Consider the following 72,089-nt stretch of genomic DNA (forward strand, 5'->3'; position numbering starts at 1 on the left):
AAGTGTCCTCTTGGGCATGCCTCCATACATGCTATGTAACATCAGGGTTTTGCACAAACAGGACCTTTCTAAACGATTTAATTAGTTCTGTAGGTGCTATGGCAACCAAACAGTGGTCAGTTCAATCACCTTTCAATGCTCTATCAGAATATGCAGAGTTTTAACTCCAGTGACCAGTCTTTGGATCAAAATTTGGATTTAGTGTGAGGTTAATAAGCCAAATGTCCCCTTGGCATGTTATAGTGTAGCATTCTTCAAATTCAAATGGCCATAGCGCCAGAACTGTGATATATAATGACTACACCTTGTTACCATGTATTCTTCGATAGCCCCCGATAGCGCACATGCATTATGGTAGCGTGTGGTGGTCCAGAACAGAAATAGGAGCAAAATAATATTGACCATGTCCATTTGGGCAAACCTTAATCCATCCCATTTGACTGTCCCTTTGGGATGACAAAGTGTCCTCTTGGGCATGCCTCCATACATGCTATGTAACATCAGGGTTTTGCACAAACGGGACCTTTCTAAACTATTTCATGAGTTCTGTAGGTGCTATGGCAACCAAACAGTGGTCAGTTCAATCACCTTTCAATGCTCTATCAGAATATGCCGAGTTTTAACTCCAGGGACCAGTCTTTGGATCAAAATTTGGATTTAGTGTGATGTTAATAAGCCAAATGTCCCCTTGGCATGTTATAGTGTAGCATTCTTCAAATTCAAATGGCCATAGCGCCAGAACTGTGATATATAATGACTACACCTTGTTACCATGTATTCTTCGATAGCCCCCGATAGCGCACATGCATTATGGTAGCGTGTGGTGGTCCAGAACAGAAATAGGAGCAAAATAATATTGACCATGTCCATTTGGGCAAACCTTAATCCATCCCATTTGACTGTCCCTTTGGGATGACAATGTGTCCTCTTGGGCATGCCTCCATACATGCTACACCATGACTACACCATGCTAATCAGGGGGTGTGTCTACACTCATTTAGGGGTGTGTCTACTGCTAATTTGGGGCAGGGTACATGCTAATGTATGGGTGTAATTCATGCTAATTAGGGGGTGTGGCTCATGCTAATCAGGGGGTGTGTCTTACACTCATTTAGGGGTGTGTCTTACAAAAAGTTGGGCGTGTGGTTCATGCTAATGCATGGGTGTTAAGTAGGGGGCGTGGATCATGCTAATCAGGGGGTGTGTCTAACATTAATGCGGGGCGTGGTTCATGCTGATGTGTATGCGTGACTTACACATACTAGGGGGGTGTCCTCCGTTGATTTGGGGGTATGTCTTATGCTAATTTGAGGGTGTGAACTATGCAAATTAGGGTGTGTGTTTAGGTTACAGATGTAACCAGGGTACTGTCAGTGAGGGTCTGCTGTAGGTTACAGGTGTAACTATGGTTATATGTCCACCTGGTATGTTAGGCTATGTCAAAAGGACTGCCCTCTTGGCTGTGCCTTCTGCATGTATGTGCCAGACAGACTGTCCATGTGGGACGTCCACATGTCTATTTGCCATTGCCCTCCTGTAACCAGGGTGCTGTCAGTGAGGGTCTGCCGTAGGTTACAGGTGTAACTATGGTTATATGTCCACCTGGTATGTTAGGCTATGGCAAAAGGACTGCCCTCTTGGCTGTGCCTTCTGCATGTATGTGCCAGACAGACTGTCCATGTGGGACGTCCACATGTCTATTTGCCATTGCCCTCCTGTAACCAGGGTGCTGTCAGTGAGGGTCTGCCGAAGGTTACAGGTGTAACTATGGTTATATGTCCACCTGGTATGTTAGGCTATGGCAAAAGGACTGCCCTTTTGGCTGTGCCTTCTGCATGTATGTGCCAGACAGACTGTCCATGTGGGACGTCCACATGTCTATTTGCCATTGCCCTCCTGTAACCAGGGTGCTGTCAGTGAGGGTCTGCCGTAGGTTACAGGTGTAACTATGGTTATATGTCCACCTGGTATGTTAGGCTATGGCAAAAGGACTGCCCTCTTGGCTGTGCCTTCTGCATGTATGTGCCAGACAGACTGTCCATGTGGGACGTCCACATGTCTATTTGCCATTGCCCTCCTGTAACCAGGGTGCTGTCAGTGAGGGTCTGCCGTAGGTTACAGGTGTAACTATGGTTATATGTCCACCTGGTATGTTAGGCTATGTCAAAAGGACTGCCCTCTTGGCTGTGCCTTCTGCATGTATGTGCCAGACAGACTGTCCATGTGGGACGTCCACATGTCTATTTGCCATTGCCCTCCTGTAACCAGGGTGCTGTCAGTGAGGGTCTGCCGTAGGTTACAGGTGTAACTATGGTTATATGTCCACCTGGTATGTTAGGCTATGGCAAAAGGACTGCCCTCTTGGCTGTTCCTTCTGCATGTATGTGCCAGACAGACTGTCCATGTGGGACGTCCACATGTCTATTTGCCATTGCCCTCCTGTAACCAGGGTGCTGTCAGTGAGGGTCTGCCGTAGGTTACAGGTGTAACTATGGTTATATGTCCACCTGGTATGTTAGGCTATGGCAAAAGGACTGCCCTCTTGGCTGTGCCTTCTGCATGTATGTGCCAGACAGACTGTCCATGTGGGACGTCCACATGTCTATTTGCCATTGCCCTCCTGTAACCAGGGTGCTGTCAGTGAGGGTCTGCCGTAGGTTACAGGTGTAACTATAGTTATATGTCCACCTGGTATGTTAGGCTATGGCAAAAGGACTGCCCTCTTGGGTGTGCCTTCTGCATGTATGTGCCAGACAGACTGTCCATGTGGGACGTCCACATGTCTATTTGCCATTGCCCTCCTGTAACCAGGGTGCTGTCAGTGAGGGTCTGCCGTAGGTTACAGGTGTAACTATGGTTATATGTCCACCTGGTATGTTAGGCTATGGCAAAAGGACTGCCCTCTTGGGTGTGCCTTCTGCATGTATGTGCCAGACAGACTGTCCATGTTGGAGGTCCACATGTCTATTTGCCATTGCCCTCCTGTAACCAGGGTACTGTCAGTGAGGGTCTGCCGTAGGTTACAGGTGTAACTATGGTTATATGTCCACCTGGTATGTTAGGCTATGGCAAAAGGACTGCTCTCTTGTCTGTGCCTTCTGCATGTATGTGCCAGACAAACTGTCCATGTGGGACGTCCACATGTCTATTTGCCATTGCCCTCCTGTAACCAGGGTGCTGTCAGTGAGGGTCTGCCGTAGGTTACAGGAGTAACTATGGTTATATGTCCACCTGGTATGTTAGGCTATGGCAAAAGGACTGCCCTCTTGGCTGTGCCTTCTGCATGTATGTGCCAGACAGACTGTCCATGTGGGACGTCCACATGTCTATTTGCCATTGCCCTCCTGTAACCAGGGTGCTGTCAGTGAGGGTCTGCCGTAGGTTACAGGTGTAACTATGGTTATATGTCCACCTGGTATGTTAGGCTATGGCAAAAGGACTGCCCTCTTGGCTGTGCCTTCTGCATGTATGTGCCAGACAGACTGTCCATGTGGGACGTCCACATGTCTATTTGCCATTGCCCTCCTGTAACCAGGGTGCTGTCAGTGAGGGTCTGCCGTAGGTTACAGGTGTAACTATAGTTATATGTCCACCTGGTATGTTAGGCTATGGCAAAAGGACTGCCCTCTTGGGTGTGCCTTCTGCATGTATGTGCCAGACAGACTGTCCATGTGGGACGTCCACATGTCTATTTGCCATTGCCCTCCTGTAACCAGGGTGCTGTCAGTGAGGGTCTGCCGTAGGTTACAGGTGTAACTATGGTTATATGTCCACCTGGTATGTTAGGCTATGGCAAAAGGACTGCCCTCTTGGGTGTGCCTTCTGCATGTATGTGCCAGACAGACTGTCCATGTTGGAGGTCCACATGTCTATTTGCCATTGCCCTCCTGTAACCAGGGTACTGTCAGTGAGGGTCTGCCGTAGGTTACAGGTGTAACTATGGCTATATGTCCACCTGGTATGTTAGGCTATGGCAAAAGGACTGCTCTCTTGGCTGTGCCTTCTGCATGTATGTGCCAGACAGACTGTCCATGTGGGACGTCCACATGTCTATTTGCCATTGCCCTCCTGTAACCAGGGTGCTGTCAGTGAGGGTCTGCCGTAGGTTACAGGTGTAACTATGGTTATATGTCCACTTGGTATGTTAGGCTATGGCAAAAGGACTGCCCTCTTGGCTGTGCCTTCTGCATGTATGTGCCAGACAGACTGTCCATGTGGGACGTCCACATGTCTATTTGCCATTGCCCTCCTGTAACCAGGGTGCTGTCAGTGAGGGTCTGCCGTAGGTTACAGGTGTAACTATGGTTATATGTCCACCTGGTATGTTAGGCTATGGCAAAAGGACTGCCCTCTTGGCTGTGCCTTCTGCATGTATGTGCCAGACAGACTGTCCATGTGGGACGTCCACATGTCTATTTGCCATTGCCCTCCTGTAACCAGGGTGCTGTCAGTGAGGGTCTGCCGTAGGTTACAGGTGTAACTATAGTTATATGTCCACCTGGTATGTTAGGCTATGGCAAAAGGACTGCCCTCTTGGGTGTGCCTTCTGCATGTATGTGCCAGACAGACTGTCCATGTGGGACGTCCACATGTCTATTTGCCATTGCCCTCCTGTAACCAGGGTGCTGTCAGTGAGGGTCTGCCGTAGGTTACAGGTGTAACTATGGTTATATGTCCACCTGGTATGTTAGGCTATGGCAAAAGGACTGCCCTCTTGGGTGTGCCTTCTGCATGTATGTGCCAGACAGACTGTCCATGTTGGAGGTCCACATGTCTATTTGCCATTGCCCTCCTGTAACCAGGGTACTGTCAGTGAGGGTCTGCCGTAGGTTACAGGTGTAACTATGGTTATATGTCCACCTGGTATGTTAGGCTATGGCAAAAGGACTGCTCTCTTGGCTGTGCCTTCTGCATGTATGTGCCAGACAGACTGTCCATGTGGGACGTCCACATGTCTATTTGCCATTGCCCTCCTGTAACCAGGGTGCTGTCAGTGAGGGTCTGCCGTAGGTTACAGGTGTAACTATGGTTATATGTCCACCTGGTATGTTAGGCTATGGCAAAAGGACTGCCCTCTTGGCTGTGCCTTCTGCATGTATGTGCCAGACAGACTGTCCATGTGGGACGTCCACATGTCTATTTGCCATTGCCCTCCTGTAACCAGGGTGCTGTCAGTGAGGGTCTGCCGTAGGTTACAGGTGTAACTATGGTTATATGTCCACCTGGTATGTTAGGCTATGGCAAAAGGACTGCCCTCTTGGCTGTGCCTTCTGCATGTATGTGCCAGACAGACTGTCCATGTGGGACGTCCACATGTCTATTTGCCATTGCCCTCCTGTAACCAGGGTGCTGTCAGTGAGGGTCTGCCGTAGGTTACAGGTGTAACTATGGTTATATGTCCACCTGGTATGTTAGGCTATGGCAAAAGGACTGCCCTCTTGGGTGTGCCTTCTGCATGTATGTGCCAGACAGACTGTCCATGTTGGAGGTCCACATGTCTATTTGCCATTGCCCTCCTGTAACCAGGGTACTGTCAGTGAGGGTCTGCCGTAGGTTACAGGTGTAACTATGGTTATATGTCCACCTGGTATGTTAGGCTATGGCAAAAGGACTGCTCTCTTGGCTGTGCCTTCTGCATGTATGTGCCAGACAGACTGTCCATGTGGGACGTCCACATGTCTATTTGCCATTGCCCTCCTGTAACCAGGGTGCTGTCAGTGAGGGTCTGCCGTAGGTTACAGGTGTAACTATGGTTATATGTCCACCTGGTATGTTAGGCTATGGCAAAAGGACTGCTCTCTTGGCTGTGCCTTCTGCATGTATGTGCCAGACAGACTGTCCATGTGGGACGTCCACATGTCTATTTGCCATTGCCCTCCTGTAACCAGGGTACTTTCAGTGAGGGTCTGCCGTAGGTTACAGGTGTAACTATGGTTATATGTCCACCTGTCCACATTGCTTCAATGTCCTTTTGCAATGTTACATAATGTCCACTAGCCATTGATGTGGTTTATGCTAATTAGGGGGTGTGGTTCATGCTAATCAAGGGGTGTGGCTTACACTAATTAAGGGGTGTGTCTAATATGTTTTAGGGTGTGTGGTTTATGCTAATTTGGGGGCGTACCTTACACAAAATAGGGGGTGTGTCCTCAGTTGATTTGGGGGTGTGGTTCATGCTAATTAGGGTGTGTTGTGTTTAGGTTACATATGTAACCATGGTTCTGTCAGTGGGGAGCTTCAGTAGGTTACAGGTGTAAGCATGGATCTATGTCCACTTGGTATGGCCCCGTCTGTTTTGCCATGGCAAAATGACTGCCCTCTTGGCTGTGCCATCTGCATGTGTTTGCCAGACGGACTGTCCTTTTGGGACGTCCACGTCTACTTGGGCATTCCCAACAATGCCATGTGGACATGTAATGTGGACATGCAATATATGACCCGCTGTTGCCCCCTGGAGGGTGTGAGTTCCCACTACACAGCATGCCGAGTGGACATTTGGCAAGTGCCAAGTTGACGTCCCTTTGGCAAATAATGTCCCAAAGGGACTGTCCCTTTGAGAAAGGGACAGTCCCTTTGGGACATTATTTGCCAAAGGGACGTCAACCTGGCACTTCCCAAATGCCATATGGAACTCTATGTTCAGGTGCAGCCGCTTGCACCAAAAATATGTCCCTTTCCAATCCGAAATGTCCTTTTGGCCAGAGACGAGTAAGTGCCAAAAGGACCAAGTTCCATTACCCTGAGGGTTCCAAGTCAGAGCCTGTCTGGTGGTGTTTGATACTGGCTTGCGCAGTGTGTGCCCGATCCATCTCCATCTTCTTTGTCCAATTTCCTCTGTTGCAGGGAGTTGTTTCGTTTTCATCCAGAGATCGTTGTTACTAATCTTTTCCGGCCAGTGAATTTTCAGGATTCTCCTCAGACATCTGTTTATGAATGTTTGCACTTTGTTTATTGTGGTCTTTGTAATTCTCCATGTCTCTGCCCCATAGAGCAGGACGGATTTAACATTGGAGTTGAATATTTTGATTTTAGTTTTTTGCTGTATCTCCCTAGAGCGCCAGATGTTCTTGAGAAGTATAAACGCTGTTCTTGCCTTGCCTATTCTTGCCTGTACATCTGCATCCGTACCACCCTGGAGGCTGATAATACTTCCCAGGTAGGTGAAGGACTCTACCTCTCCTATCGTGGTGTCGCCTAGTGTGATTGGTTCTGCCCTGGTCGTATTTATCCTCATGTTTTTGGTTTTTCCTTGATGGATGTTAAGTTCTACTTGTGCGGAAGTCTCTGCAAGTGTTTTGGTCTTTTCTTGCATCTGATGGTGGGTATGTGACAGTAGTGCCAGGTCGTCTGCAAAATCTAAGTCATCCAGCTGTGACCATAATGTCCACCCGATTCCATTTTTCCTGTTTTCTGTTGTTGTTCTCATAATCCAGTCAATGACTAGTAAAAACAGGAATGGGGATAAGAGACAACCCTGTCTGACCCCGGTCTTGATTTCAAACTGGTTTGTGAGCTGTCCGTCGTGTATTACTCTACAGGTCATTCCCGAATAACTGTTTTTAATGATATTCACTAGCTTAGTGGGCACTCCGTGGTGTCTCAATAACTTCCAGGTGGTCTCTCTATCTACACTGTCAAATGCCTTTTCGTAATCGACAAAGTTGACATAGAGTGGGGAGTTCCATTCTAATGACTGCTCTATGATAATGCGAAGAGTCGCAATCTGGTCGACACATGACCGATTCTTTCTGAAACCTGCTTGCTGGTCTCTTAGTTGCTGGTCGACTGCCTCCTTTATTCTCTCCAGGATAACTCTATATAGCACTTTCCCTGGCACAGAAAGTAGGGTGATCCCTCTATAGTTGTTGCAGTTTCCCAGGTCTCCTTTCTTTGGGAGCTTGGTAATAAGGCCCTCTTTCCAGTCCGATGGTATTTTTTCTTCTTCCCAGATTCTTTTGAAGAGTGGGTGCAGCAGGCTCACGGTGGTATCAACATCCGCCTTTAGGGCTTCTGCCGGGATGTTATCTGGCCCTGCTGCCTTTCCACTCTTAAGATGTTGTACAGCTTTCCTGATCTCCTCTCTGCTGGGTATGTCGCAACTGATGGGGAGGTCGGTCTGTGCTGGTTGGATATCTGGGGGGTTTGCTGGTGGGGGTCTATTTAGCAGTTCCTCAAAGTGTTCTGCCCATCTCTGTAGTTGGCCGTCCTTTGTTTTAATGCTGTTTCCGTCTTTATCCTTAACCGGTCTTTGTGGCCTGCTGTATTTGCCTGACAATTTTCTGGTGGTGTCATATAGCTGTTTCATGTTTCCATTTCTTGCTGCTTCCTCTGCTTCTTCGGCTAAGTTGTCAATGAATTTCCGCTTGTCTGCCTTTATGCTCTTCTTTACCATTTTGTTGACGTCGGAATACTCTGCTTGTGACTTTGCTTTTGATGCTCTTGTACGGCTCTTTACAACTGCTGCTTTCTTCTCTTTCCTTGTTTGAATCTTGTGTTGGGTTTCTGTAGATATCCACTCCTTTTGTTGGAATTTCCTGTAGCCGACCACTTCTTGGCATGTGGATGTTAGTGTCTCTTTGATATGTTGCCACTGACTGTCAATGCTGATCTCATCTTCGAGTATGTCCTGGAGAACTTCAAATTTGTTTGAGAGTTTCAGTCTGTACTCTTCTTGTTTTTCTTCGTCCCTCAATAGGCTCGTGTTGAATTTCTGTCGGCTTGTCGTCTCCGTCTTGTTCTTCTTTAGTTTCAGCTTCAGTCTAGCAGTTAACAAATGGTGGTCTGATGCTACATCCGCTCCCCTATTAACTCTCACGTCCTGTAGAGTTCTTCTGAACTTTTTGCTTATGCAGATGTGATCTATTTGGTTCTCTGTTGTGTGGTCTGGTGATACCCATGTTGCTTTGTGGATCCTTTTATGGGGGAAGATGCTGCCTCCGATAACGAGCTTGTTCAGTGCGCAGAGATCCATGAACTTCTCTCCATTTTCACTCATTTCTCCAAGTCCATGTGTCCCCATCACTTCTTCGTAGCCGATGTTTACTTCTCCTACTTTTGCATTAAAGTCTCCCATGAGGATGGTGGTATCTTTCTCTGAAAAAGTGTCCACGATGTTCTGGAGTCTATCGTAGAACTCCTCTTTTTCTTCTTCTTCACTGTTGTTCGTTGGTGCATAACATTGGATGACATTCATCTTTATCTTATCATTTGTTGTTCTGAACGATGCTGTGATGATCCTTGGTCCATGGGCCTCCCAGTCTATTAATGCTCTCTGTGCGGGTCTTGATAGCATGAAAGCTACCCCTTCTGTGTGTGGGGCACCGTCCTCCTCATGGCCTGAGTAAAGTAGCATCTCTCCGCTCATCAATCTTTTCTGTCCTGATTGCGTCCATCTTGCCTCGCTGATTCCCAGTAGTGCAAGGTTGTAGTTTTTCATCTCTTGCGCTATCTGAAAGGTCTTCCCTGCTTGGTACATTGTTCTTACATTCCATGTTCCCATGGTGATGCTTTTCCTGGTTGAGAGAAGGGTGGTCGGTCCTGCGGCTTCCAGGGGCTCCTGGCTTTCACCACCTAACGTCATACGTCCTCGAGCTGAAGAACTTCTCTCTCCCAGTGCCGAATTCTCTTTTTGTATCCTTGTCGTCGTTTCTGTAACGGAAAGTGTTTTAAGGGGTGGGGTTGTTGGCCCCACGCCCAACCCCCAACCTGGAGGACCGGGTGCTGCTTTTTGTCCGACCTCTACTCTAAAACCTGCCCGGCATGGTTGAACCTGCTGAGGGTATGAGCCCCCTCCGGTATAGCCTTCAGAGTCACGGAGGTACGCAAGCCTCCCCACCACGGCAAGGTAGCAGCACAGGGGGAGGACGGAATGATTTAGATCAAGAGTTATTCACGTTTTAAGATTTTCGATCTCGTCGGCTAAAATGGGATCGAACATTTTCGATGACGTCCCACCGGAAAATAACAGTGAATGTTGCGCAACATATGCGATTGGTTTTGATATCAATAATCTCTTTTGATCAATCTCCGTCCTGAGTGCTGGGCGTTACTAATTGAAAGGGCGGAGAACTTCGTCCTGTGCGCTCAGGGTGTTATCATCCTATATAAGACAAAAAAGAAGAAGAAATTCATTATGGTATAATGTAGCATGTGAAATGTCAAACTATTCTGAATCTATTCCAAGCATTAGCTTTGCACAAAACGGCCATAGCAACTTGCCCAAATGTGCCTAAAGTGTGCTGACCTCATCACATTTCATCACATTTGTGATGACGGCTATGGCCGATTTTAGCCCAAGGAGTGTGCAAAACTAATGCTTGGAATGGATTCAGAATCATGATAACCCGCTAGTTTGACATGTTACATGCTACTTAAAGCATATAATTAATTATTATTTTTTCTTAGGATGTTAAAGCTGTCACAATTTGTCAAAATTGTAATGACCTCGCAGCCTCGCATATGAGCAGTCCCAGACACAGACACTTTACACACTTCTTCTAAAGTGTCTCCCTCAAACACGTCCATTGTGTATGTTTTTAGTGACAAGCGGACGAGATCAAATCCATGTGTTTACATCCCCGTCATTTCCAATAAGGAAGTGGTGTACAGTTTTGGTCCAATCGGATCGTTTTTCACAGCATTGATTCGGTCGGCGTAGGCATACCTACCGGATCTTCTTTCTACACAAATTAGTCAAAACAAGACAAAGTTGACATTTTTTATACAAAAAAAAAACGCATGAGTTTTCCTGATGTCATAAACTGTCAGAATCAGCTTTTGTTGCGTTAATTTATGTGCTAAAATAGTGACTTTGAGAGCTGTTAATCCGTTACAATGGAAGTCAATGGACCCTATGTTTTATTACTTAAATTGCTAATAAACAACACAAAGGAGCGAAATAACTCATGGAATGGACTAGTTTGCCCATAATAAGGTAAGAAAACAACCCAAACCTCTAAAAAAGTGGTCTTACCCTTTAATGGTAGGATCACATATAAACCCCTATAAAAAATGCTCCATTTTGACAGCCGGTCAACAAGTGGATTCATTAGGCCAATAAAAAAGACTATACCAAATTTCCCACCCCACAAGCCCGGCTGCCGGACTACTATGCCTAGGGGTGGGTCCCGAACCTCGGGACCAATCCAGTACCGAACCGAACATGCTTGAGTACCGGGTACCCATTACAATAATTCAATTTCGGTTCTCTCTATTGGTTCCTGTCAGACCCGTCTAACTCAAGTGATTGATTGATTGGGTGACACCCTGCACGCACGCACGAACGCACATAAAACAGCTGATTAGAATCAGATCATGCTACTCGGAGAGCGAGCAACAGAATGGACCGTGACCGTGGTAATCGCTCTTGTCGCTCAAAAGTATGGCTTCACTATAGTAGACAATCAAAGCAGTTAGCCAAGTGCAATATGTGTGGAAAAGTAATCAGCGCAAAAACAGGTTGCACCTCTGGTTTATCTAAACATTTAATGGTAGCCTACATGGCATCAACCTTAAAGCATGTACCGTGTTTGATGTGTTACGGACGTCTCAGACACACACTCAAACTGGGACTGAGTCTGTGACTACTCGCCCGTCAACAACACCAGCTACTAGTAGCAGTGGTAGCAACTCCCCAGCCAAAGTAGAGCCCGGTGGCACAGCCACAGAGAGACTCGAGACGCTGTTTACGTTGGCGAAAAAGAGGCTGACAAAACTGAGGAGTGTCACCGAGTGGTCACAAAGTTTGTTGTCAACGGACTACATCCATTCTCAGTTGTTGAATCTCCGTCATTCAGGTAGGTTTAAACAGTTTAAGAAACTTTGCTCATTTCCATTAGTAGCCTACCAAAGTCCTGACATCACTCTCCCATCCCCTGGGCCACGGAAGTTTTTGTTCATCTTAAAATAGTCTCATATAAGAATCGTGGTCCTAAAATAAACAAACCGTCTAAACAATATTTTTGGGGGGGGTTGTATCGTTTACGACCGTCAGTCACTCGTATTTGATACAGTCTGTTTCTAGCGAAAATGTAACTAATTCAGCAGCAGTAACAATAGCGTAAACCGGGTAGGATTTCAAATTACGTCAGACTTTGGCGCTCTAGTGTGTGTGTGTGTGCAGTTTAGTAGCTTGCCCAGGCTAACTTCGAAGAGAGGTGAAAAAAACAACAAAAGATAGCCTGCATGCAAGCTGCCTTTGTTTTCAATGGTCCCTCCATTAGCACGTCCCCCCCATTAGCGATGCTAATTTTCCCAGGCAATCATTTAATTGTGTGTGTGTGTGTGTGTGTGTGTGTGTGTGTGTGTGTGTGTGTGTGTGTGTGTGTGTGTGTGTGTGTGTGTGTGTGTGTGTGTGTCGTTTGATACTAAACGTTTACAGTACTGTTATGTAATGTTGATCAATCTCTGTTTTCAGGGAGATGACCATGGTCCTCAATGCCAGCTACACACCTCCCTCCAGAGATCATTTATCTAATCATCTTATTCCTGCCTGGTACGACGTGGAGAAATCAAACATTATAGATGAGCTCAGAGCTCAGTGCAAAGTTGCAATAACTAGTGATGGGTGGACAAGCTTGACACAAGACCACTACCTTACAGTGACGGCACACTATGTCAGGGAAGGAACAATGAGACAGAAAGTTCTCAGAACAAAAGCAGTCTATAGAACACAAACGGGAGTAGTAGTGGCTGAAGAGATTGGTGAAATTTTGAATTAATTCGGCATTCTTGATAAAATTGTTGCCGTCACTGATAATGCAGCCAACGTGGATGTAGCCCCCGTAAAATCTGAATCGCTTGTGCTTGAAATGTACTGTAATTCTGCAAACTGTTAATAAATATTTCAATCAATCAATCAATCAGCCATAAAAAAACTACAATTCATAAAGCTAGGCTGTTTTGCACACACTCTTAATCTTGGAGCACAGAGTGTCAATGCTGTTGGATCCGTGGCCAAACTGATGGCCAAAATCAGGGATATCGTCGTCTGGATAAAGAGGTCATCGATGGCAAAGGCTGTGCTCAAGGAGAAACAAGACATCCTAAGTAAGTATCCCTCAGAGAGAATCCGTTCACTTCAACTAATTAATAATGATATGCACATTTTAAACTGTATGCACAATGTTGCAATAATATGAATGAATCTTAATAGTGTAACTACTTTCACAGAATTAAAATATTTTCAACAACAATGCACACTGACACTGTGATTTTTTTTTTGTGTTTACTGCAGAGCTGCCTCAGCATTCTCTCATCCTTGATGTGAAGACTCGTTGGAATTCCCTGTACATGATGATAGAACGATTCATTGAACAGTATCCGGCAATTCAGGCAGCCAGCTTGGATCAACGTGTGAGGAGGCCAATGGAGAGGGACCGGCTTGCTAGACTGACGGAGGAGGATTTCAGAAAGGCAGAGGAGTTTGTTAATCTGATGAGAGTGTTATACACCTGCACTCTCTGTGTGTCATCTGAAAAGACCCCAACATGTGGTCAGATCTTACCACTTCTTAAAGGCGTGGTGCAACGGATGGTGGACATTTTATTTTGAAGTTTCAGACGGTTTCAAGTTGAAACACCGCTATGACGTTTCTGAACCAATCAGAGCGTCGCATCCCTTCAGGCGATGGGACAGTAGCTAGGGACTGTAGCTATGCTATACCAGCGCACGGTGTGTGTTTGTTTACAAGTCAGATAGACGGCCATGCTGTACCAGTTTACTGTTATGTGGCTTATTTCTACCCTATAATGTTTTCAGATACATATTTTAGCGTGATGATTAAGTTGAAACCGAGTAATACACTCGATGTTATCTTGAATGGGAATAAAAACGGAGGATTTCTGTAATCAGTAGCAGCTGTGTTTGCCTGTTTGGACGGATGCGGAGATATGGGGAATTAAACGGGTGAGCTTCATTTTTATTGGCTTTTATCGATGTGGGCCTCGACACATCATCACGCAGCACGTTTTCGTTTTCAGGAAGTAATACTAAATATACTTTTGATATAAAAAAAAAAAAATCCATTGTTAGGTATGCCCATATGATGACCACGGATATGGTCTAAAAGTATGAAAAACATATTTTTAATTTCACTACACCTTTAAGAAGCTTCAGGCTCATTACACTGTGAAAGAGGGGGACACAGTGTTTGCATCCAACCTTAAACACTTAGGCCGCTATCATTTATTGAAAAATTAGGATCTAATTCATTTTTTTAATTTGAGCTCTTATTTTGAAAAGCCGCCATTTCCGGTCCATGAGCAGTATGTCTTAACCTAGGAAACTACACGGAGCGGATAGGCCTTGTTTACCATCTGAAGCCAGACCGGAGCTCTGCAGAGCTCCAGATCATCATATCTGTGCCGTCAAAGAAACGCTGTTTTGACCAAAATGCCATCTGGGACAAGGAATAGGAGATACAGGCGATTGAAAGAAATGGATAGAATGGATTATTATGGCGACGACGATTTAAGATGGGCGATCCAGTGCTGTGCTAACAACACAGCTAGCTAACCGGCTAACGTGAGTAGCATTATGGCTCGAGCAATCGAACGCGCCATAAAAGCGCAATTGCCGTAGGCCGTCGCCAATGGCGTTAAGCGTCAGTATCAAAATTAGGCTTCAATTGACTTTAATTGTCGGCAATGGCGCTGAAAGTATTAAGAAGGCTGTCTGGGGAAACATGTCAAAGAGGTACGCACTGTATGGGATCGGGTCATGGAGAAGATGATGGAAGGAAAGCAGACAGATGAAGACGGAGAAGATGATGTGTCAGAGGCTGAGCCGGAGGAGGAAGAAAGAGAGAATGAAGAGGAAGGAGAGCAGAGTGAGGAAGAGGAGAATCAGCCACCTCCCTGCAAGAGGGCTGCAATGTCTCCACTGGAGGAGCTTTTTGCTTATGAAGACGACCTGAACATGAAAGTCCTATCGATCAGAACCACATCCATCAAGCACAAAATTGAGACTGAGCTTAAGCTGTATCAAGAGACCCCACCAATGCTGATGTCTGACCCTGCTGCCTGGTGGTGGAACAACAGAACCACGTATCCTTCACTGTCAGAGGTGGCCTTTTGGTATTTGTGCGTTCAGGCCTCCTCAACCCCTAGTGATAGGGTGTTTTCTACAGCTGGAGACACTATTTGCGCAGAAATATCTCGTATATTACCTGAAAAGGCTGATATGCTGATTTTTCTCAACAAGAATTGTTGAATTGAATACTTTAGTATACAGTATACACTCTCCTCTATGACATGACATGCAGAATGTGCACCACCAGTGGCGAAACTACCTGGCAGTGGGCCACCGGTGCAAATATTTTGTGTGGGCCCCCTAAAATATAATAATAATGCTAATAATGCGATGCGATGTGAAATGACGCGTAGCGCTTCATTGTACCAAATGCGTCTTTGAACTGTACCTAAGCGATCTGATAGTAAAATATTCAATCAATTTGCATGTTTCACTTTCAATCATTCTGTATCTGTGTATCTGTAGGACTGCAGGGCTGCAGCCTGCAGGCTATCAGAAATTACTTTGGACAGATGGAAAAAACGTTAGTTAAACTTGCAGAGTGACAGATTACTTTACTTGGGTTACATCTTCTGATAGTGCTGACATGACATAATAATCCCATCTAGTGTTTCATTAGCGCGACGGAACGTGACAGAATAGGCTACAGCTGAGCTATGTTGTACTGCTGACAGGCAGCGCATGAACACAAACACACACACATTGAAACAAGGTGGTAAAAATACCAAGAAGGAGTGGACAGTGATGTCACTGTTATGCAACACGGAAGTAGTATGGACTTGAAGCTGTTTATAAACCAGCAGTCAGTGACATCACTGACGAATCCTTGGTGTTACTCTTCCTGCGACCGATAGCCCCTGAAACCAGGCTTTCACCGTCGTCCTGACTCTTTTTTTCCCCCTTCATGGGCCCCTTGGGGGCGCTGGGCCCCGGTGCATCGCACCGGTTGCACCGTCGATATTTACGCCACTGTGCACCACATGAGACTATCTTTTTATTTTTTACCAGATTTCTGACACGTGTTGCATTGATGTGTTGCAGTGATGTTTATATGTTGTATAGTCTGTATAGTCTCTCAGGCATATTTGTTTTCATCAGTAGTAGTAGTAAGAGGTAACTGTAGTATCCACAAATGGCTCAACTGTTAAAGGAGAGGATGTTAGTCTATTCATCTGTCTTAAATCAAAGGCTAAATAAAAGCTTTGTGAAATAAACATTTGACCTCTTAAGTTTATACCATTTATTTATTTTTTACCATATGGAAAACATGCACTATATTATCCACAAATGGCTCAACTGTTGAATAAAGGAGAGGATGTTACACTATTCATTACATGTCTTAAATTGACATTGAGCATTTTTGGTTAAACATTTGACCTTTTATACCATTTTGGAACCGAAATATGGAACCTTTAAGAACCGGAATCGATAAGCAGAACCGGAATCGGTACCCATCCCTAACTATGCCTAGGCCTATTTGCTCAGACACTATACGTAAAATTGTCTGTATTACAATGAAAGGAAGAGTCATGCCTATGCACAATGATGCCAGCCATGCAGGGAGAAGCATACAAAGACAACACCCAAACATTTAAACCTGGGGCACTCCCAAAGTTATAGGGGTAAAACGAATCAGTCACCCATTGGCACACACACACACACACACACACACACACACACACACACACACACACACACATCACAATTAGTCAAATATGGTTTAAGCCACTGCAAGGCAAACCCACTGCTGTTCTACTGAGAAGTACATCAATGCTGCACTCAAGTCCAGAGTCAACATTCATTAAAACATCATGTTGTGCAAGTGCAATCTACACAGTGTTGAAATCTACACAATGTTGAAACCTCAACTGAAACTTTTCAAATAACCGTCTTCCGTGGCTGCCAGACATCTTAACGAGACCGTCCGTTTTAATGATTGTTTTAACTCCCAGGAGAAATTTGGAAGGCATTACTGAATAACCTGTACCTTAGAGTTACGAACCCGCAAGGGTCCATTTGGATTCATCATGCAATCTGCCCTTTCCTGTGTAGATGGTACAGTATGGTGTGGGAGAAAATGTCATGATGTGGTCATGGCTACGGTTCTCTATCGTATCGAGACTATCTCTCCACCCAACATATTTCATATGTATGGGGAATGACCCCACCTCACTCGTGACGTGGATATCTCTTTAAGACACACCAGTTGTACTGGCACGCACGGTCATATAAGGCCCAGGTGTGCGTGATTACACTGATTTTTTGATTTCCACCGAGCAGCAGTCCAAGACGTGGTCTCCTCGACAGAAGTGCAGAGCAAGTTATCAACAATAACTGCATTTTTCAGACATTTTGAAAAGCAACTACTCACGAGTTCTGGCAGCCGGATTAATCCACTGCAGGATGCAGGTTAGAAAGCTGGCGTGGTTCGCCCCTCTCTGGATTGCTGCCACACAGCTCGTTTGTAGGTATGTAGAACAAACAAATGAAGGAATCCGACGGCCATATAACACACTATACAGGGGTATTGCTGGCGGGGCGCCAGTTTACGCTCCTGTGGTGTAGCCTGTCTGTCGACCTGAGTGCAGGGACACAGACAGGACCAGTGGCCCGGTAACCCTTAAAGGCAGCGGAATAATAGCACCATACGGTTGTATCACTGGCGTGGCGTCAGTTAACGCATCCGTGCTTTATATTCCGTGGGCTGGAGTGGACCTGCGATTGGCGCAGCGAAACAACAGCCCTGCCAGGCTTAGCGTTTAACACAGCACACTATACACTGTATAGTATACAGGCGTATTGTCGCTGGGGCGACTTCCGCGTCTGTAGGGCTGTGTGTTTTTGCTTCGCCTCGTGAGAGAGAGCTCCCTGGGGTGTATTGCGGCAAAAACCGTTCATGCACTCCGGTGTAGACTGCGTGGTAGAACCCGTGGAACGGGGGAAGCCACGGAGCAAGTTTATCCTCCGAATTGAGCACGAGCACCAAAAAAAAAAAGTCCACACTGACAGTGTGGACAGTAGGGCTGTCAGTTCACCTCTATAATCCAATTCGAATTTCATTGCTTCATTATTTGTAATTTTCGAATATATTCGAATATTTACATTGTTTATTTTAGCTCATATTTAGCCTATAATAATACACAGAATAACAAGGTTGACGATGCACGTTCTGTCCACTAGAGGGCCCCCCCATCCAAACGCCAAAGCAGTACTTTCAGCACATGTAATAATGGTTGTCACGGCACAAAATAGCGTTTAAGTAAACTGTTGTTTTATTGAGCACAGTGCACTCAGCACGGTCAGATTGTTGTCTGTCTATAGTGCAAATGCATTTGACAGTGAACTTTGTATACTTATGATACAGTATAGTCTGAGTAGTGAGTAGGCTAGTCAGGAATCATGAACAGGACATTTCTTTTTTTTTTTAAACAGAATGATTGGCTAATGGCCATCACGATGAACAGGCCATCATTAGCAAATAGCAATGAAGATATATAAGACAGTTTGTAACTGTAAATCTCTTAGACTTAGTCTTATCTATCTTGTAAACCTGTATTATAATAAACACGTTAATAACAGTAAACAGTGCAAACACTCTGACTTCCAATTCCAAACAAGTACAGTACAATAAAATATGAAAATCAATCTTCAATTTGTAAACCTGTATATTATAATAAACACGTAAATAACAGTAAACAGTGTAACGCTGACTTCCAATTCCAAACAAATAAAATAAAATGTGAATATAAATAGTGCTCAGTAAACTCCAGCAGCATTAAAAAAAAGAACAAAACAGTTTAAACAACATTGGCGTCTGCGACAATGGCGAGTCAGTCCGGTCGGTCGGTCAGTCAGTTCAGGGTCAGGTTGTTGGCCAAAAAAACAAGTCGATCCACATTTTCGGGAGCCAATGCAGATCGTTTTTTATTAACTATTATCCCGGCGGTGGAGAAAACTCTCTCCGACCTAACCGAAGTTCCCGGGATTGCCAAGTAGCGCCGTGCTAGCTTGGAAACGTGGGGGTACTTGGCGTGTGATGTCGCCCACCACTCCAGAGGATTGGCCTGGCTTGACAGGGGTGTCTCATTTTCATATGCCCGCATCTCTGCTTCTATGATATCAACCTCACCACCTATCGTAGAAAAGAACACAAAAACAAGACTTCATTAGCTTTATAATTTAATCTGGGTGGTTTACGCTATATTGTGTTTATTTATTTGCATTTATTTTAACAAAATAAAATAAAATAAACAAACCTGGTTCTTCTGTGGCTTGATATACATCGCCGAACAGGTCTCCCATGGCACTGAGAGCGGTCTTGGGTCTCTTCTTCTGGCGTGATGGTCCGGCTGTAGCCACGGCTGCTACTCCTTGCACCGGCACGGGCACAATGGCCTCTTCATCCCGCACGATCACGTCCCGCAGCAGCAGCAGTTCGCCTTTGACTTTGTCACGTACAGCATGTTTTTTGCCCTGATCCAAATGAACTAGCAGGTGAAAACGTGGGTCGAGGTAGCTTGCAGTGTTAAGTAGCATGAATGCGTCTTTATCCGGGCTGTATCTCTTCTGTAGGTCAGTTGCTATCTTTGTTTTCATTTCTTTGAGTGGGTCCGAGTCATTGGGTTTAATTTGGAGATGCGACAAATGCACATATTTCAGGGGAAGAACGGCTGATGCTGTTGGGAATCGGTCGGTTGACAAAGCCTCAGTGGCCACTTTGAAAGGCTTAAGCACTACTGCGATCTTCTCCATTAGAAGCCACTCATTGGTACTCAACTCCAAATGACTGAGTTTCTTTTCCATGATTACTGCTGCTACAGGAGCCTGTTGTTCAGCTGCTCTACACACCATGTCGTAGGTGCTGTTCCACCGAGTAGCGCAGTCGTTGATTAGCTTATTCGGGGCAATCCCAAGTACCGCTTGCTTAGCCTCCAGGAGGTACATGTCTGCCGGACTCTTGTTGAAATGACCTGCTGTGGCCTTCAGTCTTGCGATCGGAATTTCAATAGCCCGCACTCCTAGTCCATTTCTCACAGCCAGGTTGATTGTGTGAGCCATGCATGGGATATTGGTGGTATGGAGGTGCCTCTCCACAGCGTTAACATAATTAGCTGCGTTGTCTGTGGTGACGGAGAGAATAGACTCACGTGTCACGTTGTAGCCTTCCAGTATATCAGAAATGTACCCGGCAACATTCTCAGCCGTGTGGTTCTTCTTTGCTTCCACAGTTTTGAGAATGAAATCTCTCATTTCCCATTTCTCATCTAGAAAATGTGCCGTGACTGTGATGTATGATTCCGTGGCCAATGACGTCCACCCATCCGTGGTCAGGGCAATCCTTTCTCCATTAATCTTTTTTTTTAGGTCCTTTTGTGTGACATCATACAGCTTTACAACCCTGTCTGTGATGGTAGTATTGCAGGGAATCGTGTATCTTGGGTCAATCTCCTTGACGAATGCTTTGAATCCCACCCCCTGTGCGAGGTTGATCGGCCTCATGTCTTTGCAGATGAATTGGGTCAATCTCTGCGTAATCGCTTGCTGGCGTGGGGCTGGTAAACCCCGTGGCTCGGGGAGCATGAACGCGGTCATCCTAGCCTGCTTTATCCTGGGTTCGTCCATCTCCGCCAACGCTGCAAATTCAACGGGGTGTATTGTGGCAGCATGATTCCTCAGGTTGCTTGTTGTTGTGTGGTATTTCATTTGGACCCGGCATAGTCTGCAGATGGCGTGATCTCTTGTCGTAACTTTTCCGTTTTTGGATGGAAAACCAAAAATCCTCCACACATCACTCCTAAAATGTTCAGGTGTGGTTATCTCTGGTTCAGCCTGAGACGATTCCTCCCCGTCGCTTTGAGCCTCTGCCATGTTTGTGTTTACGATCCGCGCTTGCTAAAGTTGCTTGTTGTCTCGCTCAGGTACTACTGTTGATATCACGTGACCGGACGTGCACCTTTTCACATGCAGTGGAAGCGGCCGGGGAGATTTCACAGCGGTAGATTCGTTACTCAATACATTTAGTGAGCGGGTAAAATAATATAAAACAAAATAAAAATATGAAATAGAATTAATAAATTATAAAAGCTCCATTCGAATGGCAATTTTACAATTTTAGCTTTCGAATATATATATATTTTTTAATATTCGAATTTCTTTCATATTGTGAAATTCATTCTGACAGCCCTAGTGGACAGTGACATGACACGCAGGGAATCCCGTGTGACGTCACGGAGAAAGCTCTCCGAATTGAGAAGGGCAGTCAGCGCACCGTACTGTCGTATTGCTGACGGGCGTCAGCTCACGCGACGGTGGTGGTTCTGTCATAGACAGTACGAGCTGAGTGCCAACTCACGTGTGCGCCGCGGCTGTCTCGCTGACACAGCGGGGCATACATTAATTCCACAACAAACAAAGTCTGGTCTCCTGTGCTGTGGAACCCAGGGAATCCCGTGGGTGTCATCCCCGTGACATCACGGTGATATATCGTAGGGTAATTGTTGCCTGGAAAGTGGACTCATAAATCCCCGTTCTAAGCATGGGCCAAACAGTGGAAATCTGCATACGTATATACACTATAATGCAAACGTTTGGAGCAGAGTGTTGTCTCCAACTCAAACACTCTGTGCCTCCAACGCAGCTGGGGAGTTCAGGTGCGACCTCCTCCAGAGAAAGAGAGAGAGAGAGAGACTATAGAAGCTCTGCTGGCTGTTGTTTATTTATTTGGTTATTCGGAAAGATCCCCATTAGCTGATGCCATGGCAGTCAGCTAGTCTTTTGGGATCCACACGAAACATGTTACAAATTGCAACAAAACAAAACAAAAACAAAACAACAACACATGAATATCAATATGTGACTGAGAGACAGCAGTGTAAATTGTGACCCTCACTTCTCAAGCACATTACTATACTCCCCGTTTTTGAGCATGTCCAAACAGTTGAACGTGTATTTATTTAATATAATATATTAAAATAATAGTGTATATAGGTATTAAATGAAATGGAAACAGCAGGGGTTTCTCTTGGGCTGCGTGGGGCACATATGCCCACAGAGGTTGGCCATGACCAGTGGGTGACCTGTGGGGCCCCGGTCATGCCATAGCAGCTCACGAAGACCCCGCCTCCTGTATGAATTTCTTCATCTTGCCAGTTGAGGCTAGGAGGCTATGGGTGCCTGTTGTTTGAGGCAAAAAGTTAGCTGTTTACACTTCAGCCCAACAGACTAAACGTCCCAGGGGGGCAGAGCTGGATGTGCCAAGCTCAGGCTATGGCTCCACCTCTTTTCCTGCCCGGCCTGGTGTAGACAGGTCTGTACAGATGGATTTTTGGAAGTTTACTGTGAGGACTACTTACGAGTATTGGACCCTATCCATCCACTGCACTTTGCAGTTCAGAGAGCTGACGCTGAGTCGTCCCTCTCAGGGTTCGATCGTGGCTCGTTTGTAGTTAAAACTACCAAATCCCTTGGGATCAGAGCAGACAGTCTATTCAAACACCACACGAGTGTATGGCTGCCGTGGCAGCCATCTTCCGCGTTCAGGTTTAGTAGCGCACTATACGGCGTCTGGCTGACTGTGTCAGTTGACGCGACCGTGGTGTAGTTCCGTCTGTGGAACTTGGTTCAGTGACACAGACAGGACGTACTGAGTCTGCCAGGAGCAAGCCCTGAAATCACAGCCCTTTGCACACTACTGTATATACGGCGTATCGCTGACGGTGTCAGCTCACGCGTCCGTGATGTAGTTTTGCCAATTTCGGTAACACAGCGGAGTGTGCCGCGGCTGTCGGGCGGAGTACACTGTACGGTGTATCACGGCAAGGCCGTTCACACACCTATAGGTGTAAACTTGCATGGTATAATCCGGTTACCGGTTCGAAACCACAAAGTAAGCTCCTTCTCATCCCGAGAATGCACTATGGCTATCTAGGCGCAGCTAGTCAACACAGGCCTATTTTGTCACTACTTCAGCACCGGCTTATATGACCATAAGGGCCCGGACCTTATTGAGGAGCTGCAGCTACTGGCTTCCAGGCTCCCCAGGCAGCAGCAGCGGGCAATGCTATTGATGCCCTTTGGTGAGGTCCCATCTGTGGCGGCCCCAACCCAAGCTGCGATAGGAGGACCAAGCTCCCCCAATGACGCTGCCTATTGAGCCGTCGGCCATGTTTGGCCAAAAGGCCAGTGCTTTGCTACAGCATCCTAAGGAGGCTGTGGAGGTGCACAGGATGTGCACCTCCACAAGCAGCCGTGAGCAGCTTGCCTCGGTTGCCCCTCAGGCTGTGCAACCCCAGTCAGGTTTGGCAGTTCCAGGGACCTACGTGTCCGGCTACAGGCCAACCGGTGGGGTATGGCTAAAATGTGCTCGGCGGGCTAAGCCCATCCCTCAGTCCTGACAGTTAAGGCCCCAGACCCCACCCGCTGTCTCTCGGGACAGCGGCTGTCCTGGAAGACAATTCAGGTGGACCCATTGGTGGGTCCCACTATGTCTTCGGGGGGTGGTGTGCTGCCTACAGCACTCCTGGCAAGGAAGGGCTGAGGGTCGGACAGGCCATCCTCCAAGGCGACTGGCTTGCCATGCTCGACCGGGGATGTTTATTCTCAGATCCCGGGTCTGACACACTGACGCACTGACCGGCTTGTCTTAGACAACAGAACCTTCGAGTCCCGTATCCTCCCATTCGGCAGTCCTTGGCGGGAGGGCCTTTGCATCCTAAATTGGATAACTGAATGGCGTGTGCTCGCTCAGAGGTGCAGTGCCACAACAATGTGGCCAGGCACCTGCAGCACTTTGGGCACCTAGGCCGGCACCTCGACAAGAGGCCTTGCAGGCGTCAACTCTCACAGTCCGCAGCGCTCCTCGGCATGTGTTAGAGGGCAAAGCAGGGACTCGGTCCCTTGCTCTAGTGAGTCGGGCCACCCTCAGGCTGTGCCTCCGCCCCTTAGGGCCGAGGGCAGTCACGGTGCACTTTGTGTCTCCGGCTCTTCTGAACATGCGGCCAGTGCATTATCTGTCATTCACTACGCGGGCGTATCGTTGACAGCGTCAGTTTAAACGTTCCACGTTGTTCCAGCGAATAATTCCGTCTGTTCACACAGCAGAATGTGACTGTCAGGGGTGAGCAGAACCACCATAAGGTTGTATTACGGCATGGCCGTTTAAACACCTGGGTGTAATTATGTGTGTTGGAGACCGGTTACCGAAGCCACGGAGTGAGCTCCCTCCTCATCCAGAGGTATTCGTGTGGCTAGGCCAGGGATCTGGAAACAGGGCGGGCCACCGTCCCACACAAGGGCGACACAATAGTCACCCAGTCGGTCCTCATACCATTCATCCCTTACACAATAGGCCAGCAGTCCCTCCTCGGGGGGTGGTACTATCTGCCTTACGGCATGAGCCAATTAAGCCCGTGGAGACTTGGGCTGCAATGGCTTCTCACAGGACAGCATTCTTGCTGTTAGCGGCCACAAGAATGTCCCTGTCAGTGAGGGGTGCTGCCGCTTCCTACATGGCAATGCTTAGGTGTTGTCGGCACCAATCCCTGCATTTTGCCATACGGCCTGATCGGAGTGTGAGCCATTCAGTCGATTGATTTTCACCCTTCCCACCCTCCTAAGCAGGGTGGTGAAGCAGGGGGGCCTTCCTCAGTGTTCTTCTCAGGGCCTTAAATGGGCCTAACTGTCTTAGGCAGATAGTCTCTAAGACTGGACTTCACTAATCGGCTTGTGAAACAATCCAGCAGGCATATAGGTGGGCAGGCAGGCCAGCCCCAACATGTGCAACATGTGCACATTCCACACAGGGCCTCGCTGCCGCATGGGCTTCGAGGTGCCCTCCAATCGGAGATCTGTGGGACAGCCTCTTGATCGACGCTGTCAGCATTTATCAGGTTCTACCATATGTGGTATCAGTGTGGCAGCCAGCACCCTTCTCACTGTGCGTGTGCTTAGCTCCGCAGCATAAACACGATGGGAACTATGCACAAAAACGAAGGCCATCCACTTTTTACTTGTAAAACTGTGATGTGACAATAAGGATCATTCTGGTTCTGAGAACAGGGCTTCAACAGTCAGCCGACCGAGTGTTCGGCAGGCTGACTTGAGCGGGAGCGCAGGCCCTGCAGACTGCAGTAACCTTGTTACAAAGAAAAGAAGAGCATTTCCTGAAGGGTGCCCTGAGGCTCAGAGGAGCTCAGGTTAGGGACCCAATCAGGCCCATCTGGGGTTAGCCCTGGAGGCTCTACAACCTTTAGTCAGTGAGCCTGACATGCTCAAGACGGCAGTCTTGTCGGCGTGCTCTGTCAATCCATATTGAGCTTTGCAGGCCCATGCCGGATGATGGTATAGTCTTATGCCCCAAACAGGCCTTTCTCCCCAATGTTTTCAAAAGGGCACGTCTCAATCAGGTGGTTGAGCTCTGCCCTACCGTCGTCATACAGACAGTCGACGTACAGAGATGGAGTCGGTCCCCACTCTGCCCTATTGGAGCACTAGAGTTGGACGTTATGGCCACACAAGGCCCACAGAATAACGGACCAGCTCTTTGAGTGCTTCAAGTGAGAGTGCATGGATCACAGAGTACCAGTGCCGCCTGGAGGGCAGGCACACTCCACCTGGGGACGCTGCGGAAAGGTGCGTCTCTGACAGATCTGCACAGCGGCGACATAGTCTACTCCAGTGTTTCCCAACCTGTGTGCCGCGGCACTTTACTGTGCCGTTTGATGTGTCCAGGTGTGCCGCCTGATTTCACCGAAAATAACACTAACCCTAAACCCTCCCCCGAAAGCAATATTATAGCTACTGGCCGGGCTGCAGGCTTCCTATTGTTGCGCCGTTGTTGTTATCGCACGTCTAATGGTTAGACGTGTGACGGAACAATATACTCTAACGACCCTCAGCCATTGAAATGTTAATGCTAAAGAGATGCATCCAGAAGACGCTACATTTCGCGCATATGCACGTAGACAGCAGACACATACAGTCCTACATGTCCCGACCCAAACACTGAGGAGGTAAAGTAAACGTGACATTGTTGTGATTAAACATAATGTGCCACGAAAAATAGCTGTCCAACTGTCCAAGTGTCCATACATGATCGCCTCGGGCCAACACAATATATATATCCCTCCCTCCACAGAAGCGCAGTGATGCCTGATTTATTCTTCGTCGAACACGTGTTCCATGCTGAAAATGGCTGATTTACAAGCTCACAACGCGTTGCGTCCGCAACGCGTTGTGAGCTTGTCGATCAGCTATTTTCAGCACGTGGAAATATGCAGGCTGTGAGAACTGAGACCCTTCACAATAAAAGCATGCAGCTTTCACAAGTTGGCCCATAATAAAGACAAGGAAAAGGATTAAGAATTAGGTGGCATTTCACATTGCATATGAGTAATTTTTTTTAAAGGAATTAATTTTTAATTATTAAATCCCCCAAAGTTGTTTTATTCAATAAAGTCTGTTCTGTATGGCTATGGGCTGTGGTAATAATAATAATAATAGTCCGGGAGCCGACTGCTGATTTTTGGCTAAACGTGGTTTCGTCAGATAAAGTTTTTTTCTCAACTGATTCTTGTAGTTTGGGGTCCCCTCTTAATAATTCAAGAGGGTGCCCAGTGATATCCCTTGGGCATTTTTTGTTATTAACCCCTTAATGCCCGAAACAGTAAAAATCAACCCAAAATAGAGTTTTATGGTATGTCATGCAAAATGCTTGATCTAAATGTATCAAATTTGCTTTCTACAGTGTTTATACATGACAGTGGATGTGTACAGTGCATCAGATTTAATATTGATGTATTTTTAGATATTAACCCCTTCATATCCAAAACACCAAAATACCATAAAATTTGATTTAGGGCATTCTTTTGCTCAGCAATGAAATCAAATCAGATCTGCTTCCTTCAAAGTATATGAGTGAAACTGGTCATGTACTAAATGTTTCCTTTCAGATTAATGCATATTAACCCTTTATTAAGCATTTCATCTTGAGCATCCTGCATGGAAACATCAAAACATTCAAATCAAAACCATCCAATTTACTTTTTCATGTGTATTGATACATGACAAAATACAAATATTGCACGAGATGAATAAACAGTCGGATTACAAAAATATATATTTTTAATAGTATCAATTCATAACTGTAACCTACATAATAGAAACACAATTCGTCCATGTTACCTTTCCCTGCTATTTCGACTGACAAGCTAGTAGGGAATCTCTGGGTTACTTTAGTAACCTCAGTTTATTAATCGAATGGAGCGATGAGGATCGCCGATGGGGAGCGCCATCTAGTGGCGTGAACACATAAGTACATCCATAACCTCACGATCAAATTGATTTGATTTGTCGTGCCTTTTTTACGTGACATTGCGTGGTCTTTGATCCGCCCCCAGGTGATAAATATCACCTCCATGCTCTGTCACGTCATTCCTAGACAACCAGCTTCTTCTGCCGTTGTTAAAGGGTCACTTCACCTCTGGAAGAAAATCCAGTCACTCAATGTTAATGGTATTTGCAATAGATAACAGTAGCACAATTTGAAATTTGCACCCTTTGACCAGAAAAATAATGAAGTCTGTGTATTTGACTAGGGGTTGACTGGATTGCTGAATTCCTACAATGCCCATAATGCTTTGCTGCGCTGTTCCTCAGGGGGAGGCTTCGTGTAGGTGTGACTTTATGATCTTTATCCTCCCATTTTCTACAAACAACAAATACACATGGAAGTGACCCAGTGTTGCCATGTCTGCTTATTATAAGCAACTTTGGGCTTATTTTTGTTGCTTGTAAATATTGGTGGTTCACAATCACTGGTTGGTTTCTTTTTTTTGACTTGTTTCTAAAATGTAGTTGATATTTGGGCTTTCATCCAAATGTTGTTCACACCAGTGGTTCTCCATGAACATGCCAAGGACCCCCAAATTAATTTGTATTTTTCCACGTAATTTGTGCCATGGAGCCCTGTATTAGATGTGTTGTTAAAATGTTTCAAAGATATTCCACATTTGCACTTTATCCACTCAAGATTATTTTTTTAAATAGCCGGCTTATGTGCCTAATAGGCACATAATATAAATAACCAAAAATATATGTGCATATTGTTTTGAGGCTTGTTTGCACTTTGCATGGACATGGTTGCTTATTTCTCTCACAAAGTCAAAGAACTGGCAACCTTCACTGCGGGTGCATTTTTGCAAGAATAATAACAAACCACTTTTTGCTAGCCTTTTTCGAGTGGATGACTAAACAACACGACATGAAGCCATGTGTTCTTTCTTGTACAACGTGAAGTCTGCTTCTCCTTTTTCTTGAACCAGTAAACGGTTGGACATTAGATTTGTTTTGGAAGAAAGTATTCACTCTTCAGGAATTAGACAGAGCCGCTGCAGCCGCATCGATGCTGTCTGCGTTACGGTTGAAAATGGTCATGTAGCTTTTTATAGCAAAGCAAACTAAATATATATAAATTAGCATAGTATCACTAAACAAACGTGTTTTTCCTCAATTGTTTCGTCATTCCCACACCATGAAGAAAGTCTGTGATTGATATTGAAGGGAGATATAATGCATTTTATAATAAAACAAAACGTAGCCTACGTTTCATATTCATGTGTGACTCTCAATAATTTTTAATTAGTGGATATTGTTACATTATGTTTTACTGTAGTTCAACTGTATGGTAAGCAATCCCCAGCAAAATGATTACATGAAGAGAATGTACAACACGTTATGCAATATGCCATTTCTGCCAAATGAAATCGTTCAAATGAACACTAGATGGAATTTGGGGTGCAACCTTTTTTCATTCTTTACATATAGTCAATGAGCAGCAAGCAGGTGTACATCATGTAAACGTTTTATTAGATAACTTCATTATAGCTGTTTTCCAAGTTTTGAAATGATGACATGAAGGCTTGGAAAAGGGAATGTTCTTATTTATAAGGTGAACACAACTCTTCCCTCCGATGCAGCAGTTCCTCTCACGTTTGGCTGAAAACGACATCCGTATTGTCTGTCCTCCAGTCCTGACTCCTGTAAATGAAAACAATATGGCCATCATCATCTATCCGACGTGAAGCCTGATTTATACATGTTGCATGCATGACGTTGGTGCACCGAAAATAACAGACCTACAAGCTCACAAAGTGTCGAATCCGCGATGCGCTGTGAGCTTGTAGACCTTCTATTTTCGTGACCCAACGTAACGATAGGATAGAACATGGCTGCGTCTATGAACTGGAATCTTGAAACAAGTCTACGTACTACGACACTCTGAACAGTCTGAACTATACACATACATAGCCTAGCTACTACCCTAACTTTATAAAACTCTCACATTAAAGCAATCGATTGCTAGATTATGCAAGTTTACATCATGTTTACACTTTGCAGAAATACCTAGCCATGGTTTACATGACGCTCTTATGACAATCATGTTTCAGGGCTACAGAAATACTTACTTGATCAAGTAAAAAATATCCAGGGCCAGGCTGCCCTGCATGCTCGTTTCATCTGCGCTGGGGTTGATCTTCTGTGTATTCCGGTTCAAATAAATATTGTCCATGGAGTGCTATCAGTATCACTCTGCACTGCAGACGCCATGATAATACACAAACAAACAATCTGAGGAATGCATCGGTGGGGGTGGCCTGGGGTTGTAGGTGGAACGGAGTAGAGACTAGGGACACCCCTCTGGGCTGTCTTCAGGTGTAGGTGTAGCCGTGTGTAGGTGACGCGCATACTCTAAGGTGACGCGAGGTTAGACTGTTGTAGTCCGGAGGGGAGGGGCCATGAGCATTCTGACGTAGATAAAATGAATTCCTGACCAGGATATCTGAAAACAGGGATTGCGCACACAAAAACCCAGGAAAAGTGTTTCTAGTGTCCTAAACATCATTAAAATAAGATCAGGTTGTGTCAGGGGTGAAGTGACCCTTTAAGCAAGAAGGGTAGTAAGGCCGATCCTCATCGCTCCATTCGATTAATAAACTGAGGTTACTAAAGTAACCCAGAGTTTATTTAATCTCATTCCGCTTAGAGGATCGCCAATGGGGAATCATACACCCCCAGTATGACTACCACTAGTTGCCAGGAAAAGCATGAGGGGGCCATCGGGCCCCCAGTATTTGGTGGTTTTGGGACGGCCAACCCAAACCACCCTTTACCTGGGAGCGACGTCCAAAACGGCATGAGCCATTTCAGACGGCACCACATCCAGGTTATAGTACGCGGCAAACGTCGATGGAGACGACCAACTTGCCGCCGTACAGACATCCTGAATAGGGACACCTTTTGCAAGCGCCCAGGATACCGACATGCCCCTGGAGGAATGGGCCCTCAGGCCCTCCAGGGGCTCCATGTATAAGCCAGCTGTATAAGCCAACCGTATGGCTTCCACAAGCCACTGTGAAAGCCTTACTTTGGTTATGGGTTTTCCCTTGGTCTGGGAATCCCACGCCACAAACAGCTGATCATTCTTCCTGAAGGGGGCAGTCCTGTCCACATAGAGCTTCAAGGCCCTAACCGGGCACAGACAATTCAACCTCCTGTCCTCCACTGAAGAGAACGGAGGTGGGTGGAAAGCCGCCAGACCGGGGCCCCTCCGGAAGGGAAGGTTTTGGGCATGAAAGAGAGGTTTGGCCTGAGTGACAGCCTGGAACCATTGCCACTAAACCTCATGCAGCTCGGGTTCACTGAGAGGGCATGAATATCACTGGATCGTTTTGCCGTCGTCAAAGCGACCAGCAGAACGGTTTTCAAAGTGAGGACCTTCAAGCTCACCGTGTCCAGTATCAGGTCCCAGGACGGAACCAGTGACCTGGTTATCGGTCTGGCACGTGCGACGCCCCTCATGAACTGACGGATCAGCAAGTGTTCACTCACTGGTCTGTTATTCATACCTACGTGGTAGGCCGAAATGGCCGCCAGGTTGACTTTAACCGAAGATTTTCCAAGATCCCTATCAAGAAATTCTTGTATAAAAGTCAAAATGTCCATCACTGACACCTGAAAAGGGATAACCCTGACAGGTCTCGATGAACACCAACGTTCAAACACCTTCCAGGCTGTGTTGTAACGCTGTCTAGTCGAAAGAGCTCTAGCACCCAGGATAGTCGAAATGACAGTCGCCGGTAAGCCTCCAGCTTCTAGGTTCGACCCTTCACCGGCCAGACCCACAGATCCAGGTCCTGTGGCCGGTGGTGGAATATTTCGTGCCCTGCCTGGGACAGCAGGTCCCTCCACAGAGGGAGCTGCCAAGGTTGGTCGTATAGGAGGGGGAATATCCCTTGTCTCCAAGACCCCCAGGCCGGTGCCACCAAGAGCACCTTCGAGCCCTGAGCTCTCACTCTGGCCAGAACGAGAGGAATCAGGTCTAAGGGAAGGAATGCATACAGTAGACCCCGGGGCCAGCGATGGGCCATCGCGTCTATCCCCAGGGCCGACGAGCCCCTCAGTGAGAAGAAGAGCTGGCACTTCTTGTTCTCCTCTGAGGCGAACAGGTCCACCACAGGCGGCCCGAACTTCTCCCATATTTTTCCTGCCACGCCCTGGTGTACCAGTCGTGGTAGCGGAGAGGGCCCCTGGATAGCAGGTCCGCGCCTGTGTTCAGGAGCCCTGTGACATGACAAGCTGTAAGGGACAGAAAGCGTGTGTCGCACCAGATCAACAGTCTGTGTGCTAGCGTGTGTAGTCGCAGGGACCTCAGGACCTGTTGATATAGCACATCGTTGTGGTGTTGTCGGTACGAACCAGGACGTGATACCCCCGTTTGAGCGGTTCGAACTGTTGCAGAGCCAGAAAAAACGCTAGGAGCTCCAGGTAGTTAATGTGGGCGGATCTCAAAGATCCCTCCCACGCTCCTCTGGTCGTCCTGCCTTCGTGGGTGGCTCCCCAACCAGTCAGGCTGGCATCTGTGGTGACGACCTTCCTGACCACTGGTAGCCCCAAAGGGACGCCCTCCGTCAGGACCTGTCTGTTTGACCACCACTTCAACGCAAGGGTGCAGGTCCCAGAGACCGTAACTCGTCGTGAGAGGGCCCTGGTGGGCACCTGCAGAGAGCCTATCCATCGCTGGAAAGGTCTCATATGCAGTCTGCCTAACCTGACTAGGGATATGGCCGACGCCATGAGTCCAGACATCCGTAGGCACGTTCTGAACAGGAGCTTGCAGCCCTGTTTGAACAGAGCTATACACTGTAGGAAAGCGTTGACCCTTGCCGGACTCAAACGAGCCGTGTAGGAGACCGAATCCAGTGCTATGCCTATGAACTCTATCGACTATGAGGGCACCATCACGCTTTTCTCGTGATTTATGGTGAAACCAAGGGAGGACATGTGGGACACGATCCATTTCGTGTTCCCTAGTGCCTCCTGGGCTGAGTCTGCGGACAAAAGCCAGTCGTCGATATAGCTCGCCACACGGAGACCGCGTCGCCGCAGGGGAGCGAGCGCCGTCTCGGTGCACTTCACGAACACCCTGGGACTCAGGGACATCCCGAAATGGAGAACCGTATACTCGTACACCCTCCCCCTGAACCCGAACCTCAGGAACTTCCTGTGTGGCGGGTAGATCGGGATGTGGAAATAGGCGTCCTTTAAATCTATTGACGTGAACCAGTCGTTTCGGCGTAGAGAACGCACCAGGGACTTGGCCGCGGCCATGGCAACACCTACCCCCACCACCCAGAACATTCTCGACACGCCTAAGCCGACATCGATTCCCAGAAAAACTCCCTCACCTCTGTCCTGGGCTCATCGATAGACTTGCAGCACATTATATAACACCCACCTTTCCATGTACATACACACCACCCTAAGCTTCTTACACTATTACACAGGTATTACACTCACACATGTAGCATAGCACACACGCCATCCACACTTGCCAAGGCACCCATAGTCACCACACTAGTGATATTAGATAGGATTTACCTTTTTTAATAAATTCCTGTAAACTTAGTTCTCGTCTCCGTCTCTGATTCTGGGGTCTCAGACAAATTTGGCTAGTTGGTATCATTGGACCATAACGGGATATGATGTGCATGACCACTTCCACATAAACATTAATACAGACATTGTAGAAAGCTAATTTGAAGCATTTGAATGGATAATTCTGCATAACACGTCATAAATCTAACTGTATGGTATATTGCTGTTTTGGGCATGAAGGGGTTAATATCTAAAAATGCAAAAATGTTAAATCTAATGCACTGTACACATCCACTTTCATGTATAAACACCGTAGAAAGCAAATTCGATGCATTTAGATCAAGCATTTTGCATGACATACCATAAAACTCTATTTTGGTTGATTTTTACTGTTTCGGGTATTAAGGGGTTAATAACAAAAAATGCCCAAGGGATATCACTGGGCACCCTCTTGAATTATTAAGAGGGGACCCCAAGCTACAAGAATCAGTTGAGAAAAAAACTTTATCTGACGAAACCACGTTCACCCCCACGGCTCCCGGACTATAATAATTCAAAAAAGAAAGAACGAAAAATAACTAAAATAGTTCATTTTTTGGAACGATGAACTTTAGTTCAAAATATTGAATGATGAACTAAGAACTGAACTAGTGTTATACACACTGTGTATACATATATATATATATATATATATATATATATATATATATATATATATATATATACACATACATACACATATGTATGTATGTATATGCATATAGATAGGCCTATACACCGTATATCTAGGTGTGCCCTGAGATTTTTAGGCTATGAAAAGTGTGCCTTGGGACAAAAAAGGTTGGGAAACACTGGTCTACTCCATCTACATTCACCCGGTAATACCGGCTGAACATGCAGCATTCGCTCCCATCGGGGAGTTGGTCTCGCATGCTACTCAGCGGTGGGTGTCATTTTCACCTTCACCAGTCAAGCCAGCCTTGCGTCTGGTGGGCTGGCTTGGGCGGCCCTTCACCCCTGTGGCCTCTGGCCTTAGTGTCTTGCGGGGCCGGGCTCTGGGTGGCGTCTAGCGCCTGAGCATTTGGCGGTGGATGGCGTCTGGCTGTCCGGCCGTTCCAGGGGTTGTAAATACATTACATTGAACATACATGATAAATAATTCAAAATTCAGTATGTGCTGGGTCGGAGCCCACTGGTGTTGTCTTCGGGGTTCTGGGACTGCTTCGCTTCCTCACGAGGTGTCTTACAGAGTTCCCCATACATATGAAATATGTTGGGTGGAGAGATAGTCTCGATACGATAGAGAACGTTTGGTTACGTTGTAACCTTTGTTCTCTGAGTGAAGAGACTATCTCTCCACCTTGATGTCGCTCAGAAGCGGTGTCGATTAAGTAAACCAGTGTAATCACGCACACCTGGGCCTTATATACCCGTGCGTGCCAGTACAACTGGTGTGTCTTAAAGAGATATCCACGTCACGAGTGAGGTGGGGTCATTCCCCATACATATGAAATATGTTGGGTGGAGAGATAGTCTCTTCACATTGAAGTGAGGGGCGCCGAGCCACACTGGCATAAAAAACAAATAAAATACTCAAGTAAAGTAGGCTACACATTTAAGTGAGGGGCGCCCAGCCACATTGGCATAAAAACAAATGAAATACTGACGTACTGTACTTAACTACAGTTACTGTCCACATCTGTCAGTCACAGTCCTCCCAATCTGACTGAAAGTTCAGGCACCAAAAAATGCCAACCTGCCAATGGCAGAGACAAACAAAAATAGCATGAGGCAATAAGGTAAGAAAAAAGAAAGGCAAGAAAATAAAAACGTATGAGCCACTAGGAGGTTTCCCTCCCTCCCTCGCAGGCAGGCTGGCAGGACGTGGTGGTGTTGGTGGGGTGGCCTATTCAAAATTGACGATGAGGTACTGGACTGCCTCCCAGTATTGGTCTAATGTCCTGTCACCCCTCCCGTACTGCCTCCGCAGCCGCTGCAGCCTCTCCTCCTGCCTCCTCCACTTTCTTCTTTGGGTGGGCGGGCGGACACCGCGGTCCGCCATCCCAATCACCGTCTCCACCAGGCGTTGCTCGTCTTTAAGACGCCGGATGAAGACCCATATGGATGGGTGGCGTCGATGCATACTTGCATTCCATCTGTGATGGAAACCTGAAACGATCATAGATGTGTAAATACAGCACCCAAGGCATGTGGCCCATTGACATTTGTTTATACATTTCTCAATGACATTTAGCTATTTGAACCAATTCTGCGTGAGAAGATGCACAGATGTAACCTCACTTTTGACTTAAGTGTCATTTTTTTAAGTGTCATGATGCCATATGGTTCGATATTGTTTCATATGTTTATATAAACAAATGGCATCATGAAAAAGGACGAAAGGCTGGTGAAAAAAACCTTTTCTTTATTTTTCATTTATTAAATCAGAACCACTAGTTTTCCCATTCTGTCCAAACTTACAGTATCTTGACTGATCTCACAAGGCTATACCACACACACCTCCTGTCTCCTTACAAATTGTAAAGAGAATCTATAATATGTTTTTCAATATGTTAACTATTACAGTAAAGAAATATAAGTTGTTACCTTCAATGCGGTCGTTCGTTCGGTTGTCTGACCGACGGCGATGTACATTCCAGACGGCTGGGGGGAAGATGGCATTACCCCCCACATATGTGTGCTCCATATACTGGACGAAATCATCCACTTCTGGGTGCACACGCCTCAGCCGCCTGGTCTGTCGGGACGTGGCCAGGAGCCTGAAGTTCTGACGAACAACCGCAAGTGGCAGGAATCCTAAAGCCATGGCCTTCCTGATCCACTTTTTAAGCTGCTGGTTGTGCCTGTATGGACCTGCAAAAGTTGTGTAAAGACATATAAATTAACTCCCTGAAAATTGACTGAGATCAAAGTACTAAATTGCATGTAATAAACACCTACAATACATAGAACACACATAGATAGTAAAAGTCCATGCCTGGTGCATGGTGCCAGGTTTTTATAGAAATAGAATTTAACATGCATTCAACACATCAACAGGGTCTCCCAGACCATCTTAGAATCTAATCCAAATGACTCCAAATCCAAATGACTCATGAATGTGTGCTGCCACTATACCTGACAGGCCAAGCTCCTGGATTTTGCGCCACAGGCTCTGGCAGAAGTGGAAATAACAGCCATTTGTGCGGACTCCTGGGAGCTCAGCACCTACGGCATTCATGGCTGCGATTTCAAAGTCTGTGATGACTCTTTCTGGCATCCATCTGGTAGATTCATGACAGGAGGGATGAAAGATAGATAGAAACACAGACAGACAGAAAAATGGGTTACTCTTATTTCTCACAAAAATATAAAGCAATGATACATGCAGACAGTGAATGTGCAAACACACACACACACACACACACACGGACACAGGCAGGCAGGCAGGCAGGCAGAAACATAACCTAAAGTTGTCCTGTGACGTGGTGGACCTTCCGCTTTATGTGCCGTAGCACACTGCGGTACATAGCCTCCGTTTTTCCACTCATGAGGACAAATACAAAGGGGACGGCCTCCCCAAGTACAGGCCATGGATGGCCTGTAAAAAAACAAATATTTAATTCATACATGCAAATACTGTGCTGGGATTTGTAAATAAGCAAACTGGATTATTGTGGGGGAAAAACTAAAAGAAAACTATAAACTACATATTTGTGTAACAGTTGCTTTGGCAATGTAAACGTTTGTTTTCTCATGCCAATAAAGCTCCTTTGAATTTAATTTAATTGAATAGTCTTTTTTTATTGGCCTAAAATATTGTCTATATACATTCATTCATGAATCCACTTGCTGACCGGCTGTCGGTATTGAGCAGTGATTTTTATAGGGGTTTATATGTGACCCCATCCTATATAATCAGGGGTGCACACAAGCGGTACGCTAGTGCGCATGCGTCGTCAAAATTCATTCTGCGCTGTCAATCAAGCGCCGGGAAGCGCTTCTGCGTACCTGGGGGCTGGGGCCGCCCAGAATGATTATTATGGCCAGAATACTAGTACATTCTGTGGCGAGAGCATTTCCCACCGACTGCCACTCAAAGTGGCTACTGGCCAATCACAGCACGTCTTGCACTAGTGCACTGGCCATTGTGGCCAATCACAGCAGGTCCTTACTCAAACGAGGGAGGATTCCATGCTGCTCTGCTCGCTGCTGGGAGGAGAAGGACGACAGGAGTTTACTACCGAGAAAACCTTACACAAATGGTTCGGCTTCTTCGTTTCAGATAGCAAACTACTGTAGTCCCCGGTGTAAAATGGCATGCTGGTGGATGCTTTGCACTCTTCCCATTCGCCGCTGTGCTTGTGTTTGTTTTCCGGGTGCTGGAGCAGCATGGTTGCTTGTGTGCGATGCCGTCTCTCACAGCCTAGGCACCGGCCACCTACTTTTTACGGGTACAGGTTTTAGTTCCGACGTAGTGGAATGGGAAGAGTTTAAAGCATTGCGGACTGGCACTGCTCCTGCACAACATGAAGCTTATCAACACCGTGTCCCGACATACTGTCCCTTATTATCGTAAAGTCGGGTAGTGTACACTGTTTATTTTTGCACTGAGGATCCATGTGTGTCTGACTGTCTGACTGTACGTCACCTCGGCTAAAAACGAAAGGGAAGCCTGACGTATGCTTCGCCGTACGATGTGTCGCATGTTAAACAAAATAGCTGATCTGCAAGCTCACAACGTGTCGCCTCCGCAACACGCTGTGAGCTAGTAGATCGGTTATTTCAATAAAAAAATAATCTAGATATTAGTATTAAGTATTAAGTTGTTTTTATTAGAATATGCATTCCATAGGGCTGGACCACACATGGACCTAGAGGCAATTTGCAACTCTAGATTCTTTTTTATAATGGGATGAATCTAGAGTTGCAATACGGAGGGTATTGCAACTCTAGATTCATCCAATTATAAAAAAAAAATCTATTGACTCCCCACTTATCCAATAAATATCGTTTTGCTATAAGTTATTCATGCATCCCTCTTTTATCCATCCGGCGAGACGGGTCGCCGCATTTTAGGAGGACCAAGTAACTCCTCCAGGTACTCCTCTGAGTACTAGACCAAAAAAGTTGTGTGCACCCCCTGTATATAATGCAAAAATGCCGTTTTCATGTTTCTTAATCCATTCCAAGCATTATTAGTTTTGCACAAAAAACAGTCCTTAAAACGGCCATATAGCCATCATCACAAATGTGATGAATGCAGCATAATGTGGTGAGGTCAGCACATTTTGGGCACATTTGGGCAATATTGGCATAGGATATATATATATATATATATATATATATATATATATATATTGTACATCTTTCTAGCATTCTGTGGTTGTCACACTATACTAAGGTAGAAGACACCTGATTGAGAACTCGGAAGAGCGTAGCTAATATTCACGCCAACATACTTTAGGACTACAGAGTGTATTTTATAACTTTATTATTAATTCATCGGATTCAACAAACAACATTCAGTTAACACATCTATTGATGGCTTATCTGCACAGACTGCCTGGTTTTAGATAAGTATGGTAACAGATTAATTGAGCTATTAAAGACAGTGAAAAGTGTCTATCATAACCAATTATAAGTAGTCTTAATGGACAGATGTTAGTGTCAGGTATGGTTTTAGTGGTTTATGCGTTGGCATAGTGGCATAGATTTTAAACCTGTGTGACGGCCCCCTGTATTGTACTATATATTAGGGTGTATGGTATGGTATTATGGTATATGGTAATTCTATTATGTGGTCTGGTGTAGCTTTATATATTATAGTTATAGTTCATTTTGGTTTCTGTAGGTCATTTGCTTTGCTGTCCTAATTTCTGTTCTCCTCATCTTGCAGTGGATTGGGGAGCAGAGCTGTGATGTCCTGACAATCAGTCAAGCAGCGGCACCTGGGCCCGGTGCCGACGCCCTGTATAAAAGCCTGTCTCCCCAGTCTCTTCCTCAGCTCTGTTGTATCCAGTGCTCTCTTGCACTTCTCCCACTATGCACCTTCCCCAACACTTTTGTTAAGACATTCAACATGCACTCATACCTTCCACTCAGTCATACACGCACTACACTACTGACTACTGATTTCCACACCTCATCTGTTTGCTCTTGATTTTGGTTTGATTTGGTTTGATATCCTTAATTTTGATTACTTAATAAATTAATATTGCTTTTGAATACTGCGTCTCCCCTGATTTTTTGTTGTATACTTGGCTCCCCTAGGCCAGGTTCTCCCAAAGGCCACGGGTTCTCAACCCGTGGGTCGCGACCCCTCAGGGGGTCGCCAAATTATTTTAGGGGGTCCCCAAATTATTTTCAAAAAAAAAAAAAAAGATTTTTTTTTAATTTTTATTTTCACGATTTTTCAAAAATAGCAGACCTACAAGCTCGTAGTGCGCCACTCGGCGCGCTATGAGCTTGTAGATCTGCTATTTTTCAATAGCTAAATTATAACAATGCTTAAAACACCAAAAGGGGTTCCCGCCCAAAATGGTTTAAGGTTATTGTAGCAGTCAATTTATATTGGGGGGCGGGGCGGGGGTCCCGAGACATTGCCAAAGCATTTCCGGGGGTCCCCGGCCAAAAAACGTTGAGAACCCCTGCCCTAGGCCAGGTGTATAACAAATGGGGGCTTTGTCCAGTGAAATTTGAATAGTTGTGCAGTAAGTTTGGAGAGTCGCCCTTCTGCCTTTGTTCTCTGCTTTGTTCTCTGCCGCGGTAGTCTATGGGCAACTTGGCCTTAATTAATGGCTTGTCTGCGCCGTGTGATAGATAATTTTGAGTTATGGTAGATCTGTTACTTTGGTATTTTTGTGGACTTGTGTCAAAGTTCCCTTTGGCCCAGACCGTGTTCATATTTTGTCATCTTGCCCTTCTACCATCGGTTTTATCATCAGCCTACTGCCTGTTTACTCTGGGTTGTTCTCCTTATCCTATTTATGTCAGGTCACCATCCACGTGCCTAATCATCTCAGCCCTATTTTATCATTTATATTATGGATTGCCTGACGCCAAGTTAAGATTCACTGTCTGTCCCCAGTCAAAAGTTGACTGGCATACTGAGAGGTCTATTTGGATATAACACTGCATGTATTTGACCTTGATGCCTAGTGAGAAAAGAGATAAGCTGCTCAGGGGGAGTCAGGGAGTATTTCTCTCTGTTAAGAGTTCACCGCTAGCCGGGAAGAAATGTTATCTTCAGGTTGCCATAGCAACACCAGCCTCAGTGCTTTCCCGGTTTATGGCTCTCAATGACGGAACTAAGGAAGCTGTCCCAATATCAGTCTCATCATCCATGTGCTGGTCCAATGAGCGCTTGACAACCAGTGCCAGCGTGGAATAGCGGAAACTAACTGTGTATTCAGCCAATGAAAGTGTATCAACAATTGACGTATTCTACAGTATTAATGCCTGTGAAATGAATTGTTCGTGAGAGAGAACCCTGTGCAGTTTGTCGCACAGGGTGAGAGTTTTTTGTAATTTGGCTGTGTGTGGATCTGTTCTGTCTCTCTGATCTGAAAATGAATAGACATTAATCATATTCTGCTGACTGGACAATCCTTCTTCCTGGTGGTTTCATCTTTTTATTGAGTACTCAAGGTATTTTTCTAAAAGAGTATTTCCTGCTTAAAGTTATCCTGTTAAAGCTAATTGTTAACTTTGGTCATCTACCATTGTCAGAGGCTCTCTGCCTAGTTGTGGTGCTGAGTATTTAAGAGTATTTGTATAGTTATAGCCCCGTGTAGCTCAGTAATTCAGTATTATACAGTCCTTTATATCTTGAATCATTAATTGTCCCTTCTGCATTTTATATGCAACTAATTGGCCTTCCCTTATCTTTTATCTTAATTATAAAGCTATCACCGTGGTTTTGGGTTTTTGTAAATTAAGTGACGTCATTTGGGAACCATTCCGGGGTTTCCCTTGTCCATTCATCAGTCCGGTGAGTACAAACTACTAAGCGATGTTTACTTCAGCGTACACGCTTGTGAATGTACTCGGACTTTGGGAGATGCAGTAATTTGTTTGATTATTTGAAGTTGATGTATTAAGTTTGGTTACTTTGCATTAATCTCTGTTTGATTAAGTTTGTGCTAGTGGAGAGGTTTTCCTGGTTGTTGTGCTGCTAAAGTATATATAATTATTATTATTATAGTATAAATATATATATAGTTTGCTTGGCTGGTTTTGTTTTTTGTTTGTATACGAGTGTCTCTGGTAGGCGCGTTTAGTTCTGGGGAATAGAAAATAGCTCGCTGGGTCTAGGCCGGGGGGTGGTTTAGGTGCAAGGTGCAGCTGTAGCGGCTGTGCGTACGCACGGTCGTCTCGGGGGCACAGCTGAGAGGTGCATGCGGGTCGCCAGTTTCTGGTTGCCCTCCCTGCCTCTCGGTATCAGCTAGGCCTTTGCGGTGGCCTTCAGTGCATAAGTACCTTCCGCAAACCGGCATGAAGACGGGTGGAGTTAGCTTGGGGATTATATAGGCTAGAGGGGCACTTGTATTTTTGGTTTTTTTTCTCTACCAGCTGGGATCTTTAAGCGCGCACAGCCAGGATGGTAACTTTAGAGGCATTTATCGCCGGTCCATCTGAGGACCTGTTAATGCAATGCACCAAAGACCAACTAATTAAAATAGCAGACCACTATAAGATTAAACTTGATTCAAATGATAAGACAAAGGAATCCATAGCAGTGGTTTTGAGGCACCATTTGTTTAAGAAGGAGTTTGCAGAGCCAGAGGTGTCTCCTCCTCCGTTTAACGCCGCATCGGCGGTGCTAGCTGGTGCCGCTGGTGCGACCAGAGGATGAGATTCTTGACAGTGCTTGTGGGTATTTTCTGCAGAAATCCTTGTTGGTGAGAAAATGGCTGCCACATAATGGAAGGTTTGTGGGTGAACCTGTGTTTCAAATTGTGTTGCCAGAGAAACTCCGCCAGTCAGTGTTAAAGGTAGCACACAATGAATCTGGACATGCTGGTGTGAGAAAGACTTATGACAGGCTGCTTAGGCATTTATTTTGGCCTCGTATGAAGAGAGATGTGGCAACATTCATTAAAACGTGTCATACATGCCAGTTAACTGACAAGCCTAATCAGAAGTTGAAACCAGCTCCATTGTACCCCATTCCGGCCATAAGCCAGCCTTTTGAACATCTAATCATAGACTGTGTTGGTAAGGCAACTCGCTACCCTGCCGCTTATCCTCTCCGCACCATTACAACTCGGTCAGTTGTGCGTGCTCTGTCTCAGTTTATCTCTATTTTCGGCGTTCCTCAGGTCATTCAGAGTGACAAAGGTTCCAACTTCTGTTCGCATATGTTTTCTCAGGTCCTGAAACAGTTGTGTGTGCGCCACAATCAGAGCTCTGCATGCCACGCTCAGAGTCAGGGGGCCTTGGAGCGTTTTCACCAAACATTAAAAGCTATCCTGCGCGCATACTGCACTGAGATGGGTAAAGACTGGGAAGAGGGTCTGCCGTGGCTGATGCTAGCTACTAGAGAGGTAACACAAGAGAGCACAGGGTTCAGTCCAAATGAGCTGGTATTTGCTCATACAGTGAGAGGTCCATTGGCAGCACTGTCTGGAGATTGGATAGAGGCACAGCCTCCCAAAAATGTTATTGACTACGTTAATGGTTTTCCTCATCGGCTGTACACAGCTGGGGTGATGGCTAAAGAAAACTTAGCATCAGTTCAGGGTAAAATGAAACAGTTGTTTGATCTTAAAGCCGAGCGCCGGGTGTTTAGTCTGGGAGACCAGGTGCTAGCCCTTCTCCCCATTGTCACTTCACCTTTTCAGGCAACATTTTCTGGTCCACACACTGTGGTAAAAAAGGTCTCGGAGCTAAACTACATTATTTCAACGCCTAAACGTAAGAAACCAACCCAGCTTTGCCATGTAAACTTGCTTAAGCCTTACTATGCACGCACTTCTGAAACACCAGTGGTGTGTGTGCAGCCAGAGGTTGGCTTGGCTCATGCAGTTTGCATGGCAGTTCCGGTGTTGTCTCCTAGTCGGGAGGTAGAGGCAAGGCTCACGGTCAATCTTGCAAAGTGTGAGTTCGCAAAGGCGACTGTAACCTACCTGGGTCGGGTGGTTGGGCAGGGCCAAGTCCGTCCAGTTGAGGCTAAAGTGCAAGCTGTTGAGCAGTATCCGGTTCCAACTACGAAGAAAGAGCTTATGCGCTTTCTGGGTCTAATAGGTTATTATCGTAGTTTTTGTAGGAACTTTTCAACTGTTGTGGCGCCTCTTACTAACCTACTGAAGTCTAAGGTACAGTTTGACTGGTCACCTACTTGCCAGGAAGCATTTGGGCAGGCTAAAGCACTCTTGTGTATCGCTCCTGTTTTGTCGGCTCCACGCTTTGACAGACCATTTACGATCTACACGGATGCCAGTCATGTGGGTGCGGGGGCCGTACTCATGAAGGAGGACAATCTAGGAATAGATAAGCCGGTTAGCTTTTATTCCAATAAATTCAACTCTTACCAGCTAAACTACTCGGTCATTGAAAAAGAGGGATTGGCTTTGATTTTAGCTTTACAACACTTTGACGTTTATGTAGGTGGTAGTACCCCTGTTGTCATTTATACAGACCATAACCCTTTGACTTTCCTCAACTCTCTACAGTGTCCAAACCAGAGGTTGATTCGTTGGTCACTGTTCCTGCAGTCCTATGCCTTGGACATTCGTCATGTTAAAGGGACGGAGAACGTGGTGGCCGATGCGTTGTCACGGGCTCCTCATGACTGAGGTCCTAGTCCTTCTCATCTCCAGTGGTCCGCCTCATGCCTCTGTCTTTCACCTCTTAAAAATGCTTCATTGAATTCGGTTTCTGGGGTGGAGGCCTGTGAGGGTGTTGGTGGCCTTTGGAGTAGAGGTTTAGTATGGTAGATAGGATTGTTTATGTAAATAGGATTCCGGTGATCCCTTTGGGACCCCGTCTTTATGGGGGGGGGGGGTGTGACGGCCCCCTGTATTGTACTATATATTAGGGTGTATGGTATGGTATTATGGTATATGGTAATTCTATTATGTGGTCTGGTGTAGCTTTATATATTATAGTTATAGTTAATTTTGGTTTCTGTAGGTCATTTGCTTTGCTGTCTTAATTTCTGTTCTCCTCATCTTGCAGTGGATTGGGGAGCAGAGCTGTGATGTCCTGACAATCAGTCAAGCGGCGGCACCTGGGCCCGGTGCCGACGCCCTGTATAAAAGCCTGTCTCCCCAGTCCCTTCCTCAGCTCTGTTGTATCCAGTGCTCTCTTGGGCGCCGTTCACACCTAGCAGACAGCCGTCTTATCAAAGTCTTGTCGTCTCATCTGTCTTATCGTTTACCGCATCAATTTCCCACAATGCTTTGCGGGTGTGGGCGGTGCGAGGGCGGTGCGAGGACATGCGGAAACAGATCCACGTGAGACTGCGGAACAACAACAACACCCCCCACGCTTCTCTCCCCCACAAAGTTACAGTAAAGTTTTTCTGCTCGGCGACGGTGAATTGTGACACAAAAAGATGCCTAGTACACAAAAGGGGGCTTTGGTGCTACTTGGCCTTGTTACTGGCGATTGAATACTTTACAGTTTGCAGAAAAGTGCCCAGGAATGTACTTCAGACGGAAGCAACAGACATCAGCTACGCTACGGTAACATTTCTATCCTGCTAGAGTTTAGTAGGCCTAGTAGCCTACTGCTAGCAAACTTCCTAACTCAAGCTGTGCACTGCATTTTGATTAAATTTTGTACGCTGTATAATAATACTAGCGAAATTAATGTCGCAATAATACTAATCAGTAGCAGTGCTTCTCAAAGTGTAGCCTATGCCCTGGTCCAGTAATTATAGCGAGGGGATTTTTTTCACTGCTGTGCGAGGGGTCCAACTTTGCCGATAATAAACAAAACTACTCCGCAAACAAAGGCTGTTTTGTGCTGGTGAAAGTCTATTCTCCAGACTGGGAAGCGTCTCTGTTCCCCATCTTCTCTCTAAAATGCACTATTTTTGTCATGAAATAAAATGCATCCAAGTGGAATGGCAACAGGTACATTGCTTTATTAAAATGGCACAACGTGCATTTATAGAGAAACTGGGTACCTGAGACGCTTCCCAGCCTGGGGAATAGACTTTTTCCTAGGTCTAGTAGGCTTGGTTTCGGTGAGTAGCAACGTGGTTTTGTTTATTTTCTGTAAAGTATAATCACTCGCACGGCCGTGCTAAAGCACTGGATCATGGCTAAGTGGACCCCAGGGACGCTTGCGGGAGATCCCTCGGTAAATACGTCCGAAATACAGAAAACTAGGGTCCCGAAAGGACTAAAGGGGGTCCCCAGGTGAATGATAGGCTATTAGTAATAGTTAGGAACCAAATGGACCCGTATTGGTCTGTTACTCAGAGAGTGTATAAATGGAACGAAATTATATTTATTGTAGCATAATGCATGGCAAACTGTACCTGGGTCCTTGAAATGAAAACAGTTAAATCACTCACTGCTAGATCAGTTAAAAAACTAGCTTATCTTTTCAAATGGGGGTCCGTGGGTGGGTGTCAAGAGGTACTAGCTGCAGCCTCCTCCTTAATTGTCACACATCTGTAAATGTAATGCATGTACCACATGCATATTGTAAAGCAGCGGTTCTCAAACCTTTTCATGTCAAGGAAACCCAACTACTATGAATTCCGTTTTATAGTAGGCTTGTTGATTATTTTTACAATATACAATTTAGGCATTTAGCAGATGCTCTTAATCCAGAGCGATTTACAGTAAGCAATAATCAAACATGGTAATATATCAAATGCATGGTAAAAGTAATCAAGAATCAGACATACGCTATGCTAAGAACCTAACAGTGGAATATCTATATAATGAAACGTGTACAATAGGGTGCTATATCTACATAAAATGCTATCTAAGTTACATAAGTTGAGCCTTTGCATACGCCTGTAAGGTCGCCGAGGCTACGGGCATAATGCAGTAATGGTCTTTTTCTTCTTTTTGCAGGTATTACAAAGGTCTTAAAAGTCCTTAAATCATCACTTTACAGTTACCGTGACCTGGGGAGTGGGGACCCTCCCAAACATGTGTGGACCCACAGTTTGAGAACCACTGACTTGGATCACCGGAGACCTCCTGGCTGGAGACAGGCAAATCCGGCTGACGACGGCAACCTTTTTTTACATTAAAGAGCCATGTTTTAATTTTCTTGATAGTGTGCCAGATCAACATTATGTTTAATTGTCAAATTTGTCACCACATCGAAATCAAATATGTCCAACTGAAGCTAGGGGCCAAAGTTCCATTTGTACACTCAGTTACAGACCCATAAGGGTCCATTTGGTTCCAATCTATCATTTAGCGGCGGACCCCCTGGCACTCCCTCAAGGAAGGAAATTTAGATTTTAGTTTTAGTCATAGTCTCTTGAATAGTTTTCATTTAGTTTTAGTCACATTTTAGTCACCTACATCTACAGTTTAGTCGAACAAAATGTATTTTGGCGAGCCTTGATGCCGTCGTAATGACTGTTTTTACACTTGCTGAAAATAGCTGATCTACAAGCCCACAACGCACCGCAGCGACGCGTTGTGGGCTTGTAGATCGGCTATTTTCAGCATGCACCTCATTGTAAAATGACTTATACTGGATCTCTTGTCCACTAGTCCCTTCCTAACATTTTAGTCTAGTTTTTATTTGTTGATGAAATTGTCAGTATATTTAGTCTTAGTTTTAGTCATCATAGCTTAGGTTTTATTTAATTTCCATTTAGTTTGTCAGTGGTAAAAGGTAGTCGACGAACATTGTTCGTCTTAGTTTTAGTCGACGGAATCAACACTGGGAACCACTGATGTATAAATGTGAGGGCAGGGACTTCATGTAACTTCTTTGAATGCTTAATTTTAAATGAAAAAACCTCTCCCAGCAGGAGCTGATGCAGGAGAGATGGGAGATGGACGACAATTGGGCCATCGCATGTGACGGCTACGCATCAGGAAGAAAGCCAGCTAACACCATGCACCAAATGCCTTATTCTTTATAATTACATACAGTATTAACCCATTTAGACCTGAGGACGATTCTACAAATGTTTTGACAGTTTTCAGAAATGTTTCTATGTCAGCGGTTCTCAACGTTTTTCATGTCAAGGTCCTCAACAACTATATGTAATTGGCAGCCGACCCCATCTGAAAATATGTTCCAGGGACCCCACAGAAGCAAAGATTTGAGTTAAAAGCGTTCGCTCTGAAAGACTATATATTAACAAATTTGAGACACGATCTTTAAAAAATAGCAGATCTACAAGCTTGTAGATCTGCTATTTTTCAATAGCTAAAGTATAACATAATGCTTAAAACACCAAATGGGGTTCCCGTCCAGAATGCGTTAAAACATTTATATTGATGGCCTTTGTAAAATGATGTATTTATTAATTCAATTATTCTGAATAAGGTTATATTTTAGATTTTTGGATTGATTTGTATTTTATATTTGTATTATCTTATTATAGGATAATATTGGAGGAAACAGACCCTAAAGGCTCATACATAGTCTGGATTTTCGGTGGTGGGGTGACCACCGAACTACAACATGACGTCACGAGCCGCGGTGAAGAGCAAACCACCGCCACCGCTCTTCGCTCTGTTTTTACTCACCACCGTTCAACGTTATTTCAGCTCCGGTGGTCACCTCACCACCGGAGCGGTGGTCACCTCACCACCGAAAATCCAGACTATGAATGAGCCTTTAATGGGTCCAGACCCACTGTTAGAGAAGATTGAAAACTCACAAATATTTGGAAATTTGGATTGAGTACGTTAGCCCATCAAGGGTCAGGGGATCTTAGTATAATCTGATCGACATGAGGAATTTACTTTAAAGAAACATGTTTTTGTCTTCTGTCAATGTGTAATGATGCATGCATATAGAAATGTGGACTGCTTTCAGTCCACATTTATCACAAACACATTTAGCTGTTCTGCCAAATCACAACTAAAAAAAAAGGTAGGTTCAACATGAATTGCATTATTGATTCGGTGTTGTAGTAGGCTAATATTAGTTATATTACATATACTGTATATGTATACATATAAGAAGTCATGGCTGGAATAGCTGCTGCTTTCATCTAGTGAGAGATTCTGAATCCAAAATATTCTGTACCAATAGTTTGGTTTAAACAGTCCTTTTAACAGATAGGCCTACTGTATATGTACACATCAAAACATCAATGAATGAATCACTCAAACAACATGGTTTGTATTTTATTGCATGGAGTTGCCTGATCACTACATCCCTGGTTCATATTCTGATATGATAAAGTCAAGTGTTGATTCCAAGCAGTGTATTCAAAGTAGACCTACTCTATTGACATCCATCCAGAAGAGTGGGCACTAATGAGTGCATGCCATGGGCATCTCAATTTGAATGTTCTGTTATATATATATGGAAAATTATCTGAAGTAATAACCTACAGTACAAATTGACACTCATTGGCATGTGGACCCCCATTAGAAATGATATGCAAGGGACCCCCATAAAAGATTTTTCTATAGCAGTGATTCAACCATTTTCATTTCAAGGACCCCAGGTTTGACCTCAATTAGGCCCATTGAATGGCATTTCTATCTGGGACCCCAATGTTTAGGCCTATTGTAAATTCAAAGTTAACTTAACTTACAGTACAAATGGGTCCATTTGGTTCCATTTGTACACTGAGTTACAGACCCAAAAGGTCCATTTGGTTCCTAATTATTATATAGCTGGGGACCCCCCTGGGCCACATCACAGGGAGAAGATTATTATTATTTTTTTAATGTATCCCCTATCCCAATACATGGGCTACTGGCGGGCTGAGGGCCACATGTGGCCCCCACCTTCACTTAATGCAGCCCGCAGGTTAATATCAACTGGCGGCCTGGGGGCCACATGTGGTTTATACCATCCCTCTACACTGGGGGCGCTGTTTATACCATCCCTCTACACTGGGGGTGCTGTTTATACCATCCCTCCCCACTGGGGACGCTGTTTATACCAGTCTGTCATACCATCCCTTCCCACTGGGGGTGCTGTTTATACCAGTCTGTCATACCATCCCTCTACGCCGGGGGCGCTGTTTATACCAGTCAGTCTGTCATACCATCCCTCCCCACTGGGGGCGCTGTTTATACCAGTCAGTCTGTCATACCATCCCTCCACACTGGGCCCCCACATGTGGCCCCCACCTTCACCTAATGCGGCCCGCAGGTTAATATCAACTGGCGGCCTGAGGGCCACATGTGGCCCCCACCGTCACCTAATGTGGCCCGCAGGTTAATATCAACTGGCGGCCTGAGGGCCACATGTGGCCCCCACCTTCACCTAATGCGGCCCGCAGGTTAATATCAACTGGCGGCCTGATTTTTTTTTGGCGGCCCCCTATGGTCGCGGCCCACCGGGAAAATACCCGGTATGACCTGTGGCCAGTCCAGCCCTGCAGTACACCTTGACACTCAGCCTGTGGACCACCATTACAAATTATGCCAGGGACCCCCATAAAGTTTGACCTGAATTAGGCTACGGGCGGCCATTTAATGCCATTTCTATCTCTGGGACCCCAGAGTAAATTCAAAGTTAACTTAACTCGGTGTACAAATGGGTCCATTTGGTTCCATTTGTACACTGAATCCATTTGGTTCCTAATTATTATTTAGCTGGGGACACCCTGGAACACTCAAGGGCCCCTTGGGGGTCCCCGAAACCCACTGTGGGAACCACTAAGCTAATGTGCATATTACCACTGTCACTGACAGTTGGAATCATAGCCGCTGGCTTTCATTAGTGAGAGGTTCCAAAATGTACTGTATGTGCTCTTGATCATTTTGACAGATGGGCCTATATGTACACATATCAAAACGTCAATGAATGAATCACTCCAGGGTTTGTATTTTGAGAGAACTGATCTCTGCTTCATATTGTGACATTATATGCAGAAACATGGCAGATTTTATTTGTCAAGCTTGGGAAAGAAGACAGAGTACTCTGTATAAATCTGAGTTGTAATGTAATGTAAACATGCTAAATAAATCCATGAGGGTTGGGCAGATTGTGTGCAGGACACGGAAATAAATAAACAATAATAAAAAAAGTCAAGTCTAGTAGTACAGTAGGCCTATACATGACTTGGGCATAGAGCCAACATGGTACAATTGCATCATTAACAGACCTACATTTATCCCTCAACGTATTGTTTATATGCCCAAAATGATTAGCTCTAGGTTTTGGAAAATATAATAGTCATGCATAGCCGACTTTACATTTAAATTACTAGGCTACGATCATACTCTCCAGTCATCTCCATGAACATGGCATTCATATTAACTTTGTTATATAACTACCAAAGCATATGGGGTGGTTTATTTACAATGAGGTGCGCTTACTTCATTTATAGCCTAATCTCGCATCCTCTGTGTAAAGCACTGATGTCCTTTTATATATTTGGTCTGTGGTCAAGCGGATTATTTATTATGGGTCGGGTGGATTAACAAATTAATGCGAGGGGGAACGAGGGATCCCAAACTTCACCGAGTCGACGCGACACCTGAAGTATTTGATGGCTTGCATGCAATCTCTTTTGATATGCTACTGTACTGTTTCTGGGTTAGGAGTAGCTCTGGTCCATACCCTAAAATTCTTCTATGATTCTGCCAATGCAGGGCAGAATCATAGAAGCATTAGGCTATGGACCAGAGCTAGGTTAGGAGTGAATGACAAAATGCATGCACCTTGAATTATAATGTTTGTTTTAATTTTCTGTTCGGCCACGACGGGCAGGGATTCTATTTTCCTGTTGAATTGCTTACTGTACCAGACCAAACTACTTTACTTTACAATAAAATCCGTTTCATTCCGAAAGTGCCTCTTTCCTCTTCCGTGACTGTGCAGCAAAAATATAAATACAAGTGTGAAAAGACCGCCCAGTGTAGCGTAACAAACGGACCTTCTCTCCTATTGGCTGGCGGGTAAACCCAACCCTTTTTGTCTTGTCTGAAGTCCCACCCAGGTCTTTCAATGTTTGGCCTACAGCTCGCTTCATGCCTTGTGTCTTGCCCCCCCCCCCCCCCCCCCCCCATGTAACAAGTTTGTCTCATCAAACCACGTGACTCCCATTGGAAATGAATTGGAGCTGTTTCACCGCTCCGTGTTTGATAAGACTTTGATAAGACTTCCGTCTTCCAGGTGTGAACGGCGCCTTGCACTTCTCCCACTATGCACCTTCCCCAACACTTTTGTTAAGACATTCAACATGCACTCATACCTTCCACTCATTCATACACGCACTACACTACTGACTACTGATTTCCACACCTCATCTGTTTGCTCTTGATTTTGGTTTGATTTGGTTTGATATCCTTAATTTTGATTACTTAATAAATTAATATTGCTTTTGAATACTGCGTCTCCCCTGTTTTTTTGTTGTATACTTGGCTCCCCTAGGCCAGGTGTATAACACCTGAAATAGATATAGAAACACAAGAATATACATTTGTTACATTCCCATAATACGTTCTAATAATTTGTATTAAACAGAGATAGCAGGCAGAGTATAAACAGTAATTACCAGTCCCCCATCCGGATCTCTCTCTTCTCCTTTCCATGGAGAGGTATGGATTCTTGGTTGGATGTTTACAGAATCTAACTTACTAGAATCATCGCAAGGCCTTTTAAAACCTCTGTTTTTAGGAGACCTACCCTGCGGGCAGGGCTTAAACCAGCTTAGCATCATTGGTTGCTGAGCACATGGTAACAGCCTTTCCTGTGGTTGGCTTACAGCCAACCTTACTATTGGTTGAAAGACCAGGAAGTATATTACCACTGACTAGGTGCTAGGCTGACATTTGAGAAGCAGTTTGCTGGTGGAACTTTCTAGTGGTTCTGTGGTGGCTGTTCGCACCCTTATCAGAACCCCCGCTGTGTGTGAGGCCTATTTGAGGAAGTTCTCCGGCTTGCTCCATTTATGGCAGTCCTTTGTCTGACTACTCCAAGTCTATACATTCAATGGATAATTGAAAACTTGAGGAGTTTTAGTAGACAATTATTGGTACATGCAATAGTTATAAGCACTGACATTCTCTTAGAGGGAGACGGAGGTGTCACATTTCACACCTTCCTGTTAACTTAGCAATGCTTGCTTTGGGGTGAAAGGCCCTCTGAAAAGGGCTTTCACTCCCATGTTCAGTGGCACATTATGCGGTGCACAATAATTAATAGAAACCAGCGCGAGTATCATACTCGGCGGAACATATATATATATATATCCTATGCCAATCCTATGCCAATATATATATATTAGGCATGTCAGTAGATTAAAATATTTAATCGCGATTAATCGCATGACTGCCCATAGTTAATCGCCGATTAATCGCATATTTAATCGCATATTTTGTATCTGTTCTAAATCTAACTTAAACAGATATATTTCAAGTTTTTAACACTTTTCAACATGAACAGAGACAAATGCTTTGCTTTATGCCAAAAATGCATATGTTTTTTATTGGAACAATGACAAATAGGCCTACTGTCCACAATCAAGTAACAATGTAGTGTGTTACTGTGTTGTTCAACTTTACACTTGAACTATTCATCCACATTTGTTTTTTTTGTTAAAGTACAATAAGCAGCCATGCAGTTAACACAAAATGATGACTATCACATTCAAAACAAAAGTGATGCACAAAATAACTGAACAAAACAATTAAGTGCATATGACAGACACAGTCACTCAAATTATATAGTGCAATTAGGCTGTAGCCTTTAGTAAACAGCTGTCCTGTTTTATTCAGCAGAAGCTGAATAACCCAGCCTCCTTCTCTTTTCACAAACAAAATTAACAAAAACACGAGAGGCTAAACAAGACACAGTTACAGTATAGTGCAGTTAGGCTATAGCCTATAGTAAACAACTGTTGACTGTAACCCAGCCTCCATCTCTTCTCTTCTCTCAGACAAAGTGAACATGTGAACATGAGAAATGCTAATCAAGACACAGCTACAGTATAGTGCAGTTAGGCTATAGCCTATAGTAAACACCTGTTGACTGTAACCCAGCCTCCATCTCTTCTCTTCTCTCAGACAAAGTGAACATGATAAATGCTATTCAAGACACAGCTACAGTAGTGCAGTTAGGCTATAGAAACTGAATAACCCAGCCTCCATATTTTATCTCAGCCTGCAGTACAAAAACAACAATAACTAAGAGTTACAAACAGACAAGCTTGTTGACATTTTCAGATGACAGGGACGCGCAATTCTTCTGAACAACATGTCCAGACAGAGAAAACAACCTTTCACATGGCACGGATGTGGCAGGTGTTGCCAAGTACTTGCGTGCAAGGCAGGCCATCATGCTGTGTGCCCCTTCATGGTCGGACCACCACTGCAGTGGACAGTCATCCAAGGCAACAGTGGGCTCCGCCCTGTAGCGGGCCACCCAGTTCCCCACACAGTCCTCCTCTTCATCAGATGAAGCATCTGAGTCAAGCAGGAGAGAGAGAGCTGATCTTTTCTTAGGTGGCTCAGGCGTCGCTGCTCCTTCAGGCTGTGCAGGTCTCTCCTGCCTGAGCAAGGCAGTGATGGAACTCCACACCTCAGCCCTGTCATGTTTGCTCAGACACTTGAGGTCCTTAAATCTAGGATCCAGAGCAGTCGCAACCTTCAGCCATGTGATGTTTGTTTTTTCTGTGCGTTGCTCCATGTCTGCTGCGAATTTCTTCTTGAATGTAACCAGATATGCTGGGTCATCCTCAGAGACCTCCATATTTCTGGATAGATGACTAAAGGCTGGCAGCACGATTGAACAGGAAACAAACTTCTCTCCTCCAAGAAGTTCAGTTACGTACCTGCAATAATATAGAAAAAAAAAACATTTAAGTTAGGAACTTCAAAGCGCACGCACGCACGCACGCACGCACGCACCTTCACCATGTCTCTCACCCCCCCCCCCCCCCACCCATCCTCTCACTCTCTCACGCCCCCCCCCCCCCCCATACACACACACACACACCATTTTTTCAGTATGAGAGTATCAATAATTCACCTGCAAGGCTGCAGCACAGTCTTCAACTTCTGTAGTTTATCCAGCTCAGGAGCTGTTGGCATAGTGACCTTGGTTGCATGTTGGGCCAGGGTAGCTATCAGTGCATCTTTATTTCTCAGCACACGGGTGATCATATCCAGGGTGCTGTTCCATCTAGTGGACAGTGGACACGTCTTGTACCATTGCCTCTTTTTTTTGTCCAAGTTCCAGTTGCTGTGGGGCTACTTGGATAAAGTGCTCTGCGCACGCATGGGCGAAGTGCCTCTCTTCCGTTTTCATCACAGTTAACGCATGGGACATAAGTCCCCACTTCTCATCAAAATAATGTGCTGTGACACCGAGGTAACTGTGGTTGGCAAGTGAAGTCCAGTAGTCTCCGGTGAGCGCAACCGTCTCTGAATTGCCCAACGTCACCACTACTTTGGCTTTCTCTTCTTCATACAAGTTGTGGATCTTCGTCACAGTAGTGGTTCTACAAGGCAGTTCGTACGTCCAGTCATTGGATGCGATCCGTATTATTTCACGCAGACCCTCGTCCTCCACAATGTTAATCGGCCTGCAAGCGGTAGCCACCCATTTGGCGACCGCTGTTGAAAGTTTGCGGGTGGTGGACCTGTCCAGCTGTCTCCTCGGTAAATTAACCAACGTAGTTTGGCTTGAGGAAGGGGGCGTAGGGCTCTCTGCATCAGCGGTGTGCTTGGCCGACAAGTGGTATTTCAATGTAGATGTGCTACGGTGGTAACTGAATTCAGCTTTACAGTAAATGCAAATTACTTTTGTTTTGTCTATGGAACCGTCTGGCAGTACTTTAAAACTGAACTTTCCGTTCACAAGAGTATTCTTCTTCTCCATGTTGCTGCGTTCTTTGTTTGTTGTCAGTCAGTGTTGGTGTGCATCGCTTATTTGCTTCCCCAAACTAGGGAGCGCACCGAGGTTAAAACTTCACTGCGTTAATTCAATTAACGCCGTTAAAAGGACTTTCATGAGTTAACGCACGATTAACGTGTTAACTTTGACAGCCTTAATATATATATATATATATAGGTATATAAAATAAGACACAGCTTGCATAGGCCAAATTGGGCCAAATTGCTTGTAGCATTGACATAATATGCGATCACATTTTATTCATTGTACGCATACAGACTAGGCATTCCCTTGAAAATGAGACAAAGCCTTGGAAAGGCCTTAAGTTATATGTAACGAATGTATGTCCCATTAATCATGAGGCCTATCAATAGTATACATAACAATTAGCCTAATATTTCCAGCAATCATTATAGATATAATTTTGACTGATACAAAATGTTTAATTGGGGAGGGGTTCTAACCTGGCGGAATTGAGACAGCTTCCTAAAGTTGTCTTCGGTCCCGAAGTCCTCTCCAGGCGCGTCCTTACGGCCTCAAACTGAGGCATAGCCTGGAGGTCGCCTGCCTGGGCCAGGATCTGATTTAATAACATTATATGGGTTATGTTTTGTTCATATTTAAGAATTGTGACAAACATTATGCTACAGAAATTTTCATTACCTGGTCATAGACCCTTCTGGATGGGAGGGACGGGTCGGCGGCCACCTGACGAAGCATTTGCTCAATCAGAGCAGTTGTGGCCACCAAATACACCTCCTCTGCATGACCATGTTGTCCAGGTCCATTGATTACGCGGATGTGGGGATCGTCCGCCTCCACGTCGAATGAATTGGTGGTCACGTAGACCTGGCATCCTCGTCTCCCACACCGCCAGTAGATGCGCTCATTCCTCACCTTGTTGCTTAGGTAACGGTACTCGTCGATGATGAGCGCTCTCCCACACCGACTGTTGGCTATTTGTATGTATATTTGCCATTTTCCACAGTTTGCTGGGCTATAAACAGCACGGGTATGACGGCAGTCACGGATGTGGGGGAAAGAAAAATACCACGAGGCACTGTCCTTTTATACTATAGCCTATACTTAATTCAGGTGATATGCGTTCAAATTGATTTGGTTCTGTGCAAAGTGATTGGCCACTACTAATTAATATAGGTTCTGTGAAAAGTGATTGGCCACTACAAATTAATACAGGTTCAGTGCGTAAAGTGGCCTATAGGTTCTGTGCGTAAAGTGATGGCACAAACAATAATTAATGCAGGTTATGTGTGTAAAAGTGATTGCCCAGCACGGTTATGTTTTGCTAGATGCATGCAGGCTTGACAATGCGGATAACACCCAGTTGTGGACCCCAAAAAAGTGTTCTCTTCTGCAGACACCAGCCTTATCCATAGAAGATATGTATGGTTTGGGTGTTACAATATTATTTAAAAACAATCACCGTGCTTTCTGCGCAAACCATTACCACCAGTGCAATCGTATCCCCTCTGCCCATGGAAGAGCCAATTGACAATCTCACTTCTGCTGATTATAGTAAAATTATCTCAGAGATGTCTGGAGAATTAGTAGAAGAGACCTCTTTGTGCGCACAGGCAGTGTTATGGCAGGAATGAGGTCTCATCATTTGTGACCAGCAGACAGAGGCGAAGGCATGACACAGCATCAAGGAGTCCGGCATATCATCATCATCGTTCTTTATTCATTGTTCCGATCATCTCAGTACAGCAGAATGGTTAACAGTCCAGCAGCACTCTCCCACCACTCTCCCCATCAATGACATACAACCCCCTTTTATTGTCAAGCAAGGCCCAGTATACAGGAAATAGATAGTCAATAACAGGTGGTCCTACAACATCTCCGTTCATGGTGTTTGCTGACAGACAGGAAACTACTCTAAATGGGATATTTACACAAATACATGTATGACTCCAGCTGTCAGATTGACATTGACAGCTGTGGTTAGTAGTTGTTTGGGAGAGGAAGACAGTCTCAGTCTCCTTTCTTGTCTTAACAGAGATGCTATACAAAATGTTCATATAAGGATCTGCGCTAAAGATAAGGGTGACACACAAATAAGTATACCTTTGCTGACAGCATGGAGGAGTCAAGTCAGCTGTTAGATTGACAGCTGCATGAATTAGACTGAGCACATTGGTGAGCAAAGAGAAGATAAATACACAATAATGCATATATTTGGCACTGTAGTTGGCATTCTAAATCTCCCATTACAATCCACAGTGTTTTGTTTTTGTAAATTAATGATAAAATATTAATTTATATGCCACAGGAGATTTATAGAATGACAAATATTGATGATTAAAACTGTATTGCTAGATTCATGTTTGATGACAGTGGTCAGATAAAGAAGGCTTCGCTATTTATTCATTTTTTCTTCACTTCTAAGAACTTTTTTTAAAATTACACTTCTAAGAAATTTAAAAATTACTGGACACATCTAGAATCAAGAAAAAACACATCTATAGTTAAATTAGAAGATAGTGAACACATCTAGTTAAATTTAGGAAGATAGGCACATCTAGAAAGATCTTGTAGATCTGCTAATTTTAGAAAAGGTAGTGATTCCTTGCTCCGTTCCCAATACTATTTGTTGGTAAAGTGTAATTCCACACTACACGTACCTATAATAGTTAGTTAAGAATAAAATTAACTGAAATGATTAAACTTACAATTAAGGTAGGATTTACATTCAAATGGAAAGAATTAAAATGGATTATATTAGGATAGAATTGAAACACTCAACAATTAAAATAATGTAATACTTTAAAACTTTAACCTGGTAATACTTTAACATTAGGATATTCTCCATTGAAACAAAACTATGGCCACTGTCAGTCCACCTCTCAGGCGGTTTTTCACACCCGAAAATAAATAAATAAACAGACTGACAGCGAAAGGCTATTTTCTACTTTTTAACACACAGACACACACATAAACTCCCCTTTCCTTCCTCCCCTCCTGCCAGCTGGACAGAGAAAGAGAGAGAAAGGAAAGCTGTAAATCAGACATTTATTTTTTCCAATATCGAATTAACTCAAATTAAACTGTTACTGATGTGAACAAGGTGAGGTCTCTTTGTCTTATATTATCTCCATTCAATGTATTACTATACTATTTAATTTTCGTAAGCTCACTAGATTCGATTTTTTTCAGATCTCACCCCGAAGATAAATCTGTATTCTATTACTTAAGTTAGCCCACGGAGATAAGGACCTATTTTGAAAGCTCACTGGAACGATTTAACTGCAGATCTTACTATTCGAAAATAGGTTTTTTGTCCATTCATACATCACGTGGAATTTTAACATAAATTCTTGACATGGAATTAGAATTACCGTGGGCTACCTAGTAAAACCAGACTAATTGACAGGAGACAAACTAATATTAGACTTTTAACCTTGTGCCATGCCATCTTCAATGATCGATTTCACATTATTGATTTAACACCTTGAAACACTAACTTTTGAATAGTTACTTTAGATCCATATTAATTTATTTGCAAAACTATAAATGTATTCCTTTTAACTAACCCACACATAGGCTGTACCAATGACCCCTCCCCGTCTTGCCATTTTGGGGACGGGGTGTGTAGGAGAAATGAGGAGTTGCATTAGTACAGTATGTGTGTGGAAATGATTCCAATATCTTATCATCCTATTTTAGGATTTTCTAACATTGTTGTCCTTGCCTACACTTTTACAAATTTTAGATTGGATTCTAGTTAGATTAAAATTTAGATTAGATTTTTAGTAGTTTATCAAAACGTTTGTAGTTCACTACTTGCACATGTAGTAAGACTAAAATAGATTAAATCACATAGGGTAAATTACAAACTAAAGATCTAGTTATTTTCAATTGTATTTACCCTTTCGTAGTTTGTTTTTTCTTTAGCCAAAATTGATTTGCTGGCCTGCTTTACGGCAACGCCATGCCTCCTGGTTTAAGGGGCACTCACGGATCATATGGCCTTCCTTGAAGCAGTAAAAACACGTCTTCTGTCCCAGGCAGCGTGCATAATGTCTGTGTCGATTTCTTCTGTCTTGTTTTTCCTGGCGTCTCGCGTCCATGCTAGCAACGTCAAGCCTGGCTCGGCCATGCCAGCGGCGTCCGGATTCCTGGCGTCTCACGTCCTCTCTAGCAACGTCAAGCCTGGCTCGGCCATGCCAGTATGGTGTTGGTCCTGGTGGTCCTGGTCGTCTAACTCGCTGGCTGTGGAATGGCCTTGGGTTGCCAGGCTGGCTATGCCAGGCTCCCCAAGGTTGTGGGTGTTGTCTTGCAGCCCAGACGGGTGGTCTGGTGATTACTTGATGTGGTGTCCTGGCTGTTGGTCTTGGGGTAGGCTCGATGTAGTCTGGCACATCAAGTGACAGTGCCTCGAAGCCACCCAGTAGATTGGTTATTTTTGGTTCTGTTTGTTTGGTCATTTGAAAGTCTGTTGTGAATGTGGTTGATGTGGTCGTTGTAGTAGCTGTCATTTGGTAGGGACACATGTAGTCGTGTGTCTCTCCTTTGGTCGTTGTAGTAGCTGTTCTGGTCTTCTTCGTTGACAGGAACGGTGTTGGCTTGGTCGTCGGTTGTGTTGGCTTGGTCCTGGTCGATGGTTGTTTTGGCGTGCAAAGTGTAGTTGGCGTGTAAGCCTGTGAGTTGCATTACCGCGGTTTCAAGTTTCTGTTGTAGTAGAGTCACACGTGACTGTGCGTCGTCCATTAGTTTCTTCTGGTCCTCTAGTTGGTGTTGAAGTGCCATCTCTCTTTGCTGTGCGTCGCTCCTTTCTTGTCGAAGTCTCTTTCGGCTCTGCTTTGCCCCCATCTTTAAGATTCGTTTTTTACCAAGTACTCATCTATGGTGAAGATGAGATATTGATCCTGTTCACGGCGTCATTTGTTATGGCAGGAATGAGGTCTCATCATTTGTGACCAGCAGACAGAGGCGAAGGCACGACACAGCATCAAGGAGTCCGGCATATCGTCATCATCGTTCTTTATTCATTGTTCCGATCATCTCAGTACAGCAGAATGGTTAACAGTCCAGCAGCACTCTCCCACCACTCTCCCCATCAATGACATACAACCCCCTTTTATTGTCAAGCAAGGTCCAGTATACAGGAAATAGATAGTCAATAACAGGTGGTCCTACAACATCTCCGTTCATGGTGTTTGCTGACAGACAGGAAACTACTCTAAATAGGATATTTACACAAATACATGTATGACTCCAGCTGTCAGATTGACATTGACAGCTGTGGTTAGTAGTTGTTTGGGAGAGGAAGACAGTCTCAGTCTCCTTTCTTGTCTTAACAGAGATGCTATACAAAATGTTCATATAAGGATCTGCGCTAAAGATAAGGGTGACACACAAATAAGTATACCTTTGCTGACAGCATGGAGGAGTCAAGTCAGCTGATTGACAGCTGCATGAATTAGACTGAGCACATTGGTGAGCAAAGAGAAGATAAATACACAATAATGCATATATTTGGCACTGTAGTTGGCATTCTAAATCTCCCATTACAGCAGGGATGTTCAGCAGGCGGAAAATAGGCCCAAGGTTTATTATGCTAGCTGGAAAGATCAATTAATTTATAAAAGGATTCCCATCACTACTTCACTGGTTGAGTGCGCATTATAAGAGCCTACATGTTAATGATGATTTGGAATGTTATATTATTGCAATGAATCGATGCAATATTTTGCAATGGATTCTTAAAACTAAATGGTGAGGGAAAGCGCTAGGGCATTAACGACTTGAGATTTTTCCAAGTCGACTTGTCAGACAGTAAAGTCGAAGTTGAGTCGATTTATCGTTTTGTACGACGGGGGGGGGGGGGGGGGGGGGGGGGGGTGGAGGTGCGCGCGCTCAAATACGGAGCATGTCAAACAAAGCACTACGCACACACACAGTGGCCTCTCCAATATGGCACAGTGTATGTATCATCTATATGGCAAAGCGCTGATTATCAAAACATAAAACTATAATAGTAAATACTAAACAGTGTGTGCGTCGCGCGTCCCCGTGGGCCGCGGAGAGGCCCACGGCCCGGTCGCGAACCGTTTGTTGGGCCGCCGGCCACGGGGAAGAGAAAAGGAATAAAAAAGCCTCAAATTTGGCAGGCACTTTAGACCATGCGGCCGCTGACTCGGAGGGGGAAGTGAGGGCTGCCCCAGCCTGTGAGCTCGCAGATCTACGCTTCATGCAACGAATGTACCCGTACGTTTGTTCTATTAAAGGGTAGATCGCTACCGTTTGGGGGCTCTCAGCAGCCCCCCAAACGGTGGCGGATCTACCCTTTATAGAACGAACGTAGCGATATGCTGTGAGCTTAGCCTGTTGCTAACGCGACCGCCCTTCTCTCTCTCTCTCTCTCTCTCTCTCTCTGAGTCTCTCTCTCTCTCTCTCTCTCTCTCTAACGCGTCTCTCTCTTTCTCTCTCTCTCTCTCTCTCTCTAACGCGACTCTCTCTCTCTCTCTCCCCCGTTGAAGTTGCAATAGTTGGATCACTCAACACAGACCAGAAAAGATAACACAACAGGAGAGGGGGCATCATTGGCACACAGCGCCAGCAGCAGCGCGCAGCACAGCGCAGCGGCCCGATAACACAATACAAAATATGATATGGGGAAAACTTGTCCTAATGTGAATCGACTTGTGTTAATGAAATCGATAAATCGATTTTTTTAGTGAATGCCCTAGAAAGCGCGCGTGTATAGAGCGCACCGTGCGTAATGAAAGCCCGACAGTGTGTGTGTGTGTGTGGATAGCCTATTTTTATGTCATTAATGTTTCGATGGAGGAGCAGGAGGGTATACACTAATACTATAGGCCTACTACTAATAATAATATTAATACTTTTGATTGGATCTGTTGAAATCATATTCTACTGCGTGTTGCGTGCAGAGAGAGAGAGAGAGAGAAAGAGAGAGAGCGCGCGCGTATCATTCATGTTTAAATGAAGGACCACCAGTATACGGGTCAGTGACGTGACACCCCTAAAAAAGTGTTTTTTAAAAACCTTTAAATAACAGGAATAAAAATGATTTACTTTTGTTCTACTCACTCTCATCTTTATGGAAACATATTTTGTTTTTAGATATTTTATTGGAATCAGAATTTATTCAGCATTTTGTTGTACTTGTGCCTAAAATCATCATATGGTGTGACAAGACAATAATTGTTTATAAAATGAAAATGGAGTACACCTTTCTTAAGTTACTCACTTTATCAAAGTCCTTTATCATAACTAACCTGTAATCCACTATAGTTTTGTGAAAATGTATTAAATCTGTATATTTTCGTAATCAACACTCAATGTGAGGCCCATGTTGTCGGTCTTTCAACATATTTTGTATTTATTGTGACAAAACTTTCTCTAAAATTACACAAATATGTGTGACTCTTCCTGATACTATTTGCTATGTAATCCATGAACATTAATGGTTTCATCATTAATAAAGGTATGATCTTTTCACTATTTGGAACGTCACACCAAATGATTTAGTGTCACACCGTATGATCATAATTATCTTCATTTTTCAAAGCAAACTGTGTTTTAACCTACCTATTAGTGAGTACTGAACTTTACAGATTGATTAAACAATTACTCAGCAAAAACAGCAACAGGAAAATTGCTTTAACATTGAATAACATGCAATGACTGAATAAAACAAAATTAAACACATTTTATTGTGGATAGTTGCAGATTTTAGGTGAAGCTGTTTAAAACAAATGTTTAAATGGACAAAATAAACATGGGTCTTTGTTATTTATTGTTATATATGTAGTAAAATACAAAAAAAGTGTGACAAAAAAAGTCATATGGCAGACAGTCACACCATTATGATATAGTGTCACACCATATTATGTTTTCTGCACTTAACATAACCTTGAGGCTACTAGCTACACATTAGCATGCTAACAACATGCTAGCTATAACAAAGCAACATAGATTTACATGTAATTATGACAAAAATCTAATAACTTTAGCTTTTTTAATGAAAAAGGTGTCACACCCACAGACACTCGGATGAGTCGCATTGGTCAGCGTTCCAACAAGATCGTATTTCATGGAAATGTTAAAATGATAATTCACCACAGACACCTGTCATGCTATTGTAATGCAAGTGCTGAGCAGCCTTACTGAAGAAGGACCTCTCTATCCCAATGGGTGTCCAAACAATTGCCTGTTGAAATTTCCCAAAATGGTGTCACACAATATGATTTTGGTTTGGGGGACAAAATCTTTTTGATCAGAAATGACTGAAAACATTATGCTTGGACTTTGAAAAGATTAGGCTCACAAATAGACATCTATATTATATTTATGGAATTTTTAAAAGAATTTTAGCATTTTTTTCCCCTTAGTTTTATTCAAGTTCCTACTTTGAGAAACAGGGCCAGGACAGTCGCACCATATGAGTTTTGGTTGAAAATTCTGAAGAAATGAGGAATGAAATGTTTTAATCTTGAGTATGTTCACATGAAGCATAATGTCCTGCACAATATTCAGAAGGTTTTTGACAAATATATTTTTTATTTATACACGTTTGACACTGAGGACAGCAAAGGACAGCATGTCACGTCACCCACCCATACACACCAGTATAATAATAATAATAATAATAATAATAATAATAATAATAATAATAATAATAACAATAACAATAATAACAACCAGCCACGGACTTTTGATTGGATCTGTGGATTCATATTCAGATGTGCGTGTTGAGTAATATGCATGTGGCTGCGACGTGGCTGCGACGTCCCATGTCGGAATGGCGGTACGTCGAAATGGCGGTACTTTTATTTTTTGAATTCGTTTTTTGGTCAATATACATAATTATCAACTTACTTTTGTAAAAAAAGGTTTAGGGAGAAATTCCCCTTTAAGACTTGGTTGTTGGGTACCGCAAAGAGGCCATTGTTACGCCCACGTGGAGGGGACTAGTCGTTGACTGACCGGCAGGGCACTGGTATGTGGATTGAGTGCTTTCCTCTATGGCCAGCATGTACAACTCATACTTACCTGGCAGGGGAGACACCATGATCATGAAGGTGGTTCACCCTCGGCCACCGGGGAGGTCCATGGGTGATAGCCTTGCCTTTGTTAGAGACTCCTTTCTTTATGCAGTTGATCGTAGGGTCCCCCTCTGTATAGCTGGTCTTGACCTAGAAAAGGCTTTTGACCGGATCAACCATGCATATCTAAAGGAGGTGATGGTGGCTTTTGGTTTTGGACCTAAAATAAGGGCCTGGATAGACCTATTGTACAATGAGTGCATTAGTAGAGTGGTAATAAATGGTAATAGCACAAACACCTTCAAGGTACAGTCAGGGGTCAGACAAGGGTGCCCACTGTCCGTGGTCCTTTTCATCTTGGCCATCGAGCCTCTGGCTTGTGCCATACGCCAAGATCACTCCATCCGAGGTCTTCTTGTTCCAGGCAGCAGGGGCAGGGAGGCCAAGCTGACCCTGTACATGGATGACATGAATATCATATGTAAAGATAACAGCTCAGTGGTCAAGGCCCTTGGGTGGAGTGACTGTTTTTCCAGAGCATCAGGGGCCAAGCTCAATAGAGCTAAAAGTGAATGCTTGTACATAAATTGGCATGAGAACAAGTTAGATTTGGGCCTAAAAGAGCAAACAGAAAGAATCAAAGTTTTGGGAATTGAGATTGGAAAGGATATGACAAAGGTAAATTGGGAGTCCAGACCAAGGGGGCAGGCAGACTTTCCAACGTTGAAGCTCTGGGTCCTAGTGGTAGGAGGAGGGACTACAGGCGGACCCGTGGATTCATGACCGGGAAACCCCGTGCAGCTGGGCTTTAACGTTGAGCGCTCGGTTGCCCTACGTCACTCAGGACCTCAAAGTTGAGGTCCTGGGAGGGACTTCCGGCAGTCTTCCGGGTGCTTCAAAACGCCACTGAGCAACTTCCACTGACATGAATAGCTGGGGGGCGGAGCTTCGCGCCAGTTCAGTCTCTATTATATATATACTCTATGGTCCAGACTCCCAATTATAAAAGGAAAATTGTTAAGATGGGAAGATAGAGAGCTCACCATGACAGGCAAAGTCCTGGTGATCAAAGCTGAAATCTATGCCTCCCTAACATATCTGGCTGCCACCCTACCGGTGCCCAGGGAATTCCTTACAGCACTAAGAAGGGCAGTGTTCCAATTTGTATGGGGTTCTCAGCAGGAGAGAGTCAAAAGGGAAATAATGTACCGACCCAACGAAAAGGGGGGGAAAGCAGTGCCAGAGCTTGGTACAAAGCTAGAAGCCTTGTTTTTAACCCCTATTATGAACTCTGTTTTAATGGACAGTAATACAAGTATATGGTCTAATTTCGCAAAGTTTTGGGTGGGGCAGACGATTTCGAGCAGATTAGGGAAAAGATTACCACTAGACACACCGCATGCAGAAACTAGACCACACGTTTATGAGAAGGCAATTATACTGTTTAAGTCTGGTTTTTGGGGTGGAAATTCAATAGGCAAGGTGAACAGGGGTATGGTGGAAATGAGGCTGTCACCACAAACAACCAGACTTGTGCCAGTTGGCATCTTAATTGGAACGGAATGTGTTCTGTCTGGAAAGTCTGGAAAAATGTTAATTCAAAATACCTGTTGAATGTGCAAAAGGATGTGGCCTGGAGTGCAGTGCATAACTGCCTGCCCACCAGAGCCTTTCTGCATGCGAGAAGGTGCTCTAGAAGCAGTAAATGCCCCAGAGTGAACTGTAATGTTGATGAGAATGTACGTCATTTGTTTTGGTTCTGCCAGCATTCTCAGAGGGTGTGGGGAGTCCTGAGGCCCTGGTTGAAGGACCTCTATAGGGACCCCACTGTTAACGATGTCATGTATGGCGAACTACATTGTAAAGACAGTGCGAAATGGTTAAGATGGTGGGCAGTTATTAACAGTACAAAGGAAGCCATATGGAAATGCAGGAATGTACTTGTTTTTAAGAAGTTCAGTATGCCACCAGAGACAGTAGCAAAACTTGCAGTGACTATAGCACGAGATTACATTCTCAAAGATAAAACAGAATTTGAAAGCAGGGAACTAACAGAATTGTGGAAAGTGGGAAATGGGTTTGTACACGACATTTTGAAAGATGCATTGTGAACATGAAATTTAAACATTTATGTGATTTTATTATTGACATGCTACTTGGGATGATATTATGAACAATTGAACATGTTTTGTTTTTTGTTTTTGAAATGCCTGTAAATTTGTGACTGAATCAAATAAAGAGTGTAAAAGTGGTTCACCCTCGGCGAGGCTCAGCCATTGCACCCCGTGCTTTGCTGACCCGGGCGAATTCCCCAAATGTGGGAATCTCGACTGCACAATTTCTGGTAGTGGGGGAGTGCGTTCGCGCTCTCCCCTGATTAAGTGTTGAAAACATTTAAGGTGGAATCGGGGGTTAGGCAAGGATGCCCCCTGTCTGTTGTCCTTTTTATCCTTGCCATGGAACCTCTGGCTTGCGCAATAAGACAAGATCAGTCCATCCGTGGGCTTTTGGTACCAGGGAGCAGCGGGAGGGAGGCAAAGATGACCCTGTATATGGATGATATGACCATATTAGCTACAGATAACACCTCAGTGGATAAAGCTCTTGGATGGAGCGATTGTTTTTCCAGGGCATCAGGGGCTAAGCTCAATAGAGCTAAAAGTGAATGTTTGTATACACATTGGAGGGAAGAGAAATTTAATTTGGGGCTAACAGAAAAGAATGATCGAATTAAGGTGCTCGGAATTGAAATAGGCAAAGACATGTTAAAGGTTAACTGGGAGTCAAGACTTCCAAAGCTTAAAAGTAAGTTTTTAAGATGGGAGGGAAGAGACTTGTCCATTACAGGAAAGGTTTTAATTATAAAAGCGGAAATCTATGCCTCGCTAACGTATCTGGCTGCCACCTTGCCTGTGCCTAGAACCTTCCTCAATCCTCTGAGAAGATCTGTCTTTCAGTTTTTATGGAGTTCTCAGCAGGAGAGAGTAAAAAGGGAAATAATGTATAGACCTTTGGATAAGGGAGGGAAAGCAGTACCAGATTTGGGCATCAAATTAGAAGCCTTGTTTCTAACTCCAATTGTAAAATCTGTTCTGAATGTCAATAACACATGTTTATGGTCCTTTTTTGCTAAGTTTTGGGTGGGTCAAAATATAGCGCAGCGTTTTGGGAAGAGGCTCCCATTAGACACCCCACATGCTGAAACAAGGCCTACAATATATGATAAGGCAATGATATTGTTTCAATCCGCTAACTTGAAGGGAACGTCAGTAGACAAGATCAGTAGGGAGATTGTTGAAAAGGGCCTGTCGCCCCAGACAACTAGGACGGTGCCGGTCAGTACCTTAATTTCAAAAGAATGTTTACAGGTCTGGAAGAATGTAAACTCTCCTTTCTTGCAAAATGTCCATAAAGACGTGGCCTGGAGCACAGTACAAAACTGTCTCCCTACCACATCACACATCACAGAGGTCTTTCTAGAGAGTTCCAGGAGGTCCCCCAGCTAAATGAGGTCCCCAGCTAAATGATTGATAGTTGGGAACGTAACTCTGGAAGATAGAGTACATTTTATTCCATTTGACAGGCACTTCCGCATGTTGGCGTTGGGTGTCGCCGGTTAGCACGCAGCGTCTGAGTACTCACTACTCTGCTTATTTTATCCATTTTAAGTCAATTTTCTTTTGACCACATCTTACTCATGAGTAGTTTTAACAGTATTCTTTAACCTGTCCAAGTGATTTAATGATCAGATCTACCGAGCGTTATCGCTAGCCCCCTGAATTTCCCAACCTGTATGGGATCAGGAGCCGGCGCCTGTTTGACAGTTTGACAGCTGGCTAGCCCGCCTGGCTACAATGCAGAAGAACACATCCATACAAAGAAAGCTTCATCAACTTTAACTTACCAGAGACGACTCAACATCGGCGGGCCCTACTGGGGCCCTCCATTGGTAAGATTCAATCATATTCTCCGGGTTGAAAGCTTTGATCGTCGCTGTTCCACCGCTGCGGGCTCTGAAAAGAGCCCTGGCCAGTAAGTTTGGTCCCCCTGCCTCTCAGCTGTTCTGTAGCGGCCGGCCAAACACTGCGACCTGTGCCCTGTCTCGTCCCTTTTCGCTGGTTGTGTTTTTTCCATCTTAACAGAACAAATGGCCCCACGTCTGGAGGTTGCTGAGCTGGAGTCGGAGCTTCGTTCCATAGAGAAGCTCATAGAAGAACTTCTGCTGCGGAAAACGGCGGTATGCTCCAGCCTAGCCAGCATCGATCCGGTGGAGAGCCTGCAGTCTACATCAGCCGCTCCAAACACCCCAGACATCGGTTCCCCACCTGGCTCCCATACCTGGGCAACGGTGGTGAAAAGAGGCCGTCGAAAGAATGGCATACAGATGTCGCTTCCACTATTCGACGCAAGCATGAATACAACCTTTCCTACTTCCAATGCCTTCTCCCCCCTGGCACATCTTCCCCGTGGTTCTGTCCCGTCACCGATCCCATCTCTGCCCCCTCGGGTGGACTCGATCCGTGAAACGGCGTCGGAAAATATGATTAGTTCCACTCCAGCTGCTCAGCGGTCACTCGGGAAGAAGCGCCCCGCAAGCCCCACTCTATCCGTGGGCTCGCTGCAGTCTCCACCGGCTCCACCTGGGGGTAAACGTCCTCGTATGTCCACCGATGATTCCACTATTATCATTCCAGATGCTGTCACTCCATTAGACCCCCCTCTCAACTCTATTGCCAATACTGAGGCTAGCGCTTCCAATAGTAACAGCTCGTCCCGTGCTAATGCTAGCCGGGGTAGCATTCCAGCCCGTTTCGCCAGGAGGCTGGCATGCTATAATAACACTAAGCATAACGCAAACGCCAGCATTCTCATTTTGGGGGATAGTCTAGTTCGCCACTTAATTCTACCGGGGGCTATTACTTACTGCCTGTCTGGGGGAAAGATAGCAGAAATAACCGAGCTTGCTCCAGTGCTTGTGGAAAGGCATCCTACCATCAACATTGTCATCGCGCACGTGTGCACCAATGACGTCATGCGTAAACAATCTATCCAGATGCAAACTGACATGGAAGCCCTATGCAGTAGTATAGAACGTCTAGGAAAACGCTGCATTATATCTGACCCCTTTCCAACTCTCTCCACTAAAACGGAGCATTTTAGCAGACTTTATAGTTTCCATCTGTGGCTGAAGAACTTTTGCAATGCCGTGGGTTATGACCTCATACCAAATTTTGACTATTTTTGGCAAATCTCCAGACTGTATAAGAAGGATGGCATTCATTTAAATAGAAAGGGAACTAAAGTCCTGCAGGATAATTTTATTAAATTCATAGCTTTTAACCTATGATATGTACCGCGGCATGACCCGAAGCAGACTTTTAGACCCACCTCAGTCTCTAGTATTAACTGGGTGGGTCCTGCCGCTATTTGCTCTGTTTATAACGTGTATAATTGCAGTAATCATTGTAATTATAATTCTGACCTCAGAACTACCTCTTCTGACACTCACATCTCAGTAATTCCTGTGTCATGTTTAGCCACATGTCTACCACTGTCTCCTACCCCCCCGCCCCATGCCACCTGTGCTAGTCCTACGTTCATACCAGTGCTCATTAGAAATAGACCGTACCAGTCCATTCCACCAGCACGATCAGTCAACATAAACAACCTTATCAGACCCCCTACTCATCATCACGCAGTCATCTGCACTCCTGCCACCTCTCCTGTTAGAATGTGTCTCCTGAATATTAGATCCCTGCATCTGAAGTCTGCTATTTGCCAAGATTACATCATGTCAAATAACATTGATTTTTTCATGATCACAGAGTCCTGGCTGGGCCCCCACGACATGGTCTCTCTCAAGGCAGCCACCCCTCCCGACTATTCCTGTCTCGATCGCCCTAGACTGACAAGCAAGGGCGGTGGTCTTGCACTTATTTACAGAAATAATTTTAAATGCTCCTTAGTTGATTTTGGCAGCTTTTCCTCATTTGAGATTCTTGCCTTTTTAATTAAAGGTAAGCTCCCCCTTTTATGCGTTTTAATTTATAGGCCTCCTAAACGTTCTGGTTTTATAGATGAATTCTCAGAGCTTTTATCAGTTATTATGGCCCAGCATGGCAGGGTGCAGATCCTGGGTGACTTCAACATTCACACTACCTGTTGTCCGTCCTCCTCGGTTTTAGCTAGAGATTGTATTAATCTTTATGAGTCTTTTAACCTTGTACAATCAGTTAAAGGTCCTACCCACATAAAGGGACATACCTTAGATCTTGTGCTCTCTGCTGGTGTCTCCTTAAACAACCTAGAGCTAGAATCATTTCCACCCTCCGACCATAAGGCTGTGCTTTTTAAGACCCTGATCCCTCTCCCAGATCCTAGGCCTCGTACCTCTATCCGCTCCCGTGTGTTCAACTCTAGTTCCGGTCAGCGTTTCTCCCAGGCTTTTCTAGACCCCCAGCCCCATGCGAACACCTCCTCCCTCCCCCTTCACTCTGTGGATGACCTAGTTGACAGCTTTAATAAAACATGCACGAATATCCTAGACTCCATCGCACCATACAAAGTTAAATTCCCCAAAACAACTGGCCTGCACTGGCTCAACGACCATACCAGGGCAATCAAAAAGCAGTGCAGGAGAGCAGAACGGAGGTGGAAAAAAGACAAGTTAACTTCTTCCTTAACCTACCTAAAAGATCTCATGTCCAACTATGAATCAGCTGTGAAAGATGCCAGAAACCAATATTTCTCAAAGCTCATTGCTTCACAATCACATAACCCTAGAATACTGTTCCAGACAATTGAGTCCGCAATGGGCCCTCCTCCAAGTCAGCCCTTAGAAGCCTCCCCAAAAATGGTCAACAAGTTTGTCTCCCACTTCGTGGAAAAAATAGAGGGCATCAGGCTGAAAATCTCCTCTGCACCCACAGTCTCCTCGGATTGTCCCCTATTAACGACCAAATTCCCCCAGTTTCAACAGATCTCCATGACAATCCTAGAAGATACAGTCTCTCACATGAGCGCCACCTCCTGCCCACTCGACACCATTCCCACCAGATTCCTCAAAGAGATTCTCCATACGGTTGGTCCAGACATATTATCCATCATGAACTGCTCTCTGTCCACTGGCTCTTTCCCAGCAAGTTTCAAGAAGGCCTTGGTCCAACCATTACTGAAGAAACCCTCCCTTGATCCCCTGGTCCTGAATAATTATAGACCAATTTCTAAACTCCCATTTTTATCTAAATTGCTGGAGAAGATCATGTCCATTCAATTGCTTGATTTTATGACTTTTAACAGTACGTTTGAGGTTTTCCAGTCTGGTTTCCAAGCACTCCACAGCACAGAGACAGCGCTTTTAAAGGTCACCAATGATTTACTGCTCACTGCGGACTCCGGTAACTGCTCCTTGTTAATTCTTCTTGATCTTAGCTCTGCGTTTGACACTGTTGATCACTCCATTTTAATTGACCGCCTAGAAACCTGGGTTGGCATTGAGAGCGTAGCCCTGAATTTATTCCGCTCCTATCTAACGGACAGATCATTCTCAGTGGTGATCGGAGAAGCCTCTTCCTCTCCAGTCCCCCTCACCTGTGGTGTACCACAGGGATCGATACTTGGCCCCCTCCTTTTTTCTATTTACATGCTCCCCCTTGGCAATATAATCCGTAACCATAATATTCAGTTCCATTGCTATGCAGATGACACGCAACTATACATTCCTCTACAACCCGGTGTCACAGGTAATCTGTCCAGTCTCCTATCATGCCTTTCCGATATTAAAAACTGGATGTCAAATAACTTCTTACAACTGAATGAAACCAAATCAGAAATCATATTCTTCGGTCCCCCTAATTCCACTCAGCCATTCATCTCAGAACTCGGTAGCCTATCCCCTAACGTAAAAGAGGTCGCCCGTAACCTGGGTGTGCTTTTTGACTCCGGCCTCACTTTTAACCCCCAAGTAACACGAGTAGTGCAAACCTGCTACTTTCAATTGAGGAACATAGCCAGGATCAAAAGCTTCCTGACACCCGCAGATCTAGAAAAGGTAATCCACGCTTTTATCTCGTCTCGTTTGGATTACTGTAACTCGATTTATTCTGGCCTGTGTAAGAAGGCCATATC

Source organism: Electrona antarctica, assembly GCF_951216825.1.
Source record: "Electrona antarctica genome assembly, contig: scaffold_187, whole genome shotgun sequence".
NCBI classification, from domain to species: domain Eukaryota; kingdom Metazoa; phylum Chordata; class Actinopteri; order Myctophiformes; family Myctophidae; genus Electrona; species Electrona antarctica.